The following is a 72,089-nucleotide window of genomic DNA, read 5'->3' on the forward strand; positions in this document are numbered from 1 at the left end:
GGGTGGGGGATGTCCAGAACTAGTGGGCGTAGGTTTAGGGTTAGAGGGGAAAGATATAAAAGAGACCTAGGGAGCAACTTTTTTACGCAGAGCGTGGTACGTATGTGGAATGAGCTGCCAGAGGAAGTGGTAGAGGTGAGTACAATTACAACATTTAAAAGGCATTTGGACAGACACAAGATAGGAAGGATTTAGAGGGATATGGGCCAAATGTAGGAAAATGGGACTAGTTCAGTCGGCATGGACACGTTGGGGCAAGAAATAGATCAGTACAAAGAGAAAAGCGGGAAACAAGTTGTGACTGAGGAGGACCCTGGCTAAGTCACCTGTCTTAGAAAGAGCAAGTGACAGCAACAGTGGATGGCAGAATAAAGGTCGGGGAATGGGAAGGATCTCACTGAGCACTGTTTTTATGCTGCACTGTATGCTATATGGATGTGCACCTCACATGCTGTCTGAGCTGCTGCTCATGATGGCGTTTGCCACATCCACTTTAAATGCAAGAAACAGCAGGATCTGATGCTAATCCTGAAGTTGAGAGATTCCACCCACAGAGAGCGTAGAACCAAAGAGCTCCTGATAGGAGAAACAGAGAAACACAAAGATAAGTGAGAGAGGCCAAGGGAGACTTACTAGTGACATACTAAAACTTTTATGACTTAACTGACTTCATAATATCACAATTAGTTCCTGAATCACAACTTTCAACTCTTCTGTGATATTTTGAAATAATTGGATAAGTCCTTGGATATAATGCTTCAGATACAAACGGACCCCACCATCAGGGATATATTTCCCTCCCCACCCCTTTCTGCTTTCCGCAAAGACCGTTCCCTCCGTGACTACCTGGTCAGGTCCACGCCCCCCACAACCCACCCTCCCATCTAGGCACCTTCCCCTGCCACCGCAGGAACTGTAAAACCTGCGCCCACACCTCCTCCCTCACCTCTATCCAAGGCCCTAAAGGAGCCTTCCACATCCATCAAAGTTTTACCTGCACATCCACCAATATCATTTATTGTATCCGTTGCTCCTGATGCGGTCTCCTCTACATTGGGGAGACTGGACGCCTCCTAGCAGAGCGCTTTAGGGAACATCTCCGAGACACCCGCACCAATCAACTAAACCGCCCCGTGGCCCAACATTTCAACTCCCCCTCCCACTCTGCTGAGGACATGGAGGTCCTGGGCCTCCTTCACCGCCGCTCCCTCACCACCAGACACCTGGAGGAGGAACGCCTCATCTTCCGCCTCAGAACACTTCAACCCCAGGGCATCAATGTGGATTTCACCAGTTTCCTCATTTCCCCTCCCCCCACCTTACCCCAGTTCCAAATTTCCAGCTCAGCACTGTCCCCATGTCAATCTTCCATCCCACCAATCCGCTTCACCCTCCTCTCCGACCTATCACCTTCATCCCCACCTCCATCCACCTATCGCACTTGCAGCTTCCTTCTCTCCAGCTCCACCCCCCCTCCCCCGCCCCCGCATTTATCTCTCCACTCTGGAGGCTTCCAGCCGCATTCCTGATGAAGGGCTCCTGCCCGAAATGTCGATTTTCCTGCTCCTCAGATGCTATCTGACCTGCTGTGCTTTTCCAGCACCACACTAATCTTGCCTTGGATAGTCAATGGGCAGCTTACTTCATTTTTACAGTACATGCCCTCTAAAAGTACCTGGGCATATTCCACCTGTACTATCCATCTCCTCGCTCACTCAATACCAATAGTGGTTTCAAACTGATGTTTGTGAAGGCTGGAAGGTATAGGGAACCAAAAGAGAAAATGCTGGAAAATCTCAGCAGGTCTGGCAGCATCTGTAAGGAGAGAAAAGAGCTGACGTTTCGAGTCTAACTGACCCTTTGCCAAAGCTTTGACAAAGGGTCAGTTAGACTTGAAATGTCAGCTCTTTTCTCTCCTTACAGATGCTGCCAGACCTGCTGAGATTTTCCAGCATTTTCTCTTTTGGTTTCAGATTCCAGCATCTGCAGTAATTTGCTTTTATCCTAGGTATAGGGAATGCTGGATGACTAAAGAAATTGAGGGTTTGGTTAAGAAAAAGAAGGAAGCGAATGTCAGGTACAGACCGGATAGATAGAGTGAATCCTTAGAAGAGTATAAAGGCAGTAGGAGTATACTTAAGAGGGAAATCTGGAGGGCAAAACGGGGACATGAGTTAGCTTTGGCATATAGAATTAAGGAGAATCCAAAGGGTTTTTACAAATATATTAAGGACAAAGGGTAACTAGGGAGAGAATAGGGCCCCTCAAAGATCAGCAAGGCGGCCTTTGTGTGGAGCCACAGAAAATGGGGGAGATACTAAATGAATTTAGGGTGTAGGTTTGCTCACTGAGCTGTAGGTTTGATATCCAAACGTTTCATTACCTGGCTAGGTAACATAATCAGTGGCGACCTCCAAGTGAAGCGAAGCTGTTGTCTCCTGCTTTCTATTTATATCTTTCTCCTGGATGGCTAGCTAGCCACAAAAAGACGCGACCCACCTCTCCCTCATCGCCCTACACACGGATGAAAAAAAAACACAATTTTGACTGGGACAACACATCTATCCTGGGACAGGCTAAGCAAAGACATGCCAGAGAATTCCTAGAGGCCTGGCACTCCAACCACAACGCCATAAACAAACACATAGATCTAGATACCATCTATCAACCCCTCAGAAAACGAACAGGAAATGACATCACCACAAACCCCAGGAACCCCATCCAGGACAAACATATAAATAGAAAGCAGGAGACAACAGCTTCGCTTCACTTGGAGGTCACCACTGATGATGTTACCTAGCCAGGTAATGAAACGTCTGGATATCAAACCTACAGCTCAGCGAGCAAACCTACACCCTAAACCTCAACCTGAGCTACAAACCTTCACAAACCTTGCAAAAACATACTAAATGAATATTTTGCATCAGTATTTACTGTGGAAAAGGATGTGGAAGATATAGACTGTAGGGAAATAGATGGTGACATCTTGCAAAATGTCCAGATTACAGAGGAGGAAGTGCTGGATGTCTTGAAACGGTTAAAGGTGGATAAATCCCCAGGAACTAATCAGGTGTACCCGAGAACTCTGTGGGAAGCTAGAGAAGTGATTGCTGGGCTTCTTGCTAAGATATTTGTATCATCGATAGTCACAGGTGAGGTGCCGGAAGACTGGAGGTTGGCAAACGTGGTGCCACCGTTTAAGAAGTGTGGTAAAGACAAGCCAGGAAACTATAGACCGGTGAGTCTGACCGCAGTGGTGGGCAAGTTGTTGGAGGGAATCCTGAGGGACAGGATGTACATGTATTTGGAAAGGCAAGGTCTGATTCGGGATAGTCAACATGGCTTTGTGCGTGGGAAATCATGTCTCACGAACTTGATTGAGTTTTTTGAAGAAGTAATAAAGAAGATTGATGAGGGCAGAGCAGTAGATGTGATCTATATGGATTTCAGTAAGGCGTTCGACAAGGTTCCCCATGGGAGACTGATTAGCAAGGTTAGATCTCATGGAATACAGGGAGAACTAGCCATTTGGAAACAGAACTGGCTCAAAGGTAGAAGACAGAGGGTGGTGGTGGAGGGTTGTTTTTCAGACTGGAGGCCTGTGACCAGTGGAGTGCCACAAAGATCGGTGATGGGCCCTCTACCTTTTGTCATTTACATAAATGATTTGGATGCGAGCATAAGAGGTACAGTTAGTAAGTTTGCAGATGACACCAAAATTGGAGGTATAGCGAAGAGGGTTACCACAGATTATAACAGGATCTGGACCAGATTGTCCAATGTGCTGAGACGTGGCAGATGGAGTTTAATTCAGATAAATGTGAGGTGCTGCATTTTGGGAAAGCAAATCTTAGCAGGACTTATACACTTAATGGTAAGGTCCGAGGGAGTGTTGCTGAACAAAGAGACCTTGGAGTGCAGGTTCATAGCTCCTTGAAAGTGGAGTCGCAGATAGATAGGATAGTGAAGAAGGCGTTTGGTATGCTTTCCTTTCTTGGTCAGAGTATTGAGTACAGGAGCTGGGAGGTCATGTTGTGGCTGTGCAGGACATTGGTTAGGCCACTGTTGGAATATTGCGTGCAATTCTGGTCTCCTTCCTATCGGAGAGATGTTGTGAAACTTGAAAGGGTTCAGAAAAGATTTACAAGGATGTTGCCAGGGTTGGAGGATTTGAGCTACAGGGAGAGGCTGAAAAGGCTTGGGCTGTTTTCCTTGGAGCATCGGAGGCTGAGGGGTGGCCTTACAGAGGTTTACAAAGTCATGAGGGGCATGGATAGGATAAATAGACAAAGTTTTTTTCCTGGGGTGGGGAGTCCAGAACTAGAGGGCATAGGTTTAGGGTGAGAGGGGAAAGATGTAAAAGAGATCTAAGGGACAACTTTTTCACACAGAGGGTGGTGTATGTATGGAATGAGCTGCCAGAGGAAGTGCAACATTTAAGAGGCATTTGGATGAGTATATGAATAGGAAGGGTTTGGAGGGATATGGGCCGGGTGCTGGCAGGTGGGACTAGATTGGGTTGGGATATCTGGTCAGCATGGACGGGTTGGACCGAAGAGTCTGTTTTCATGTTGTACATCTCTATGACGCTATGATGTGCCCTTCATCCAAGTTTGTGTATCTCAGTCTGAGATGTCATGGCCATTTACAGTTTGCAATCAGTTTTGTCCTTAGCCTTAATCTTCCTTTGGTCCTCTAAACAATGTGGATAACTGAAAAGCACAGTTAAGGATGTAATAAAATAAAGAACTGCAGATGCTAGATATCTGAAAGAAAAACAGAAATTGCTGGACAAACTCAGCAGGTCTGGCAGCATCTTTGTTAACTCTGCTTTCTCTCCACAGATGCTGCCAGACCTACTGAGTTTCCCCAGTAATTTCTGTTTTTTATTAAGGATGTTATGATGGTATTAGGCTGTACTGATTCCCATTCTCCATTGACCTATGAGAGACGAAATGTTATCGGGTGTATGTGTAAAAATATATAAGGAGAACAAGAAACCATGTAATAAAAACAAAACAGCAATTTTGGGAGCCTTTTATTTTCTGGAACAGTATATTTCAGAAAGAACATGGATCAGACTGTAACGGACTGTACTACGTAGTGGACAGAGCCAATTACACAATCTGATGGCAAGCAACTGTCTTACAAATAGTCACAATTTGCCTGAATTTGATGTTATGTTTGAGAGGGAGAAGGAGAGTCACAAACCAAGAGGATAAACTTTGGCTGAATAAAAGATAAATTGACCACAACAAATTGGGCTTGACAGTTAATAGATCAACTGTCGAAGAAAGATGTGAAATATTCAAATAAATATTTGGTACTATACACAATCTGTGTATAATGCTAACAAAAATCTCCACTTGTGTATGTATCAACTATGACCAACAAGTTAGCTTGGGACATTATCGAGATAAAAGGAAAGGCTTCTACAATTGTAAAAGGTATAATCCTCCCAGACTGGGAAACAATTAAAAGTGATAAACGGATACAATGAAAGTAACAAATTGTTAGAAGGAATTGAGAAATAAAACGCAAAGAAAATCAAAGCAAAAAGTATTAAGAAAATTACAAACCTAATAAATAGGTACTTTGAATCCATAGTTAAAATGAAGGAAGGGGAAATGAACAGTAGCACAGAAGAACCTAAAAGTAAGTCAAGGGGAAGAACATGGGACAGCTAATGCAAGTTTTCAGTGGGATTTAAGATAGACAAATCTGCAGGACCTGATTGAAACTATTCAAGGATCATAAAATAAATAGGTGGAGTAAAAGCAGGAACATTAGTCATAATCGCCCAAACGAGGGACTGTATGTTTGGAATAGAAACCTGCAGCTGTCATTCCATTACTTAAGTAGAGATCAGGTAACTATAGATGTTAGTTCAATATCAATTGTGGGGAAGTTTCTAGAATCAACTGATTGAGTAATTGAACAAAGATTATATTGTAATCCAATCTTGAAAAAGAGCAATGTAATGCACTTACTAAGATTCTAGATTTTGGAACAGTGAAGCAGAGATTTACAGCAGCACATCATCCTGCTTAGTTATTACTCCGCCAACAACTTTCAATATTCATTCTCTCCATACTGACACACTAACTCACCAAATACCCCCTCAACAGCACCTTCCAATCCTGTGACCTCAACCAGAAGGGCAGCAGGTACATGGGAACAATACTACCTGCAAGCTCCCCTTAGAGCCACACAGCATTCTGGCTTGGAATCAAAATTGCTATTTCATCACTGTTGCTGGGTCACAATCCTAAGAGCACTGTAGGTGTGATTACCAACCAGCACCATTGACAAACCCCTGAACAAATGAACCACAGTGCTTGAACCTCATGGCTCTTCACCACCTTGTTCAGGACAGCTAGGGATAGGCAATAACTGTTGGCATAGCCAGCAACAGCCACAGCCTGTGAACGAATAAAGCAAGAATATTGGTCAAAAATGTTATTGAGTAAAACCACAAATACACAGTGGGACATATATAAAGGTAACTTAGACTAGGGGCAGCATGGTATCTCAGTGTTTAGCATTGCTGCCTCACAGCACCAGGGACCTGGGTTCAATTCCAGCCTTGGGCTATATGGAGTTTGCACTATCTGCCTGGGTTTGCTCTGGTTTCCTCCCATAGTCTAAAGATGTGTGGATTGGCTAAATTGTCCATAGTATTCAAGGATGTACAGACGAGGTGGTTAGCCATGGGAAATGCAGGGTTACAGAGATAGGATGGGATGCTTCTGGCAGGTCGTGTGTTCTCAATGGGCCAAATAGCCTGCTCTCATACTGAAGGGATTCTATGATAATATAAGATCAGTCAAAAATGGCAAGAGGTCTACGTGCCAAATAACCAGTTGTCATTGATAAAGGAAGCTGAGGATAGCATAACATTAATGGAAAGAGCGAACAACAATTTAGAGAAGTATACATCCAGAGACTGGGATAGCTAGATAGTACAGCAAAGATAGCAAGAAGGGAATATGAAAAGAAACTTGTAAGAGCTGTTAAGATTAACATTAATAATTTTGCAATTGCATTAGAAACAACAGGGAAATTAAGAATAATGTGAGTCCTTTTGAAACAGATTCAGGTCATATTGCAAGTGAGATTAAGGAACAGAATGGTTGATCAGCATTGTTGAAGCAACATAATGGTTCTGTAAGACAAGGGAGAACAGCAAGTAGAACCTCAGCCATTTAAGATAGTGCTGGTGGCTCGGAACAAATGGATTTATTTAACTTGAATATAGAGAGTGCTGATGGAATCAAGTAGTAATTGAACTGCAGTTTAAGGTAGAAAAATATTCTCCTGAAAACTTTATTTCATAATGACAGTAACTTATGCAAACCAAAAAATAAATCACATTGATTTAATACTATAAAGGCTGATGCACAAGAAATATATCCCTATGATAACGGTGATGCACTGAATGGTGGAACAGGCTGCAGGGGTTAAACAGGTTACTCCTGTTCCTATTTGTTATGATCTTATATGATTAGATTCGACTCCCTACAGTTTGGAAACAGGCCCTTCAGCCCAACAAATCCACACTGACCCTCTGAAGAGTAGCCCACCCAGACCCATTTCCCTCTGACTAAAGTTCCTAACACTATGGGCAATTCAGCATGGCCAATTCACCTGACTTGCACTCCTTTGGATTGTGGGAGGAAACTGGAGCACCCGGAGGAAACCCATGCAGACTTGGGGAGAATGTGCAAACTCCACACAAACAGTCACCCAAGGGTGGAATCAAACCTGGGTCCCTGGCACTGTGAGGCAGCAGTGCTAACTACCGAGTCACCGTGCCACCCAAATCACTCATTACTCATCCATATCAGCTCATCTGTAACATATACCTGTACTATACTGCTCAGATTTTAAAGGATTTGGCAGTTTTTGCTGACAGAGTTTAAAGTACTCTAAGCTATTTGAAAAGCTTCAGCAAACTGTACCTTTCCTTCAGCAATAATCTAAACTTACTCACCTGTGCATTAGAGTGGTTATTTTGAATTAGTATTTTAAAATCATGTGGGCATTAAGAATTTGAATTTCTGATGTAGGCTCAGAAATGATAAGCCATTTTTCAAAAGGAAAACAGTATGGCACAGTTGAGTTCTGTAAAATAAAAAAACTCCTGAGTTATCAAGAATCAAAAAAGTATTTTCACTGCATTGTACTTACTGCTTTTGGATTAGGGTAGAGAAGCTAAGGCCTACCAACTACCCCCATAGAGGTCAAATCCATCCTCCTTCCATTGAATGTCAATGTAATATTTTCTGAATGTAACAAAAACAGAGAGTCAGAGCATTTTGCTGTTAGTACTTGCTCTGCACCCAAAATGATACGGCACAATAAGGCTTTGAAAAACGCATTTGTACCCTTTGTAAACCTTAGTACAATTAAATAAAACATTAAATGGCTGCACTGCTTCCAAAATAATATGGCTTTTACTTTAATGAATTATATTTTAATATGTGCAAACACATAAAGAGCAAAAGCAAAATACTGTGGATGCCGAAATCTGAAACAAAAGCAGAAAGCGCTGTAAATATTCATTGGAAATATTCAGTGGGTCTGGTAATATCTATGGAAAGAGACCATTAACCAGAAATGTGTCAGGTATTTAGGAAAGTAAAAGGCAGGAAAAGGTGGAAGAGGAGATGAACTATAAAAATCAACATGTTTCCAATTGGATGGAAGGTAGAAGAGATAAAGCGCAAAATAAAACTGAAACAAACAATGAGACCAGAGGAGCTAAACTGATAAATGCAGAATCATTCACATATGCTGTCTGATAAGGGAGCAGCGTAATGATCTGAAATTGTTTCATTGGGTAGCATAGTGCCTCAGTGGTTCAATTCCAACACTGGGACTTGTTGGGCCGAATGGCCTATTTACACATTGTAGGGACTCTATAAAAAAAATTTTAAATGCTGAAGGAGATTGACAGCAGCAGTTTGGACAGAGATGCTGGAGTGAATGTTGTATATATGTCACCTCTCAAGTCTTTTCCAAATTCTGTTTTGTGGTGCTCCTTTACCCCGTACAGTGCACCCACTGCAAATAATTCTTTCAAAATTAAAGATCAAGATGACTTAGACTGAAGGATGATATGAAGATATACATATTTAAGTACAGCAGGCAACAAAAATTATTTTTCAAGCACCTAGTGGTAACTTATATTTTTAAAATATTCTCACTAATGGGTTCACTATTTTCTGGTTTTTTTTAAAATGCTTTTCATACCCTCAGTTTTGAAGACGCATTAAAAATTTAAGTTTTAGAATCATAGAATTCCTACATATGGAAACAGGCCCTTCAGCCCAACAGGTCCACACTGACCCTCCGAAGAGTAAGCCACCCAGACCCATTTCCCTAACCCCTGACTAATGCACCTAACTGACACATCCCAGAACACTATGGGTAAGTTAGCATGGCCAATTCACCTGACCTGCACATCTTTGGACTGTGGGACAAAACCAGAACACCCGGAAGAAACCTACGCAGAGAATGTGCAAAGTCCACACAGACAGTCACCCAAAGCTGGAATTGAACCTGGGTTCCTGGTGCTGTGAGATAGCAGCACTAACCACTGAATCACTATAGCATCCAAACACATCTCCAGTCATTTATACAGCCCAATCCCCAGCTAGAGGGCCTGGCATACAAGTTTACATCTTACACTTGTTTAAGAGCTCTGTTCAAACAACAACCATAGTTGCAAACATGGCAGAGAATAAAGTAATATTTCTGATCTTTTGTCAGAGTAATTTGAATGTTTCTTCTATTTATCGACACTGAGACCTCTAGGATATTTTCTGTTTATCTGAAAGCATTTTTATAGTGCAATAGATTAATAATTGAGAAGTTTTCTTGATTTCAAGCTCTTAAATGTTTACTTAATGAGTAGGAGATTTAATTTTAATACTTAAAAAGTATTAAAATTAAATCTCCTAGTCTCCAGCATCTGCAGTCCTCACTTTCGCCACAAATAATGGTTAGCAAGTCCTCACTTTCGCCACAAATGATGGTTAGCAAGTCCTCACTTTCACCACAAATGATGGTTAGCAAGTTCTGACCTTAGCCACAAATGATGGTTAGCAAGTCCTCACTTTCACCACAAATGATGGTTAGCAAGTTCTCAATTTCGCCACAAATGATGGTTAGCAAGTCCTCACTTTCACCACAAATGATGGTTAGCAAGTCCTCACTTTCGCCACAAATGATGGTTAGCAAGTCCTCACTTTCGCCACAAATGATGGTTAGCAAGTTCTCACTTTCACCACAACTGATGGTTAGCAAGTCCTCACTTTCACCACAAATGATGGTTAGCAAGTCCTCACTTTCACCACAAATGATGGTTAGCAAGTCCTCACTTTAGCCACAAATGATGGTTAGCAAGTTCTCACTTTCGCCACAAATGATGGTTAGCAAGTCCTCACTTTCGCCACAAATGATGGTTAGCAAGTTCTCAATTTCGCCACAAATGATGGTTAGCAAGTTCTCACTTTCACCACAAATGATGGTTAGCAAGTTCTCACTTTAGCCACAAATGATGGTTAGCAAGTTCTCAATTTCGCCACAAATGATGGTTAGCAAGTTCTCACTTTCACCACAAATGATGGTTAGCAAGTTCTCACTTTAGCCACAAATGATGGTTAGCAAGTTCTCAATTTCACCACAAATGATGGTTAGCAAGTTCTCAATTTCACCACAAATGATGGTTAGCAAGTCCTCACTTTCGCCACAAATGATGGTTAGCAAGTTCTCACTTTCACCACAAATGATGGGAAGCAAGTTCTCACTTTCGCCACAAATGATGGTTAGCAAGTTCTCAATTTCGCCACAAATGATGGTTAGCAAGTTCTCACTTTAGCCACAAATGATGGTTAGCAAGTTCTCAATTTCGCCACAAATGATGGTTAGCAAGTCCTCACTTTAGCCACAAATGATGGTTAGCAAGTTCTCAATTTTGCCACAAATGATGGTAAGCAAGTCCTCACTTTAGCCACAAATGATGGTTAGCAAGTCCTCACTTTAGCCACAAATTATGGTTAGCAAGTTCTCAATTTCGCCACAAATGATGGTTAGCAAGTTCTCAATTTCGCCACAAATGATGGTTAGCAAGTCCTCACTTTAGCCACAAATGATGGTTAGCAAGTTCTCAATTTCGCCACAAATGATGGTTAGCAAGTCCTCACTTTCGCCACAAATGATGGTTAGCAAGTCCTCACTTTAGCCACAAATGATGGTTAGCAAGTTCTCAATTTCGCCACAAATGATGGTTAGCAAGTCCTCACATTAGCCACAAATGATGGTTAGCAAGTTCTCAATTTCGCCACAAATGATGGTTAGCAAGTTCTCAATTTCGCCACAAATGATGGTTAGCAAGTCCTCAATTTCACCACAAATGATGGTTAGCAAGTTCTCAGTTTCGCCACAAATGATGGTAAGCAAGTTCTCAATTTCGCCACAAATGATGGTTAGCAAGTCCTCACTTTCGCCACAAATGATGGTTAGCAAGTCCTCACTTTCACCACAAATGATGGTTAGCAAGTTCTCAATTTTGCCACAAATGATGGCTAGCATGTCCTCACTTTAGCCACAAATGATGGTTAGCAAGACCGCACTTTAGCCACAAATGATGGTTAGCAAGTCCTCACTTTAGCCACAAATGATGGTTAGCAAGTTCTCAATTTCGCCACAAATGATGGTTAGCAAGTCCTCACTTTAGCCACAAATGATGGTTAGCAAGTTCTCACTTTAGCCACAAATGATGGTTAGCAAGTTCTCAATTTCGCCACAAATGATGGTTAGCAAGTCCTCACTTTAGCCACAAATGATGGTTAGCAAGTTCTCAATTTCGCCACAAATGATGGTTAGCAAGTCCTCACTTTAGCCACAAATGATGGTAAGCAAGTCCTCACTTTAGCTACAAATGATGGTTAGCAAGTTCTCACTTTAGCCACAAATGATGGTTAGCAAGTTCTCAATTTCGCCACAAATGATGGTTAGCAAGTTCTCACTTTAGCCACAAATGATGGTTAGCAAGTTCTCAATTTTGCCACAAATGATGGTTAGCAAGTCCTCACTTTAGCCACAAATGATGGTTAGCAAGTTCTCACTTTAGCCACAAATGATGGTTAGCAAGTTCTCAGTTTTGCCACAAATGATGGTTAGCAAGTCCTCACTTTAGCCACAAATGATGGTTAGCAAGTCCTCACTTTCACCACAAATGATGGTTAGCAAGTTCTCACTTTAGCCACAAATGATGGTTAGCAAATCCTCACTTTCACCACAAATGATGGTTAGCAAGTCCTCACTTTAGCCACAAATGAGGGTTAGCAAGTCCTCACTTTCGCCACAAATGATGGTTAGCAAGTCCTCACTTTAGCCACAAATGATGGTTAGCAAGTTCTCACTTTAGCCACAAATGATGGTTAGCAAGTTCTCAGTTTTGCCACAAATGATGGTTAGCAAGTCCTCACTTTAGCCACAAATGATGGTTAGCAAGTCCTCACTTTCACCACAAATGATGGTTAGCAAGTTCTCACTTTAGCCACAAATGATGGTTAGCAAGTCCTCACTTTCACCACAAATGATGGTTAGCAAGTTCTCAATTTCACCACAAATGATGGTTAGCAAGTTCTCACTTTAGCCACAAATGATGGTTAGCAAGTTCTCAATTTCGCCACAAATGATGGTTAGCAAGTTCTCAATTTCGCCACAAATGATGGTTAGCAAGTCCTCACTTTCGCCACAAATGATGGTTAGCAAGTTATTACTTTAGCCACAAATGATGGTTAGCAAGTTCTCAATTTTGCCACAAATGATGGTTAGCAAGTTCTCACTTTAGCCACAAATGATGGTTAGCAAGTTCTCAATTTCGCCACAAAAGATGGTTAGCAAGTTCTCACTTTAGCCACAAATGATGGTTAGCAGGTTCTCACCTTAGCCACAAATGATGGTTAGCAAGTCCTCACTTTAGCCACAAATGATGGTTAGCAAGTTCTCACTTTAGCCACAAATGATGGTTAGCAAGTCCTCACTTTCACCACAAATGATGGTTAGCAAGTTCTCAATTTCGCCACAAATGATGGTTAGCAAGTCCTCACTTTCACCACAAATGATGGTTAGCAAGTTCTCACTTTAGCCACAAATGATGGTTAGCAAGTTCTCAATTTCGCCACAAATGATGGTTAGCAAGTCCTCACATTAGCCACAAATGATGGTTAGCAAGTTCTCACTTTAGCCACAAATGATAGTTAGCAAGTCCTCACTTTCACCACAAATGATGGTTAGCAAGTTCTCAATTTCGCCACAAATGATGGTTAGCAAGTCCTCACTTTCACCACAAATGATGGTTAGCAAGTTCTCAATTTCACCACAAATGATGGTTAGCAAGTCCTCACTTTCGCCACAAATGATGGTTAGCAAGTTCTTACTTTCACCACAAATGATGGTTAGCAAGTTCTCACTTTCGCCACAAATGATGGTTAGCAAGTTCTCACTTTAGCCACAACTGATGGTTAGCAAGTCCTCACTTTCACCACAAATGATGGTTAGCAAGTTCTCAATTTCGCCACAAATGATGGTTAGCAAGTCCTCACTTTAGCCACAAATGATGGTTAGCAAGTCCTCACTTTCACCACAAATGATGGTTAGCAAGTTCTCAATTTCGCCACAAATGATGGTTAGCAAGTCCTCACTTTAGCCACAAATGATGGTTAGCAAGTTCTCACTTTAGCCACAAATGATAGTTAGCAAGTCCTCACTTACACCACAAATGATGGTTAGCAAGTTCTCAATTTCGCCACAAATGATGGTTAGCAAGTCCTCACTTTCGCCACAAATGATGGTTAGCAAGTTCTCACTTTAGCCACAAATGATGGTTAGCAAGTCCTCACTTTCACCACAAATGACGGTTAGCAAGTTCTCAATTTTGCCACAAATGATGGTTAGCAAGTCCTCACATTAGCCACAAATGATGGTTAGCAAGTTCTCACTTTAGCCACAAATGATAGTTAGCAAGTCCTCACTTTCACCACAAATGATGGTTAGCAAGTTCTCAATTTCGCCACAAATGATGGTTAGCAAGTCCTCACTTTCACCACAAATGATGGTTAGCAAGTTCTCAATTTCGCCACAAATGATGGTTAGCAAGTCCTCAATTTCACCACAAATGATGGTTAGCAAGTCCTCACTTTCGCCACAAATGATGGTTAGCAAGTCCTCACTTTAGCCACAAATGATGGTTAGCAAGTTCTCAATTTCGCCACAAATGATGGTTAGCAAGTCCTCACATTAGCCACAAATGATGGTTAGCAAGTTCTCAATTTCGCCACAAATGATGGTTAGCAAGTTCTCAATTTCGCCACAAATGATGGTTAGCAAGTTCTCAATTTCACCACAAATGATGGTTAGCAAGTTCTCAGTTTCGCCACAAATGATGGTAAGCAAGTTCTCAATTTCGCCACAAATGATGGTTAGCAAGTCCTCACTTTCGCCACAAATGATGGTTAGCAAGTCCTCACTTTCACCACAAATGATGGTTAGCAAGTTCTCAATTTTGCCACAAATGATGGCTAGCATGTCCTCACTTTAGCCACAAATGATGGTTAGCAAGACCGCACTTTAGCCACAAATGATGGTTAGCAAGTCCTCACTTTAGCCACAAATGATGGTTAGCAAGTTCTCAATTTCGCCACAAATGATGGTTAGCAAGTCCTCACTTTAGCCACAAATGATGGTTAGCAAGTTCTCACTTTAGCCACAAATGATGGTTATCAAGTTCTCAATTTCGCCACAAATGATGGTTAGCAAGTCCTCACTTTAGCCACAAATGATGGTTAGCAAGTTCTCAATTTCGCCACAAATGATGGTTAGCAAGTCCTCACTTTAGCCACAAATGATGGTAAGCAAGTCCTCACTTTAGCTACAAATGATGGTTAGCAAGTTCTCACTTTAGCCACAAATGATGGTTAGCAAGTTCTCAATTTCGCCACAAATGATGGTTAGCAAGTTCTCACTTTAGCCACAAATGATGGTTAGCAAGTTCTCAATTTTGCCACAAATGATGGTTAGCAAGTCCTCACTTTAGCCACAAATGATGGTTAGCAAGTCCTCACTTTCACCACAAATGATGGTTAGCAAGTTCTCACTTTAGCCACAAATGATGGTTAGCAAATCCTCACTTTCACCACAAATGATGGTTAGCAAGTCCTCACTTTAGCCACAAATGAGGGTTAGCAAGTCCTCACTTTCGCCACAAATGATGGTTAGCAAGTCCTCACTTTAGCCACAAATGATGGTTAGCAAGTTCTCACTTTAGCCACAAATGATGGTTAGCAAGTTCTCACTTTAGCCACAAATGATGGTTAGCAAGTCCTCACTTTCACCACAAATGATGGTTAGCAAGTTCTCAATTTCGCCACAAATGATGGTTAGCAAGTCCTCACTTTAGCCACAAATGATGGTTAGCAAGTCCTCACTTTCACCACAAATGATGGTTAGCAAGTTCTCACTTTCGCCACAAATGATGGTTAACAAGTCCCCACTTTCACCACAAATGATGGTTAGCAAGTCCTCACTTTAGCCACAAATGATGGTTAGCAAGTCCTCACTTTCACCACAAATGATGGTTAGCAAGTTCTCACTTTCGCCACAAATGATGGTTAGCAAGTCCTCACTTTCACCACAAATGATGGTTAGCAAGTTCTCACTTTCGCCACAATTGATGGTTAGCAAGTCCTCAATTTCACCACAAATGATGGTTCGCAAGTTCTCACTTTTGCCACAAATGATGGTTAGCAAGTCCTCACTTTCGCCACACATGATGGTTAGCAAGTCCTCAATTTCACCACAAATGATGGTTAGCAAGTTCTCACTTTCGCCACAAATGATGGTTAGCAAGTCCTCACTTTCGCCACAAATGATGGTTAGCAAGTTCTCAATTTCGCCACAAATGATGGTTAGCAAGTTCTCAATTTGGCCACAAATGACAGTTAGCAAGTTTTCAATTTCACCACAAATGATGGTTAGCAAGTCCTCACTTTCGCCACAAATGTGGTTAGCAAGTTCTCACTTTCACCACAAATGATGGTTAGCAAGTTCTCACTTTCGCCACAAATGATGGTTAGCAAGTTCTCACTTTAGCCACAACTGATGGTTAGCAAGTCCTCACTTTCACCACAAATGATGGTTAGCAAGTTCTCAATTTCGCCACAAATGATGGTTAGCAAGTCCTCACTTTAGCCACAAATGATGGTTAGCAAGTCCTCACTTTCACCACAAATGATGGTTAGCAAGTTCTCAATTTCGCCACAAATGATGGTTAGCAAGTCCTCACTTTAGCCACAAATGATGGTTAGCAAGTTCTCACTTTAGCCACAAATGATAGTTAGCAAGTCCTCACTTACACCACAAATGATGGTTAGCAAGTTCTCAATTTCGCCACAAATGATGGTTAGCAAGTCCTCACTTTCGCCACAAATGATGGTTAGCAAGTTCTCACTTTAGCCACAAATGATGGTTAGCAAGTCCTCACTTTCACCACAAATGACGGTTAGCAAGTTCTCAATTTTGCCACAAATGATGGTTAGCAAGTCCTCACTTTCACCACAAATGATGGTTAGCAAGTTCTCAATTTTGCCACAAATGATGGTTAGCAAGTCCTCACTTTAGCCACAAATGATGGTTAGCAAGTTCTCACTTTAGCCACAAATGATGGTTAGCAAGTCCTCACTTTCACCACAAATGATGGTTAGCAAGTTCTCAATTTCGCCACAAATGATGGTTAGCAAGTCCTCACTTTAGCCACAAATGATGGTTAGCAAGTCCTCACTTTCACCACAAATGATGGTTAGCAAGTTCTCACTTTCGCCACAAATGATGGTTAACAAGTCCCCACTTTCACCACAAATGATGGTTAGCAAGTCCTCACTTTAGCCACAAATGATGGTTAGCAAGTCCTCACTTTCACCACAAATGATGGTTAGCAAGTTCTCACTTTCGCCACAAATGATGGTTAGCAAGTCCTCACTTTCACCACAAATGATGGTTAGCAAGTTCTCACTTTCGCCACAATTGATGGTTAGCAAGTCCTCAATTTCACCACAAATGATGGTTCGCAAGTTCTCACTTTTGCCACAAATGATGGTTAGCAAGTCCTCACTTTCGCCACAAATGATGGTTAGCAAGTCCTCAATTTCACCACAAATGATGGTTAGCAAGTTCTCACTTTCGCCACAAATGATGGTTAGCAAGTCCTCACTTTCGCCACAAATGATGGTTAGCAAGTTCTCAATTTCGCCACAAATGATGGTTAGCAAGTTCTCAATTTCGCCACAAATGACAGTTAGCAAGTTTTCAATTTCACCACAAATGATGGTTAGCAAGTTCTCACTTTCGCCACAAATGATAGTTAGCAAGTCCTCACTTTCGCCACAAATGATGGTTAGCAAGTTCTCAATTTCGCCACAAATGATGGTTAGCAAGTCCTCACTTTTGCTTTCATACTCCAAGAAGGAACATGTTTTGTGCAGCGTAATTCCACTTCTTTGGCCCATAGTTTCCAATCACCCTAAATCCAATTCTGATCAGCCCATCAAAAGACACTAACAGGTCTGTCCCCAAGAACTTCCTGGCTAGAAACATTTTCATCCAAAGTACCACAGAAGAATCCTCAAATCCACAAAGATAGGAGTGAAGAGAATCAATTATGGAAACCATGACATCTCTATCAACAGTGAGTGCTGAATTTGGTTAATTTTGAGGTCCTGTAGCTATTTAGAAAGCTACTGAAAAAGTGTAAAAGGGAAAGTATTGGGTGGTAGGCCTGTCGGTGGAAGGGCTGGAAGGACAGTCAGTGTTGGGTGTGGGATCATATCTGGGAGAAAGCAGTGGTCTATGGTTGGGTGAAAAGGGATCTGGGGTGTGGTGTTGGTTAGGAGCAGTAGGGGTTGGTTGTTGGGTTAAGGAGGGGCATTCAGGAGTGTATGTGGGTGTGAGTTGAGTTGGAAGTGTTGGATCAATAGTAGTGTAGTTGTGTTGGGTTTTGAAGAAGGGTCAATGGATCCAAAATGTTAACTCTGTTTTCTCTCCACAGATAGTGCCTGACCTGCTGAGTTTTTCCAATAATTTGTTTTTATAGTTGAGTGAGGCCTGGGGGTGGTGTTAGATTAGGTTGGTGTGTTGGGGAAAGTTCAGAGAGCCACAACACTACAGGTGACTCCACTATACCATACACTCTTTCTCACACACATACACATTCTCCTACATACTCACACATTCACACAGACCGTCTCTCATATACAAGCTCTCTCTCATATGCAAACACATGCACCCCCACGTACTCATACCCATGCACGCACCCTCTCACAGGCTTGTACCCCATCACACTCACTTACATACTTGACCAAGTTTACACAAATACATACACACACTCTTTCACATAAACTCACACACACACCCACACACACACACACACACACTGTGGCTCTCCTGCACACTCTCACATGTAGGTTTCTAGGGTGAATTTGTATTTTCAGAATTACATTTCAGTTTGCTCAAAAACTGCATAAATCCATGCAAGATTCTGTAAGTCCCAGTGTGACTCAACATTGGGACACAGTCAGACTTTAACCTCACACCTTTAGTGCATTGTCTGAACTGAGATGGCACCTATTGTTAGGAAAACTGAAGCTATCTTGAGAATGTAACTGAAAGGAGTTCTGGGATTTACATGTGAAAGAACTGAAACTAGCATTTCCCATCCTGAAAGATGAAGGACTTAATCTAAATGTGTTTGATATGTCATCACAGCTCCATGACAGTGTAACTCTTTTGCTATAAATTCTGTGTCTTATGATCCTATACCAGCCCAATCCAACACAGCCTCCTCCATATCATTTCAACTCTGGCAGACTCAGCACTAACATTAATAATTAACTTTGCAAATGCAAAATAAATCAGAGTAACGCACAGATTCTTCACAACGGAGTAAGTCACCTCCCTGGGTGAGACCAACATTAACTGAGGGACCGCTGTTGGGGTGCGACTGAGGATGCCTTATCACCATGGAAACCCACTCCGCTGGGGAGGGCGGGGACACACTCTGATTGACACACGTAATCTGCAATTACATCGCAGCCCCATACATGATCAGCCAATGGAGGGGGACGATTGTGGGATGGGGCGGGGACACCGGGAGGGAGAGGGGTCAGGGGGTTGTGAAGGGGCGGGACTCGGATGGAGCGTGCGCAGTCAGTAAGGGGCCGGGGAAAGGGAAAAGGCAGGATCCCAGCTAGAGGGGCGGGGCCAGAGAAATAGGGCGTGGCCCAGTGGGCGGGGCGTGACCTGGCGGCAAGGGGCAGGGTACATGCAGTGGGCGCGGCCTGGTGGAGGTGTGGCACGGGCGGTGGGCGTGGCCTCGTTGTGGGCGGGCGGCTGGCTGTGTCCCCGCCCCCTGACCTGACCTGACCTCCCCTCCCCCCTCCCCGTGCGGCCTGCGGAATGGCGATGGCCGCCCGAGCCCGGGGCTGGGCCGTACTGAGGCATGGCCGGCCTCACCTGCAGCCGAGGGCCTGGGTTGGGCTCCCGGCCGCTAGGGCCCTGAGTGGCTCGGCCGAGAAGGCGATGCTGGATCGGATTATCCGGGTGGATCACGCCGGGGAGTACGGGGCGAACCGTATCTATGCCGGACAGATGGCCGTGCTGGGCCGCAGCCCCGTGGGGCCTGTCATCCAGGTATTTACCACTGAAAGGGTGAGGTGAATTGGCCATAGTCAGGGGTAAATGCAGGGTGGGGCAATGGGTCTGGGTGGGTTACTCTTCGGAGGGTCAGTGTGGACTGGTTGGGCCGAAGGGCCTGTTTCTAATCTAATCTAAAAACAATGCTGCAGGTTACTGTCAGACCAGGATTGACAATGGCCTGTGTTACATTATCATTCAGTCAGGGGTCACCCTGATTCACAGGCTTACCGCCCTCTTTAATAACTCACTTGTAACAAATCAGATTATTTTTAAAAACTGACTTGCTGCGTCAGAACATGCTTTGTAAAAGAACTTTTAAAAATCTATCCTTGTATGATTATTGAGGTGGCAGGCTTCAAGGCCACATTCTGCCCTCAGAGGTCAGTGAGGCAACAAGCAGCAGATGCAGTACATTCAGAACTCCCAGAGTTGGACCAGAAGGGGAGGTGCCAGTGTTGAACTGGGGTGGACAAAGTTAAAAATCGTACAACACCAGGTTATAGTCAGGTTTATTTGGGAATACTAGCTTTCAAAGCGCTGCTCCTTCTTCACTATTGGCGCTGCCCCACTACTTAACTGGTGAAGGAGCAGTGTTCTGAAAGCTAGTACTTCTGAATAGGCAGAGTCATAGAATTGTACAGCACGGAAACAGACCCTTCGGTCCAACCCATCCATGCCGACCAGATATCCCAACCCAATCTAGTCCCACCTGTCAGCACCTGGCCCATATCCCTCTGTTGTGTGATTTTTTTTATCTTGGGCCAGAAGGGGAGGAACTTCACAGTGCAATGTGGAACTGAAAACCATTGGGGCCCATAGACATCTTAGGTAGCACTGGGACTGTGGTGGTGAAATTCTACTCTAATAGCCACATGACACTTTTATTTGTACAAATTAGGAACAGAAGTAAGATATTGTTTTTAAGACTGTTCCATCATTCGCTTTGATCAAAGCTAGTTCCACACATGCCCGAAACGTCGATTCTCCTGTTCCCTGGATGCTGCCTGACCTGCTGCACTTTTCCAGCAACACATTTCCACCACATATCCATCTAGCCCTGGGTAACCCTTGAATTACTTCCTGACCAAGAATCTAATTTTTTTCATCTTAAAAATATTCAATGACTCTATCTTCTGAGACAAAATTCCAAAGTTGCACAACTTTGGTAGAAAGTGAGGACTGCAGATGCTGGAGATGAGAGTCAAGAGTGTGGTGCTGGAAAAGCACAGCAGGTCAGACAGCATCCGAGGAGCAGGATAATCGACGTTTCGGACATAAGCCTTCCTGAAGAAGGGCTTATGCCTGAAACGTTGATTCTCCTGTTCATCGGATGCTGCCTGGCCTGCTGTGTTTTTTCCAGCACCACATTTTTCACCTTTGGTCCAACCTGTCCATGCCAACCAGATTGCAGCTCAGAATTCTACAGTTATTCTAAGGTCACACTGCTTTTTTATTCTTCCTGCCAAAGTGCACATCCTTCTGGCACAAAACAAAAAGCTGAGGTCCCAGCCAGCAGCTGATCTGAAAAAGATCATTTATTCATCCTATTTTCTTCCAGCTGGCCAACCTTCTATCCATACTGATATGTTAGCCCCTATACCATGAGCTCCTCAAGTGCAATGTTGTCAAATGCCTTCTAGAAAATCAAGTGCAGTACATCAATGGGGCTCTCTTTAGCAACAGAACATGTTACTACTGTTGTCGGCGGGGCGTGGCATGTACTACCTGCAACAGTAGTAGACTCACCAACTTTAAGGGCATTTAAATGGTCATGGGATAAACATATTGATGAAAATGGAATAGTGCAGGATAGATACGCTTCAGATTGGTTCCACAGGCTGGCGCAACATTGAGGGCCCGAAGGGCCTGTACTGCGCTGTAATGTTCTGTGTACTTAAAAGAATTTCAATAAATTAGGTCGTGATTTACTGTTCATAAAACCATTCTGATTTTTCCTGATTACCTCAAATTTTTCTAGTTGCCCGGTTTTAACCTCCTGAATAATCCATTCAAACGTTTCCTCCTCAAACTAACTGGCCTATTTTTTTTTTGTTTTCTATCTCCCTTCTTAAATAGAAAGGTTATACTTACTATTTTCCAGTTTAATTGAAGCTGCCTCATTCTAAGAAACTAGGGTGAGATATTATCTTGATCACAATAAGTTTTGTCATAGAGTCATAGAGACGTGCAGCATGGAAACAGACCCTTCGGTCCAACCCGTCCATGCCGACCAGATATCCCAACCCAATCTAGTTCCACCTGCCAGCACCCGGCCCATATCCCTCCAAACCCTTCCTATTCATATACCCATCCAAATGACTTTTAAATGTTGCAATTGTACCAGCCTCCACCACTTCCTCTGGCAGCTCATTCCATACACATACCACACTCTGTGTGAAAAAGTTGCCCCTTAGGTCTCTTTTATATCTTTCTTATCTCACCCTAAGCCCTCTCATTCTGGACTCCGCCACTCCAGGGAAAATACTTTGTCTATTTATTCTATCCATGCCCCTCCATGGTTTTGTAAACCTCTATAAGGTCACCCCTCAGCTTCCGATGCTCCAGGGAAAACAGCCCCAGCCTGTTCAGCCTCTCCCTATAGCTCAAACCCTCCAACCCTGGCAACATCCTTGTAAATTTTTTCTGAACCCTTTCAAGTTTCACAACACCTTTCCGATATGAAGGAGACCAGAATTGTGCGCGGTATTCCAACAGTGGCCTAACCAATGTACTGTACAGCCGCAACATGGCCGCCTAACTGTCAAAAATTAAAGTTGGAATTGACACTGATTTCTACATTAACAGAAAATCTTATTTTTTCTGTGAAAGGAAAAGTTGAAATAAGAAGAATAAATGTTTGTTTAATATAAAGGCTCGGAACGTGTACATAAAACCATGAGAGAGGAGCAGAATGAAGCCATTGAGCCTATCGAGTCTGCTCCACCATTTGATCATGGCTGATATGCTTCTCAAGCCTATTATCCTGCCTTCTCCCTATAACCTCTGATCCCTTTATTAACTAACAGACATCCTAAAGGACAGCAGGTTTTTGTGCTAGATAATTGATATCAATGGTGTAGTAAATTAACTGAAATTAATATTCATGTTTCAGCAAATGTGGGATCAAGAAAAGGAACATCTGGAGAAATTTAATGAATTGATAGTTGATCACAGAGTTCGGCCGACGCTTCTAATGCCTTTCTGGAATGTTGCAGGATTCATGTTGGGTAAACATCCAAATGTGTTTAAAATCTCTATCCTCGATTAAGTCTTCAAGGTAGCCAGCGCAGCTGAGTAAAAGACAGATTGTGCTCAACTCGTCTCATTCAATTGTCAAGGGGGTTGGAGTATAAGAATGGGGAAGTCTTACTGCAAAGGTACAAGGTGCTGGTTAGACCACCCGGAGTACTGAGAGCATTTTTGATGCCCTTATTTAGGAAAGATATCATTTCATTGGAGGCAATTCAGAGAAGGTTCACTAGGATGATGGTCTTCTCCTGTTCCTATTTCATATGGTGATCATGTAACAGAGAAGGTTACAGAGTCATGCATCTTGGAAACAGAACCTCCATTCCAATCCGTCCATGCTGACCAAGTTTCTCAAACTAAATTAGTCCCTCTTGCCCGTGTTTGGTCCATTTCCCTCTAAACCTTCCCTAATTACGTCCCTGTCGAAATGCCTTTTAAATTTTGTAACTATACCTACATCTACCACTTCCTCTGGCAGTTCATTCCACATACAAACCAGCCTCTGTGTGAAAAAGTTGCCCCTCGGGTACCTTTTGAATCTTTCTCCTGTCACTTTAAAAAAGTGCACTCTAGATTTTAACTCACCTACCCTGGGGAAAAGACCTTTGCTGTTCACCTTATCTATACTCCTAATGATTTTATAAACCTCTATAAGGTAAACCCTAAACCTCCTATTCTCCAGTGGGAAAAGTCCCAGCCTATCCAGCCTTTCTTTATAACTCAAACCCTCCAGTCCTGGCAACATCCTTGTAAATCTCTTCTGAACCCTCTCTAATTTCATAATATCCTTTATATTTATTGGATAACAGTATTTACTGCACTGACTATTACAGAACCTCAGAATCAACCAGCCTCCAGTACTGAAAACAACCATTTCCTCAGCTCTCAATTTCCTGTCCTTAAGCAAGCTTCTTAGCCAAACTGATACTGTCCTATTCCATTAGCTGCTTATTTGATTGACTGAACAGTAGTTATGAGGAATGGCTTGGATCTTTTCTCAAACAAAGGAATTACATTTGCTATTTCCGATCTTCTAGCCCATCCCCCTTATCGGGAGAAGATTGGAACGTGATGGTAAGCCGTTCTGTTATCTTCACACCCATTCCTTTGGTCATCTGGAATATAAACCATTTGGACCAAGCTATTTACCTTCCCTAAGCATAGCCAGCCTTGCCAATACATACTGCTCATCATTTTTCACCCCATTCATTACCTCTAGCTCCTTCCTTAGCTCAATATGTTTTCTTCAGGCTCTGTAAAAACATCTTTGGAAATAATTGTTTTTACATGAATTGAGCTAAATAAATAGGATTATGGGTAAAAGTGTATATATAGAATGATTTATTAATTATGTAATTGTTTAATAATTTCAAGACATGATTATAGCAGGAATGATGTTCACAGCTAACATGAAAATGGTGGAAAATAGGGAGAAAGGAAAGTTTTGGACTATAGGATGAAAGAGGTGAGCTGGTCAGATGGACTGAACAGTGACAAATGAAAAATATGAAGTGATACATTTGTGAGGACTAACACACCAAGGAAATATACATTTAATGGTAGAACCCTAGGCAGCACAAAGGTACAGAGGACCCATGGTGTGCATGGCCATAGACTATTGAAGGTTGCAGGGCAGTTAACCAAGGGACCATGGTGACTGTTGACTGAATAGATTTTTAAAAAGTGTTTAACAAATTACTACATACAGGTTGGGTAACAACATTAAGGTTTGTGGAATATAAGGGTCAGTGGCCAATTGGATTTGAAAATTGGCTTACAAACAGAAAGCAAGAAGTTGTAGTAGACAGGTTTTTTTTGGGTAAAAACCAGGGTGTCCTCCAAGACTCAGTGCAGGCTCCACTGCTTTTTTTTTGTCTTAGCAAAGCTGACTTAGATCTTGGACTACGGAGTGAAATTTCAAAATTTGCCAATGATATCAAACCTGGAGGCACGGCAAATGGTGATAATGTTTCAAATTCCGTATAATAGGACACAGACCAGGTGAATGGGCAGTCATGTTGCAGATTGAATTTAATAACAATAGCATGAGGTGATGCATTTTGGAAGAAGGGACAGGGAGAAACAATAGAGGCATAATGCCATTGTTCTAAAGAGTGGGCAGGGAAAGAGGAGTCTTGGCATACTTCAGCATCACATTTTGGAGCTGACTGGACATATAAGATTCCAAAAGGCATATATCACAAAAACATGCCATTTGGTTCAACTAGTTGCATTTATGCTCCACTTGTACCTCCTCTAGGGTTTAATTATCCAAATGTGAGCCTAACCTGCTCTTCTCTTCTTTCTCATGTACTTGCTGAGCTTTGGAAATCAATGGGATATTGGGCTTCACAAATAAAAACATTGAATATAAAAGCAGGGCTGTATGCCAAACCTCTGCAAAGTTCTGGCTAGGCCTCAACGGAGCCCTTTTGTAACCAGTTCTGGTCACCACACTTGAGGATGGATGGTAGGGTCCCTGCAAGGATGCAGAGGGAATGTGATAGAATGATTCCAGGGATGAGAGATTTTAGCTACAAGATTAGGTTGGAGAAGCTGTGGTCATTCTCCTTGGAGCAGAAAACGAGAAGGGATTTGACGGAGATTATGGTAAAAGGTAAAGTTGCCATTGTATCAGAGGAACACGCTGAGACAGCTGTTGATGTGTTTAACCTGAGGGTCAGTATGCCTCGAGAGATAGAGGTTGTGAAGGAGGAACCTTCATGATAACCTCAGTCACTGTGGAAATTGAACCCACATTGTTGGTATCACTCTGCATTGCAAACCAGCTGGCCAGCTAACTGAGCTAACCAATCTCCCTGTCAGCATTATGACAGGCTTGGATAAAGTAATCAAGGAAAAGTGTTCTCATTAGCTGATTGTGCAAGGACTAGGTAACACAGATTTAAGATTTTGATCCCAGCTGATGATATGCTAGACAGGTCAGATCTCTGAATGAAATCTGTCTTGATAAGATTATATCTTTTCATTTTGAAGTTGGTTACTGTGGTTGCAATTGCTGGACATATTAACACAAGGCTACCAAGAGTATTTTAAAAGAAGAACTCACACTTATTAGACAAAAAACAAACAAACCTATATGTCCTGGTCATCTCTGCAGGAGATCCTCAGCATAGCATCCTAGGGCCAACCACCTTCAGCTGCTTCATCAATGACCTTCCCTCCATCATTAGGTCAGAAGTGGGGATGTTTGCTGATGATTGCAAAATGTTCAGCACCATTTGTGGTTTCTCAGATACTGAAGCAGTCCATGTTCAAATGCAACAAGATCTGGACAATATCCAGGCTTGGGCTGACAATATTTGCACACAGAAATTCCAGTCAATGACCATCTCCAATAACAGGCAATGAACTGCAGCCCCTTGATACTCAATGGTATTACCATCTCTGAATCTCAAATCATCAACATTCTAGGGGTTCCCATTGACTAGAAACTGAACTGGACTCATCATATAAACACAGTGGCTACAAGAGCAGGTCCTGTAGTGAGTAACTCATCTCCTGACTATCCACCATCTACAAGGCACAAATCAGGAGTGTGATGGAATATTCCTCACTTATCTGGATGATTGCAGCTTCAAAAGCAGACAAGAAGCTTGACACCATCCAGGACAAAGTAGCCCACTTGATTGGCACCGCATTCGTAAGCATCCACTCCCAATGCTCAGTGGCAGCAGTGTGTATAATCTCCAAGATATACTGTTGAAATTTGCCAATGATCCTTCAAAACCTGTGACCACTTCCATCTACAAGGATAAGTGCAACAGGTACCATGGGGGTTCCATCGTCTGCAAGTCCCCCTCCATTGTCATTCACCATCCTGACTCGGCAATGTATTGCTATTCCTTCACTATCATTGGGGTGACATCCTGGAATTCCCTTCCCAAGGCCATTGTGGATCTAGCCCCAATACATGGACTGTAGTGGTTCAAGGATGTAACTCACCACCACCACCACCTCCAGAACAATTAAAAATAGGCAATAAATGCTGGCCCAGCCAGCAATGCCCACATCCCACAAAAGAATGAACAAAAAAAGTAATTTGAAAGCAACTTAACATAAGCTGCAATAACAGACACAGCCTTTTTCCCAGCAATATCATTTATGGATACTCATTCCCAGAAGTGTGCATCCTTTTTAACCCTAATTTCCAACATAACTTAAGAAATTCTTATCCTGGGATTGCAGAAGGTGTCACAACTAGGGCAATACAGTTCTCCCCAGCCGAAAACTTGATGCCTTCGCTTGGATGAAACTGAATTCAAACTTCTAAATTGAACTCACTAGTCATAAACTCAGCAACATACACACTTCATCAATTATCATCACGGCTTTCTTTCTGAACACTGATTAAGTTACATGCTTTCTTGGAATTATGTATTTAGGAAGAATTTTCCAAATGAATTTTGACCTCTTAAAGCAAATCTGTTACCTTCACAGATATGAATTCAATCTGTTTATTTTGAAAATCCAAATTCCAAAATGATATTAGTAATCTTTATATGATTGACATAAATGCCCATGATAGACCATTAAATCCTCTGGGTGACTATTCCCAGTGCCTTTATTTGTGGTTGCTGATCTTGAAATGACTTCTGGTAATGGTAATTATTAGAAATAGGTGTTTTCTGTCTCCTTTTTATAGGTGCTGGAACTGCTCTTTTCGGAAAAGAGGCTGCCATGGCTTGTACAGTAGCAATAGAAGAGAGTATATCACAACATTACAACAATCAGATAAGGGTGCTAATGGAAGAAGATCCAGAAAGACACAAAGAATTACTTGAAGTAAGAATCTTGGTATATTAAATATGAAATAACATTGGTGTCTCAATATTAGCGTTATTTAATACTGCAAAACTAGGTATTAGTCAAAAGGTTGCAGCATATTTCAGAGCTCTTGAAATGAAATTGAATAGAAAAATGGGGATGTTTTACATCAGTTATCACAGGACATTGATAAAGACCTGAACTGGACTTTTGTCTACAGCTTTGGTCATGTTAATTAAGGTCACATTATATAAATGAACTGGGAGAGTTCAGAAATCTTTACCAAATTAATATTTGGAATGTATGTATTGTCTTCATGAGGAATGTTTGGACAGTCTAGGGTTGTCATCTGCTGGAGTTTGGCAGAATAAGAGGTAAATGTATTGAAAGGTCTTCATGTGGTGGATGTGAAATTGATGCTGCTTCTTGTGGGAGAACCGAGAACAAGGGATCTCTAATTAAAACAGATAAGGGAAATATCCTAAAGGGTTATGAGTGTTGGGAACTCTTCTTCAAAAGGCAGTGGAAGCACATTTTAAGACAGAGTGTTATGACTCCAGCTAATGGTAATACTGAGTAAGTCCGATCCCAGGTTGAAACCTGCCTAGATGGATTATAAATTTTATTTTTTTTTGTTTACTGCAGAGGTCAGTGACTGTACATATTCAATGTACTTTTAACAAAAGAAAATAAAAGATTATAATCCAAGAATAACACAAGCCATATTACATTAGACAAAAACTACTGGGATGATCTTGTTGCAAACATTCGATTAAAAAGCCATCTGTTTCATCCCAGCAATGTCTTGTAGATGACCAAACCTCAGTGTAGTCGATCCCCATTTATGTTTCTTGTTTAGCTGGCATCCCAGTAGTTGGTTTCCTCTTGGAAACTTTATTCACCTTCACTAGATACCATTTTCTTCACTTAACATCTCTGTCTGAGGTCCTGCTAACTCAGCTCACTTATTGCTTTGCATGGGTCTATAAACCCATGTTTTCAACAGCCTTTAGGATGACTTCCTCTCTGGCACCCCTCCACACCCTTCTGCATCTGGAGTTTGCTGACGACTGCATCTCATGATGTCTCCCCCAACTCTGCCTGTTTGGAGAGAGGTATGAACAGCAGGTTACTGCTAATGGGCCTCTTCCCCCTGCATCTGGCTTCTCTCTCTCTGTTTCTCTGTCTCCCTCTCTGTCTCCCTCTCTGTCTCCCTCTCTGTCTCCCTCTCTGTCTCCCTCTCTGTCTCCCTCTCTGTCTCCCTCTCTGTCTCCCTCTCTGTCTCCCTCTCTGTCTCCCTCTCTGTCTCCCTCTCTGTCTCCCTCTCTGTCTCCCTCTCTGTCTCTCTCTCTCTCTGTCTCCCTCTCTCTCTCTGTCTCTCTCTCTCTGTCTCTGTCTCTCTGTCTCCCTCTGTGTCTCTCTCGCTCTCTGTCTCTCATATCATATGACTGTTTGAAAATTGATTTTGTTTTTCAGTGTTGAGAAAATCAAATCAGATCTTCTCAAAACTGAAAAACAAGATCAATGATCAGCCATGATCTTAATGAATGGTAGAGCAGGCTCGAGGGGCTGAATGGTCTACTCTAGTTTCTCATTGATGTTATAGCACTGCAAAACTTTCCAAAGCCTGACTGGGGTATCAGTACTGTATATGCTGTAAGGGATGATTTGTCATTTCACTGCTTTTTTCTTATTAGAATAACTGCTGTATTATAAAATAAATTTTATTTGAAAGTAATTATTAGTTAGCAAATGCACATTCACCAGAGCTGAGTGATAGCCTCCCCATTTGCTGAGTGTATGGTGATTAGTCTGCTACTTAGTCTGTCAAAGGGACCTTCCTTGGCAATGTGCTGTATTGTTTATCTCTCCACAAGTGCATAAGGACTTGCACTGAGGCCCCGTGCAGTGGAGCTTGGCTGAACAAGACCCTGGATTGTTCTGAACCTGTCGGGTTCAATCTTATCACTGTAGTTTAAAGGCTATCATTCTTCAGGTGCGGCTTGTCACTTTTGATCAGCCACTTTGTGGTTTGAATTCAACACAGACTAATAAATTGAGAAACTGCAGGTCTAGATGTTCTGTGAAGCGCAAACTTTATGTACGTTATAGACTGCATTTAATGGGACTGCAAAGAGGCCCATTGTTCAGGACGTGGTGCAGTTTGATAGCTGACCTGAGAGCCATTTATGTTAAAATAAATAGATGAGAAGCATATCTAGTTCCTTAGCATCTGCAGCCTTCGGCTTAACCACATAAACTGACCTCTTCTACCAATTTAAAAAAAAATTAGTGCAGAGAATAATGTCACTCCTTTCAGGATTGGCTGTCGTTTTAGAATTTTATTATAGTGCATCAGACCTGTACAGTAAATTTTCATTGCTCCCATTAAAAAATAAACAAGTTGAAAGTAATGAATTTGAACATTAAAATTGTCCCTTTTCAGAATTGTTTTCCATGACAGTATGAAGGTACAGGAATCAGTCAGTTTGTGTGTCACCTTTTTTTTAAAAATCACACGACACCAGGTTATAGTCCCAACAGGTTTAATTGGAAGCACTAGCTTTCGGAGTGCTGCTCCTTCATCAGGTGATAGTGGAGGGCTCGATCGTAACACAGAATTTATAGCAAAAATTTACAGTGTGATGTAACTGAAATTATACATTGAAAAATTGATTGTCAAGCCTTTCATCTGTTAGAATACAGTAATGTGATTTACACATGAAAGAAGTGAAACCGTGTGGGCGGCACAGTGGTTAGCACTGCTGCCTCACAGCGCCTGTAGACCTGGGTTCAATTCCCACCTCAGGCGACTGACTGTGTGGAGTTTGCACGTTCTCCCCGTGTCTGCGTGGGTTTCCTCCGGGTGCTCCGGTTTCCTCCCACAGTACAAAGATGTGCAGGGTCAGGTGAATTGGCCATGCTAAATTGCCCGTAGTGTTAGGTAAGGGGTAAATGTAGGGGTATGGGTGGGTTTCGCTTCGGCGGGTCGGTGTGGACTTGTTGGGCCGAAGGGCCTGTTTCCACACTGTAGTGTAATGTAATGTAATCTAATCTAATCTAATCTAATCTAATCACTGTATTCTAACAGATGAAAGGTTTAACAGACAATCAATTTTTCAATGTATAATTTCAGTTACATCACACTGCAAATTTTTGCTATAAATTCTGTGTTACGATCGAGCCCTCCACTATCACCTGATGAAGGAGCGTCGCTCTGAAAGCTAGTGTGCTTCCAATTAAACCTGTTGGACTATAACCTGGTGTTGTGTGATTTTTAACTTTGTACACCCCAGTCCAACACCGGCATAACATTGAGATCAGCAGCGGAGTACTGCTGAGAGTGAGCGCAGCGTGGTACTGACATACTCATTTTGAGAGTAATGAGAGAAGTAGCAGCCAGTACCAAGATTCCATATTGAAGTGATCTGGTGAACAACATAAGCACTAAACTGGAATCCATTAACACTCAGTGGGAAGCCAAGGTAGGGGCAGGGACAGAAATCCTGGGCCTGAACCTCAGCCCCTGACCTGAACATAGAATGTCCCTTAGAGCCCTGAGCCCCAGTTATTGGTGATTGATGCATACCCCTGTGTTCAGCCATCATATTAGAGAGAGATTTTCAAATCAACCTATTTAAAGTTGTTATTACACTCCTCTGGCCCAAGTAGTACTTGAACCTGGACCTCCTAGCCAGAGACATGGACATTACCACTGTGCCGTTAAAATCTCTCAGCCATTATCACTTTGTAGGTTTACACTAGTTGAGCTCATCAAAAACAAGATGTTCTGAAATTGATCTATAAAATTTCTAATCTTTAGAAAATGTAGATAACTTAAATGTAATTCAATCAACATGACATTTTTAAGAAGTGAAATATTAATTTTGCGTAGGCAGTATTTTTTCTTGTCCTTTCCAAAATCATGCTGCTTTGCTGTTCAGAAAACCAGACAGCTGCAAGCATAGCTCAGTGCCATGGCATACAAGGCTACAAGCTACCTACTGCAAAGGGGCACCAGAATAGAAGGACGTTTGATGACTGGCATGGACATGATGGATTGAAGGGTCTCTTTCTGTGCTGTGGAACCTATGACTCTATGACATCTGGAATATCGGGGGGAGTAAATGAAACATTCTTACTTCAAATGCAAACATTCCTGTTCAAGACTGAACACCACAGCTTTCTAATCCGTTCTTTGAGCTGGAATAGTAATACATTTAAGGTACCAACATGTAACTTGTAACCTTTAGCATTGAGTCTATTGTATGCATTATATTTAATAAAGTGTGATTTGGTCTTCAGGGATATGACTTGTATTTTATTGTGGATAAGAAGGATACTTTTTTTTAAACAGATTCTAAAGAAATTCAGAGATGATGAAATGGAGCATCATGACACAGGATTAGCACATGATGCAGAAATGGTAGGCTCTTGTTTAGATGTTTTCTGTTAAGTATTCAGATATCTTATCAAATATTGAGCTGTCTAAGTAGCTCAATGGGTGCCAGCATTGGTGATATGGAATGGTGTTAAGTTGTGTAGATGGGTTAACTTCCACAATTTCTGCATTTGGTTTGTGAGATTTCATGTTGCTTGTCTAAGGACGAATAATGCCAATAGATAATTAGACACTTTACCACAAAGACAGGGGGAATTAAGATAAATCAAAGTTAATGTTAATCTCACACTTTTGGTGACCAGTAGAAAACTCACTTCCATTTTATTATATTCACTTAAGGGACATGGGCGTTGCTGGCTGGGCCAGCATTTATTTCTCGTCCCTAATTGCCCTTGAGAAGGTGGGGGGTGAGCTGCCTTCTCGAACCGCTGCAGTCCCTGTGCTGTAAGTTGACCCACAGTGTCCTAAGGGAGGGAATTCCAGGATTTTGACCCAGCAACAGTGAAGGAACAGTGGTATATTTCCAAGTCAGGATGGTGAATGGTTTGTAGGTGAGCTTGCAGGAGGTGGTGTTCCCATAATTTCTGCCCAGCCAGTGAAATCAATGTCCTACAAATGAAGCCAATGTATACACCACACAATTCCATTTGATCTTCAAGTTGTAAGAGGAAGAAAGTAACCTCCTGGAGTATTATATGTAAACATATACGAGTGTTCAATTTTCATTTTCTATAACCCAAAAGGAAAAACATGTATCTCTTTAAGGAATTTTAAAAAAAATTAACTTGGCTTCAACAAACTGGTGGAAGTTATTGTGCTGTGTACATATGGGCAATAGGCAGCTATGTATCACTATCAGCAGTGTCACAAAGGCATCTGTGTGCTTAAAGTGTGAAAGTGACACTGTCCTATGGTACCTGAGTCATGTATATCACTGAAGGAAGGAGACCTGCAAGATTGATAATCTGACTCAAGTTAACGCATGGTTTCTGCAAATTTATTTTCTTGGTAAATGGAAATCTCAACCAGAGTGGAGAGAGCAGAACCAGTGTTTAGTTTGGACTTCCAGAAGGTGTTTGCCCACAGCAGTGGAAGTAGTACATTGGCATGGATAGGGAATTGGCTCAGGGGCAGGAAACAGTAAGTGGGAGGTTGGCAACTCATGGTCAGTGTGATGGCCACAATATATATTAATGACTTGCAGGAAAGAAGTGAATGTATTGGAGCCAAATTTGCAGATAATACAAGAATCGGTGGAAAGGCAGGTTGTGAGAGAGATACAGTTGACAGAGATAAGTAAATGGGCAAGTTGTTGGCAAATGGATAGCAATTTGGGAAAACGCAAGGGTTTTTTTTTGGAATGGAAAACAACAGGAAATATATTTAAATGGGAAAAAAAACCTGCTGAAAGCTGCAACATAAAGGGATTTGGGGAAAGTTGTGCATTAAACTTAGAAAGTTAACATACGGGGCAGCAGGTAATCAAGAAGGCTAAGGGATGTCAGTGTTTTTCTCTCGGGGGTTGGAGTATGAGAGTAGGGATGCCATACTGCAACTGTACAAGGTGCTGCTGAGACCACATCTCGAGGACTGTGAGCAGTTTTGGTTCCCTTATTTTAGGAAAGATATCATTTCATTGGAGGCAGTTCAGAGAAAGTTCGCTAGCATGATCCCTGGGATGGAGGGATTGTCTTAAGAGCAGAGGCTAAACATTTGGAACTGTTCTCACTGGTGTTTAAAAGAATGAGAGGTGATCTCATTGAAACATATCAGATTGTTAAGGAGCTTGACAGGGTCAATGTTGAGAGGATGTTTCCCCTCATGAGAGAGTCTAGGACCAGAGGGCACAGTCTCAGAGTAAAGGGGAGCCAATTTCAGACTGAGATGGGGAGGAATTTCTTTAGTCAGAGGGTTGAGTGTCTTTGGAACTCCTTGCCACAGAGAGCTGTGGGGGCAGAGTCCTTGTGTATATTTAAGGCTGAGAGAGATAGATTCTTTATCAGTCGGGGAGTGAAAGGTTGCAGGGAAAGAACAGGAAGGTAGATGTGAGGAATATAAAATCAGCCATGATCCTTTTGAATGGTGCAGCAGGTTTGGGGGAACGAATGGCCTCCTCCTCTTCTTATTTCTTATGGTCTTGTAGTGGGAAAAGCTGTGCCACTGTTTTGATTTATTCTCAATTTTATTTTTTAGGCACCTGCATATGCGTTATTGAAGAATGTTATACAAGCTGGATGCAAGGCTGCTATCTACGTATCTGAACGCATTTAAATACTTTCTTTGTATAATCAATCCATTTTTTCAATAGATTACTAATATACAGTAAAGTGGGTAATGTCATAATTTATTTGGTTTGTAACTATCCTACAATTTGTTTCAATTATGAAAATAAGTGTTGTTGTGTATATGCTTGAGAGTCTATTTTCCAGTTTCTCTGGCACTTTGTATTGAACCAGGGATGTATATGAAATGCACTGACTGCCTGACTATTGAAGAATTATCCAGTTGGGCCTAAAGTGAACACATGTCTGCTTCACCAACACTGCTCAAACTTCGAATGTGAGCCAAAGTGCTGTGGAGAAAAAATGTTTGAGCATGGAGAATGTTACCACTTAATCAATCATAACGACACTGCCTCTGACCCATACAGGCCAAAGGGTCCCATGTTTCTGCTGAATTAGTTAGTGTATGCTCTGCAGTGGTTTCGAATTCAGCTGTTGAGTGAGGGAGCTTGAAATTGGTGTTGCCTCTTCATTTGCTGTGAGTAGATGGATTTGGGAGGGAGCATGGTGCATGGTCAGGGAAGCTGACTGCTCTCTCTGTAACCAGGGCATTAATGCTGAGGCCCGAGCAGCAGGAAGGGGCAGAAAGCGCTAGAGAAGTTATCCCATTGTGGCAGAGGCATGTTCGGTCTATATTGAGTGGAGTCATCCTCTTCCAAACGTTGCACAGCAGTGGCAAGGCTGCGACATGGAAAGACACTAGCTTTACCATTTTCTGCCTGAACCAGTTAAGCCTCCTGTAGTTGTATTGCAGCCATTTCCTCCCAATTCCCACTGTGTGGATACAGTGTGCTGGGTCGGATCTGGCCTGTAACATTTGAAACACTACTGTACTGCTGCAGTTTAACTCTTTTAATTTGTTTGGTGTTTCTGCTGCTGCTGAATAGGCTGCAGTGTGGCTATAGGAAAAGCATGAGGGAATATGAACACATCAGGAAACCAATTGTATGTGCAAGTTTCCTGGCCCCCTCCCATTCGGAGCCATGTTTGAGCGGCTGGGTAGGTCCACTGTGTGTGTGAGAGGAAGAAACATTGATCACAGCTGATCCCCACCTTGTTGTTATTTCCTCTCCTGTCAAATAATCTTTCCAGGCTGACTGCCATGACTTGCATGAAGAACAATCATTCAGGAGAACTACTGCACCACCTTGAAAATAATGCTGAATAAGGAATTTAATGTATGCCAGAGGGAGAAAACGAAAACTCATTCCCAATTACAGTTAAAATGTTCGAGATCCAGTACAAATGGAGCAGCGAGCAAGGTTTTCATGCATGTGAAAATAAGTGCTGATCCTTCTTCTACGGTTAATATTTTACAGTAAATTAATAGGGAACATGTTAATTTGTGAAAAGTCATTAAAATATGTGACCTGAAAGCACACCTTTTCTTCAAGTTATTGAATGGTTTAAATGCAGTTTTTAAACAATACCACTGGGATCAGGATGCTGCAGAAAAAGCAAGCTGTATTCAGCAAATGAGCTCGATTGCATGTTTGCCTGACCTTTGGTTGTTAAAGCAACATCTGTTGTCGCTCCCCCTGCCCCAGCCAAGCCCTCCCTTTATGGAAATAAGACATGGCTCAAGAGGCTGCTTTTGTATTCTGAAAAAGGTCTGTTAAGCTCTGCACAGAGAGAGGGAAAATAATATTAAGGATTTGGGTAAAGGGAATGCACGCGTTTATAATGTTGGTGCTGAACACAAACAGTATTTTGGGAATGGTGAGTGCATTTTAGAGTCTATAGGGGAGTAATTTGGTGGAAAATTCTCTCCTGGTGCTAACATAGTGGGTCAAATGATGTTCTGTGCTGTTCAATTAATGGGACAATAATTGAGATCTAGCTTAGGGGTGTTGAGCTTAAAGTCCCAGCACCACATCACACAGTCACAGGGCACCAGGTTATAGACAGGTTTAATTAAAATTCACCTGACAAAGGAGCAGCGCTCCGAAAGCTTGTGATTTTAAAAAAATCTGTTGGACTGTAACCTGATGTGTGATTTCTGACTTTGTCCACCCCAATCCAACACCAGCACCTCCTTGTCATGGATACCACATCCTACTGGCGATGTGCTGAGGGAGAAAGTTTCCTGTCTCAACCTCCTTATGGAATGGGATTTTGGAAAGAAGGTCCAGGGAGAGAGCTCTCAGGGTCAGGTTTTAGCCAAGATTCATCCCGAGCAGCTCCATGACTCAGGAATCTCTGCTCCCCAATCTGATTCCTGGGACATACACCAAGGCAAATGTTGACAGCATCTGGATGACCAGCAACTTTATGGAAAATGTTCCTTTGTCTTCCACTGCTCAGTAGCAGCAGGGTGTACTATTTATAAGCTGCACTTTTACAACTTACTAATGCTTCTTTGACAGCACCTTCTATCCACTTCCATCTCAAAGGACAAGGGCAACAAATACATGGGAACACCAGCCCCTGCACTTCCTCTCCGAGCCACTCACCGTCCTGACTTAAAAATATATCGCCGTTCCTTCAATGTCGCTGGGTCAGAATCCTGGAATTCCCCCCCCAGGGCATTGTGGGTCAACCCACAGCACATGGACTGCAGCGGTTCAAGAAAGCAGCTCACCCCCATCTTCTCGAGGGGGGCAACTAGGGACGGGCAATAAATACTGGGCCTGACCAGCGATGCCCACGTCCCATGAATGAATTTTAAAATCTGTTTATGCAATAAGGACTGATGTTGGTGTCAGTTTCAGAGGGGTATTGACAAAAACGATTGAAAGTTGGCTAACACAGCTGTGCTCTAGATTCTGTACAATCTGACTGAGAACTAGTGCTGACAACACTCCTGCTCTGAAATCTATTGCCATACGTATTGTTGCATAACTGCTTCCAGACCTGTGGAGTTTCTCTAACACTGAAAACTAAAAATGCTGAAAATCACAGTGGGTCAGGCAGCATCCATGAAGAGAGAGAGAGAGCAAGCTAATGTATTGAGTCTAGATAACCGTGGGTGGCACGGTGGCACAGTGGTTAGCACTGCTGCCTCACAGCGCCAGAGACCCGGGTTCAATTCCCACCTCAGGCGACTGACTGTGTGGAGTTTGCACGTTCTCCCCGTGTCTGCGTGGGTTTCCTCCGGGTGCTCCGGTTTCCTCCCACAGTCCAAAGATGTGCAGGTCAGGTGAATTGGCCATGCTAAATTGCCCGTAGTGTTAGGTAAGGGGTAAATGTAGGGGTATGGGTGGGTTGCGCTTTGGCGGTGCGGTGTGGACTTGTTGGGCCGAAGGGCCTGTTTCCACGCTGTAAGTAATCCAATCTCTGTGTGTTTTACTGATGGCTATTCTCACAAGCCATTTCGTTATGTCACAACGGTCATCATTCAAAATAACTAATCTTTTATATAATTGATGTTCCTGTATGTCTTGGCATCTTTGTCACCATTTCTATGCAAGTCTTTTTGCCTGATGGTGGTGCTGTTTCCTAGCTTATACACTGACATGCCTTAATGTGATGCTGCAATTTATTCTGTTACTTTTTGGGGAGTCTTTTCTAAAGGCTCTTTCTAAAGACCACTCCCTCCGTGTCCTCACCTACCACCCTACCAACCTCCATATACAGCGTATCATCCGCTGTCATTTCCACCACCTCCAAACAGACCCCTCCACCAGGGATATATTTCCCTTCCCTCCCCTATCAGCGTTCCGAAAAGACCATTCCCTCCGTGACTCCCTCGTCAGGTCCACACCCCCCACCAACCCAACCTCCACTCCTGGCACCTTCCCCTGCAACCACAGGAAATGCAAAACTTGTGCGCACACTTCCCCTCTTACCTCCCTCCAAGGCCCCAAGGGATCCTTCCATTTCCGCCACAAATTCACCTGCACCTCCACACACATCATCTATTGCATCCGCTGCACCCGATGTGGCCTCCTCTATATTGGGGAGACAGGCTGCCTACTTGCGGAACGTTTCAGAGAACACCTCTGGGGCACCCGGACCAACCAACCCAACCACCCTGTGGCTCAACACGTCAACTACCCCTCCCACTCCACCAAGGATATGCAGGTCCTTGGACTCCTCCATCGCCAGACCATAGCAACATGACGGTTGGAGGAAGAGCGCCTCATCTTCTGCCTAGGAACCCTCCAACCACAAGGGATGAACTCAGATTTCTCCAGTTTCCTCATTTCCCCTCCCCCCACCTTGTCTCCGTCAAATCCCTCAAACTCAGCACCACCTTCCTAATATGCAATCTTCTTCCTGACCTCTCCGCCCCCACCCCCACTCTGGCCTATCACGCTCACCTTGACCTTCTTCCACCTATCGCTTTTCCAACGCCCCTCCCCCAAGTCCCTCCTCCCTACCTTTTATCTTCGCCTGCTGGACACACTTTCCTCATTCCTGAAGAAGGGCTTATGCCCGAAACGTCGATTCTCCTGCTCCTTGGATGCTGCCTGACCTGCTGCGCTTTTCCAGCAACACATTTTCAGCTCTGATCTCCAGCATCTGCAGTCCTCACTTTCTCCTTAAAGGCTCTTAAAGCCACATTGAGAGGACTGGCTGGGAGAATGCTTGTAGTGATCTAGCAGTTCAGTCACAACTCTCTTGGCAGCCTATTCTGGTCTGGCAGTTGTTCCAGTCTGTTCTTCACACAGCGAGTAGTTAGGGTGTGGGATGTATTGCTTGGAAGCAGGCTCAAGAGGGCACAGAAGGAATATTTGGATAAAAATAATGTTCAAGGGTATGAGAGAAAGCAGAAGCTTGATGCAAGAAATCAATATTCATTTAATGAGCAAGTGCTGGCACAATGGACTGAATGGTCTCATTCTATGCTGCAATAGATCTTTGTCCTGTTCCTCAACCATGCTTATTTTTGACAGTTGATAGTTTTGTCCACCTGCCATTGATATTTAGGTAACTTTGAGCCACTAACCTTAACAGAACTGATAGGATTTGAGAACCACATACAAAGTAAGGGCAGGTGTAGGCCATTCGATCCTTCAAGCCTGTGCTGCCATGATTCAGTATGATCATGGCTGAGCATCCAACTCCATAGCCTTTTCCTGCTTTCTCCCCAGATCCTTTAATCTCTGTGCGGATTTGACCAGACAAAAAATAACCGTTAACTAATGCTTGTGTTGTTAGTTTGCTAACAGAGTAATGTTCTTCCTCTCAGTTCCCAGCAGTTGCCTTCACTTTTTCATGCACTTGCATAATCTGATCAATGAGAAGTATTGTGGGGTGAGCCGCTGGTAGAAATTCTTGCTTCATTTTATTGCAGATAAAAGGTTAGATTTTGAGTACAAAATTAATTTTCAACTGATTATTATTTGAGAAGAGTAACCTAACAGACAATATCTTGCTACATGGTGTTAAAATTAGTCAATTATTCGATTATAATTGAACCATGAGTCATCCTGATTGTTTGTGGCAGCCTGATATTTTTATAAATCCATTCAGGGGATGTGTGTCTCACTGGCTGGGTTGGCATTTATTGTTCAGCACTAATTGTCCTGCAGTGCCTGGCAGCTAGCTAGCTGCCTCCTTGAGCTACAGCAGTTCTTGGTTGGAGATAGACTCATGATGCCGTTAATGGGGATGTTCCAGGATTTTAATCCAGCGACACTAAAGGAATGTCAGTATATTTCCACATCAGGATGGTGAGTGACTTGGAGGAAAACTTGCAGGTGGTGGTGTTCCTGTGTATCTGCTGCTCCACTTTAAACAGAGCGGCGAGGAGAGAGGGTGGAGAGAAGTGAGGGCTGCTGGGAAGTTTTTAAGTGGGTGAGATCTAAACCCGAGACCCGACACTGTAGGACCTCCCTCCCGCCCACCTCCTCTAACCTTACTAAGGGTCTGTAAACTCAGTTAGTTTTCAGGTTTTCTTTTTCTCCCCCTTTTTCTTCTCTTCCTTGTTTAGTCCTGTGTGGGCTTTCAGAGTAGCAGGGTATGGATGTTAGGGCAGTTGCATGTTCCTCCAGAATGTGGCCGGTGAGAGACACGACACATGTCTCTGCCGACCACATCTGCAGGAAGTGCACCCAACTCCAGCTCCTCGAAAACTGAGTTAGGGAACTGGAGCTGGAGCTGGATGGACTACAGATCATCCGGGAGGCTGAGGGGGAAATTGAGAGGATGTACAGGGAGGTGGTCACTCCTCAGACACAGGATAAGGACAGCTGGGTTCCAGTCAGGGGGAAGAAAGGGAACCAACAGACAGAGCAGGGATCCCCTGTGGCCGTTCCCCTCAGCAATAAGTATACCGTTTTGGATACTGCTGGTGGGGACGGCCTACCAGGGGAAAGCCATAGTTGTCAGGCCTCTGGCACTGAGGCTCAGAATGGAAGGGGAGAAAATAGAAAAGCGCTAGTGGTGGGGGACTCAATAGTGAGACCAATTGACAGGAGATTTTGTGGTCAGGAACGGGATTCCCGGAAGGTATGTTGTCTCCCCGGTGCCAGGGTCCGGGATGTCGCCGATCGGGTTTACAGGATTCTGAAAGTTGAGGGTGAGCAGCCAGAAATCATGGTATATATTGGCACCAATGATATAGCAAGGAAAGGGATTGAGGATCTGAAAAGTGATTACAGAGAGTTAGGCTGGAAGCTGAAGAGCAGGACGAGTAGAGTAGTGATCTCAGGTTTGCTACCGGTGCCACGAGATAGTGAGGTGAGGAACAGTCAGCGAATGCAGCTTAACACATGGCTGCGAGGCTGGTGTAGGAGAGAGGGCTTCAGATACCTAGACCATTGGGAGACCTTAGAACATAGAAAAGTACAGCACAGAACAGGCCCTTCGGCCCACGATGTTGTGCCGAGACTTAATCCAGCACCACTAATCCAGAATCTGGTTTCCAGCATCTGCAGTCATTGTTTTTACCTCGTTGATTTTAACCCTACTGCGAATCCTCTTGCAAGGATGCCTGCCTTGAAGAAGTTTTCCTCCTCTCTCTACAAGAATCTCAGGGAGTCCCTCTCCCACTGCAACTCCCAGGTCATTTCCTCTGCCCTGAAGCTCTTCAACCATGTCCTGAAACAAACTCGCTACCACAGCCACATTTGCTTCCCATCTTCCAGCTCAGCACTGTCCCCATGACCTGCCCTACCTGCCTATCTTCTTTTCTACCTATCCACTCCACCCTTCCCCTCCCCCCGACCTATCACCTTCATCCCCTCCCCCACTCACCTATTGTACTCTATGCTACTTTCTCCCCACCCCCACCCTCCTATCACTTATCTCTCCACGCTTCAGGCTCTCTGCCTGTATTCCGGATGAAGGGCTTTTGCCCGAAACGTCGAATTTGCTGTTCCTCGGATGCTGCCTGAACTGCTGTACTCTTCCAGCAACACTAATCCAGAATCTGGTTTCTAGCGTCTGCAATCATTGTTTTTACCTAATGTCAAATATAGTAACTTAACCTACACACCCCTCAACTCACTGCTATCCATGAGCATGTCCAGCTGTCGCTTAAATGTCCCCAATGACTCTGCTTCCACCACCACAGCTGGCAACGCATTCCATGCATTCACAACTCTCTGCGTAAAGAACCTACCTCTAACGTCTCCTTTATACCTTCCTCCTAATATCTTCAAACTATGACTTCTCGTACCATTCAATCCTACCCTGGGGAAAAGTCTCTGGCTATTGACTCTATCCATGCCTCTCATTATTTTGTACACCTCGATCAGGTCTCCTCTCTTCCTCCTTCTCTCCAGAGAGAAAAGTCTGAGCTTATTCTACCTTTCTTCATAAGGCAAGCCCTCCAGTCCAGGCAGCATCCTGGTAAACCTTCTTTGCACCCTCTCCAAAGCCTCTGTATCTTTCCTATGGTAGGGCGACCAGAACTGGACACAGTATTCCAAGTGTGGTCTCACCAGGGATTTGTAGAGCAGTAGCAAAACCTTGTTGTTCTTAAACTCGATCCCCCTGTTAATGAAAGCCAAAACACCATATGCTTTCTTAACAGCCCTATCCACTTGGGTGGCAACTTTGAGGGATCTATGTAGTTGTACACACAGATCCCTCTGTTCCTCCACACTGCCAAGAATCCTGTCTTTAATCCTATATTCAGCATTCGAATTCGATCTTCCAAAATACATCACTTCACATTTATCTAGGTTAAACTCCATCTGCCATTTCTCAGCCCAGCTCTGCACCCTGTCTATGTCACGCTGAAGCCTGCAGTAGCCCTCTATACTATCGATGACACCTCCAACCTTTGTGCCATCGTCAAATTTATTAACCCACCCCTCAATCTCCCCATCCAAGTCATTTATAAAAACTACAAAGAGCAGAGGCCCAAGAACAGAGCCCTGCAGGACCCCTCTCAACACTGTCCTCCAGGCAGAATACTTTCCATCTACAACCACTCTCTGCCTTCTGTCAGCCAGCCAGTTCTGAATCCAGATAGCCAAATCTCCCAGTATCCCATACTTCCTGACTTTATGAATGAGCCTACCATGGGGAACCCTATCAAATGCCCATATACACCACATCCACTGCTCTACCATCGTCGACCTGCTTGTCACCTCCTCAAAGAACTCAATAAGGTTTGTGGGGCATGACCTGCCCCTCACAAAGCCATGCTGACTGCCTTTAATCACACTATGCTTTGCCAAATAGTCATAAATCCTATCCCTCGGAATTCTTTCCACAACTTTGCTGACCACAGACGTGAGACTGACTGGTCTGTAATTGCCAGGGATTTCCCTATTCCTCTACTTGAAAAGCGGAACGACATTTGCCTCCTTCCAATCCTCCGGTATGACTCCCGTGGAGAGTGAGGAGGCAAATATCCTCGCCAGCGGCTTAGCAACCTCCTCTCTCACTTCCCGGAGCAGCCTGGGATAAATCTGGACTGACCCTGGGGACTTACCAATCTTAACGTTTGCCAAAATTTACAACACATCAACTTCATCAATCTTGATCTGGTCAAGACTGTATCCCAGCTCCTCTAAGTTTTCATTTACAACAAGTTCCCTTTCCTTGGTGAAAACCGAAGCAAAAAACTCTTAGGGATTCTTTAGGGATTCTTAGGGACTCTTTCAGAGTGTTACAAGGAGACATAAATTTAAGGTGAAGGGTGGAAGATATAGGGGGGATGTCAGGGGTAGGTTCTTTACCCAGAGAGTGGTGGGGGCATGAAATGCGCTGCCTGTGGGAGTAGTAGAGTCAGAATCATTGGTGACCTTTAAGCAGCAATTGGATAGGTACATGGATAGGTGCTTAAGCTAGGACAAATGTTCGGCACAACATCGTGGGCGGAAGGGCCTGTTCTGTGCTGTATTGTTCTATGTTCTATGATTCCCCTATCTGCTCAGACTCCACGCACAAGTTCCCTCTGCTATCCCTGATCGGCCCTACCTTCTCCCTGATCATTCTCTTATTCCTCACGTATGAGTAAAACGCCTTTGGGTTCTCCCTAATCCTTCTTCCCAAGCCTTTTTCATGCCCCCTCCTGGCTCTCCTCAGTCCATTTCTGAGCTCCTTTCTAGCAAGCCTGTAATCCTCTAAAGCTGTGCTAGATCCTTGCTTCCTCCACCTTATGTAAGCTGCCTTCTTCCTTTTGACGAGAAGCTCCTCTGTTCTCGTCATCTAAGGTTCCTTAATCTTACCCCTTCTTACCTGTTTCAGAGGAACAAATTTGTGCATCACTCACAACAACTGCTCCTTAAATAGTCTCCACATGTCTACTGTGCCCTTTCTGTGGAACAATTGCTCCCAGTCTGTACTTCCCAACTCCTGTCTGATAGCGTCATAATTTCCTTTTCCCCAATTAAATATTTTCCTTTGGTAGCTGTTCCTTTCCCTCTCCAAGGCTATGGTAAATGTGAGGCAGTTGTGGTCACTGTCCCCACAGCGAGATCTGACACCTGTCCTGGCTCATTGCCGAGCACCAAATCCAAAATGGCCTCTCCCCTCGTTGGCCTGACTACATACTGAGTAAGGAAACCCTCCTGAACACACCTGACAAAAACAGCCCCATCCAAACCATCTGCACTAAGGAGGTTCCAGTTGATATTGGGAAAGTTGAAATCACCCATAACAACAACCCTGCTACTTCTGCATTTTCCAGAATCTGCCCGCCTATGAGATCTTCAGTCTCCCTACTGCTATTAGGTGGCCTGTAGAAAACCCCCAATGAGGTGGCTGCTCCCTTGCTGTCCCTAACTCCCACCCATACTGACTCAGTAGACAAACCTTCCTCAACAACCTTCGTTTCTGTAGCTGTGATGCACTCTCTGATTAGCAATGCTACACCCCCTCCTCTTTTTCCACCCTCCCTGTTCTTTTTAAACATTCTAAACCCTGGAACATCCAGCAACCATCCCTGCCCCTGTGAAACCCACGTCTCTGTTATGGCCACAACATCATAGTCCCCAAGTACTGATCCATGCTCTAAGTTCATCACTCTTATTCCGGACACTCCTTGCATTAAAGCAGACACATTTTAACTGATCCCTATGTTTCATTGTGTGAGAAACATTCCCGATAGATTCACTACATCCTGTCACTGTCCTGTCTGCAACTGACCCCATCTCAGACATGTGGCTCTGATTCCCACCCTCCTGCCAAACTAGTTTAAACCCTCCTGAATCGCACGAGCAAATCTCCCACCAGGACATTTGTACCCCTCCAGTTCAGCCGCAACCCGTCCTTCATGTACAGGTCCCACCTTCCCCAGAAGGTATCCCAATGGTCTTCTGGGGAAGGTGGGACCTGTACATGAAGGACAGGTTGCACCTGAACTGGAGGGGTATAAATGTCCTGGGTGGGAGATTTGTTTGTGTGGTTTAGGATGGTTTAAAACTAGTTTGGCAGGGGGATGGGAACCAGAGCTACACATCTGAAAGGGGGTAGTTGTAGATGGGGCAGTGACAGGATGTGGTGAATCTATCGGGAATGTTTCTCACACAATGAAACATAGGGATCAGTTAAAGTGTGTCTGCGTTAATGCAAGGAGTGTCCGGAATAAGAGTGATGAACTTAGAGCATGGATCAGTACTTTGGACTACGATGTTGTGGCCGTAATGGAGACGTGGGTTTCACAGGGGCAGGAATGGTTGCTTGATGTTTCAGGGTTTAGAATGTTTTTAAAAAGAACAGGGAGGGTGGAAAAAGAGGAGGGGGTGTAGCATTGCTAATCAGAGAGTGCATCACAGCTACAGAAACGAAGGTTGTTGAGGAAGGTTTGTCTACTGAGTCAGTATGGGTGGGAGTTAGGAACAGCAAGGGAGCAGCCACCTCATTGGGGGATTTCTACAGACTACCTAATAACAGGAGGGAGATTGAAGAACTCAGACTGGCAGATTTTGGAAAAATGTCGATGTAACAGGGTTGTTGTTATGGGTGACTTCAACTTTCCCAATATCGACTGGAACCTCCTAAGTGCAGATGGTTTGGATGGGGCCATTTTTGTCAGGTGTGTTCAGGAGGGTTTCCTTACTCAGTATGTAGACAGGCCAATGAGAGGAGAGGCCATCCTCTTCACAGCCCTGAATCCTGTGGTCAGAGATAATCATTGGAACAGTTCAAGTAAAGAGCATGTGGTGGAGTGGATTTTTCTTTTGAAAAGACATTTCTAGGATGTGAGTATTGGTGGCTGACCAGAAATGATTACCCATTCCTAGTCACCTTTGAGAATGTGGTGGTGAGTTTCTGGGAGTTAGGAAGAAAGCCAAAGCAGCACTTCCAGAATGGGAAATGTTGCTAGTTTTGGAATTGGAGCAGGGTAGGAGGCGAAACCGAATAGCTAAATTGTAATTGAAATCATTACAACTGTAAAACTTAACTAAAACACAGCTATAATTACTAAGATTGGCAATGCAGGAAAGGCCAATGATATGTAGTTCCTCCAAATTGTTCCATCTTCCTTTTCCCCATAACCCTGAATATCCTTTTTATTCAAATAATAAGCTCATATCATATTAACTCCATTCTATCCAAGTTCCGGGCAAAGCCTTCCAAATTCTAGCTATTCTTTTGCAAATTACCTTACATTTTGATTCTTTACCAGTGCAAACAGTTTCTCCCAGTTAATGTTTGCCAGCCTTCTCATGATTTTGAAAACTTCTATCAAATCTTTTATTAGCCTTCTCCTTTCCAAAGAAAACAGTCCCAACTTTTCCAATGCAACCTGTACAACATAAATTGCTCAAACTTGCAAACCGAGAATGCGAGATGGAGGTAGAAACAATTTGTCACCTCACAGGGTGGAAAAGATTTCTGGAAGCGCATTGTCATCTTATTGAGAGTTGGGAATCTGACAGTGGTCCAGGAGGAAATGATAACGAGGTTCATAGGTTGGGGAAAGTGAGGAGTGATCATTCAGTCACATGACCCTTCCAACAAGATTGAAGCACTGGCTACTCAGGAGGAAATGTGAGGATTAGGAACAAGAGTAGACCTTTCACCATCTCAAGCTATCTCTGCCATTCAGAAAGGCTATGCTGATCTGATTGTAGCATCTGTTCCTCTTTCCTGCTTGATTTCCTTGTTAGACGTTTGTCTAACTTTGCCTTGAATATGTTTGGTGACCTAGCCACTGCTACTGTCTGAAATAGAGAATTCCACAGATTAACTGAGAAAACAAAGTCCTCTTCATGAACCTCTTCTGAAACTCCGACCCCTCATTCTGTATACTCCCATGAAGAGAAGCATCCTCTTACCATCTAACTTTGTCAAATCCCTTAGAATATGATTTCCTTAAGATCCTTCTTCCAAGTTCCAGTGAGTGCAGGTCCAATCCTTTCAATCTTCCTTCATGAGATCACCCCATGCTATAGTTATAGCACATCAGTGATCCTGCCATTTCAACTGAATTTTGTTTAGCTAATTAAAGTTACTCCCCAATGCCTTAACTTTACAGTTATTCACAATCCAGAGAACGTTCCCTTCCCTATCAAATCTATAAGTGTGATTTAACTGTGTCTCTGTTTTGGTGCAGAGAGCTCTGAAGCTTCCTCCTTGAATATTCACATAGCTGAGAGCTCAGTCTCTTCATAATCTGCAGAGTTCCAACCAGATACTCTTCATCTGGAATTTCACAAACTGCACTCTCACCGAGGGACTTATTTCTGTAACTGCTCTGATCACTCCTTTTTTTCCTAGGAGAAATTATACGTGCATCTTAATTAGTAATAGATTGAAAGGTTATGGAGAGTGGGCAGAAAGTGGGAATTGAGGCTGAGATGAGATCAGCCATGAGATAGTATTAAATGACAGAGCAGGCACGAGGGGCTGAATGGCCTCCTCCTGCTCTGAGTTCTTATGTTTAAGTTTTTCAGTCTATCCCCGTCAAACTGCCAAAGACTTTCTAATCTCTGGGTTTTTTAAAGATAATATCAATTCTTGGTTATTATAAATACAAAAGGAAGCTAATATCTTTCATTTCAATCTCCCCTTTTGTAAACTCCCACGATATAAACAAAATTCCTTTAAGTCTGCAGGAGGCTTGCACCCTGCTATCTGACATATCGTCTTTAAATCATGGTTCCAAAAAGACCGATCTAACTTTTAAACCTTTCTCAAAAATAAACCAACATCAATATGCCACTTCTTTGAAGTGCAAACTCTTTAAAAAAAATACGAATCACAAAACTTTCATCATAGTACAAAGCAGTGAGACTAAATTGTAGTTTTTAGAAGTTTGAGGTGAGGTACAAAGAGAAAGTTGACCTCAAAGCTGTAGATCGTACATGATGCATCTTTTCAAAAGCAATAGCAAGCCCACTCCTCTACCAAATTAAAATTGAAGAATATTTCCAACAAACACATGAAAACCAATAAACAGTGTATTTGAAAGAACAGAACAGAATGAAAGATTAAAAGAAGGATAAGAGAAACAAGCAAGATTGTGAGAAGGGAATCTTGAAAACATGTTGGCAAAAACAATAGTGAGATGTGAGGTTGGACAAACTTGGATTGTTGTCACTGGAGTGTGGGAGGCTGAGGGGCGACCTGTTAGAAGTTTATAAAATATTGAGAGGCATAGATAGATTGGATAAAAACAGTCTCTTTCCCAGGGTGGAAATGTTAATTACCAGAGGGTGTTGGTTTAAGATGAGAGGGGGAATGTTTAAAGAAGATGTGCTAGGGAAGTATTTTTACACAGAGGGTGGTTGATGCCTGGGACACTGTTAAAGGAGGTGGTAGCAGATGATACAATAGCAAAGTTTAAGAGGTATTTAGAGAGACAAGTGATCAGCCAGGGAATAGAGGGCTATGAACCATATGTAGGTAGATGGGATTAGTTTGGAATAGTATCATAGTGGGCCGGAGGGCTTGTTTCTGTACTGTACTGTTCCTTGTGACTGAATTAATATTTGTGGATTATGAACAAATAATTTGCATTAGGGTTTCCAGAAAAAAAGGAACATGTTGGATAGGTTAAAAGTGAATTGAGAGATATCATTTTAGTGCAGGAGAAGTTGGCAAATGTAATGGAGGCCAAGGACTGAAATGGGATCTATCTGAGCGTCGTGAAGGATATGACAGAACTACTGTAATGGAAACCCTTGAAAGTCTGGTTCAAGGTTCTTTAAGCAGTGTTCAGTTGCTAGACGACAGGAACATGACCAATGATTTCCACAAACCACAACTGAACTAACTTGAATAATTATAGGCCAATTGGTTCAGTGGAGTGAGAGGAAATACTTTGGAATCTTTAATTTCAGACAAAGTTACTGAATATCTGTAGGTGGGGAAAATAATTTGAAATGATCATCATGGGTTTCACAAAACAGCATTATCATGTTTATACCATGTAGATTTATGTTAAGGGGATGAAGATATGATGAATGAGGGTGCTGGGATTGTAAGGAAGCTTTAGACCAGCACTACACAGGAGCCTTTTACAGAATATTAAAGAGTACGCATCGGAAGAAGTTTCCAATTAGATCAAGGTCGATTAGAAGTGAGGAAATAGGAGGAGTTAATGGGAGTTTCTAAGCTAAGTTGATAATGCTGAGTCTCAGGATCTAATCTGAGATGACCGCTCGGTGTAAATTAATGATTTGGTTGCAAGGGGTGGCTTACAACTTTGCACATGGCACTAAAATAGCAAATGTGGTGAAGTTCAAAGGATCAAAGGAATATGTAAGTAGATGTAAAGAAGGTGGTGAAAACTTTGATAGATAAGGTACATTTTAAAAGAAAAAGCAATAAAGTTATTTCAATGTGAGAGGACCAGGAAATGTGGATTTTAATGTTTAGGTTGGTGATATTAAAGGCAGTGTCTTTCGTGAAAAAGAAATAATTGGAATGCTGTGTTTATGACAAGTGTATAGAATATATATGCTGAGATATGATGGTGAATATATAGAAAACTGTGGAGATTCAGGCTGCAAGCTAAAGGGAGGATGTTGAAGCAATTGAGAAGGTAGAGCATCATTCAATACTGGGTAAAAACAATGACTGCAGATGCTGGAAACCAGATTTTGGATTAATGGTGCTGGAAGAGCACAGCAGTTCAGGCAGCATCCTCGGATCCTGTGCTCTTCCAGCACCACTAATCCAAAATCATTCAATACAGGTGCAGCCTGGAAGGTGCGAAACAACTGTGAGGAAACTCTTCAAATATTGGGGCTGACTTTGTTTAAGTCAAGAATGTGGTGCTGGAAAAGCACAGCAGGTCAGGCAGCATCCAAGGAGCAGGAGAATCACTCCTGAAGAAGGGCTTATGCCCAAAACATCGATTCTCCTGCTCCTTGGATGCTGCCTGACCTGCTGTGCTTTTCCAGCACCACATTCGCAACTCTGATCTGCAGCCCTCACTCTCTTAGAGCTGACTTTAAGTAAATTCTTTGTTTCTTAAAATGAGTCAATCATTACTCTTAATTTATACTGCATTAGTCTAAAGTTGAGCAGTTTTTTTTTAGATTAGATTACTTTACAGTGTGGAAACAGGCCCTTCGGCCCAACAAGTCCACACCGACCCGCCGAAGCGCAAACCACCGATACCCCTACATTTACCCCTTACCTAACACTACAGGCAATTTAGCATGGCCAATTCACCTGACCTGCACATCTTTGGACTGTGGGAGGAAACCGGAGCACCCGGAGGAAACCCACGCAGACACGGGGAGAACGTGCAAACTCCACACAGTCAGTCGCCTGAGGCGGGAATTGAACCCGGGTCTCTGGCGCTGCGAGGCAGCAGTGCTAACCACTGTGCCACCGTGCCGCCCACCAGTAAAGAATTATTAGTGATTTTGTTGGTTTGTGTAATTATTTAAAAATGTATACTTCCAATTGTATTGTAAAATGTTTGATATTTTTTCCATTGAATATGCAAATAAAATAAGAAGTTCTGGGACTGGAATTTCCTGCTTGAAAGGGTGATGAAGCTGATTTAACAGGGGTGCGTCCCAGAGAAGAAGCTTGGGAGGTTGACCCACACACACAGCACAGAAATAGGTTGTAGCAAAAATAATGAAGTGGATAGCAGTCTCCAAACTGAAAGTCAGAACATTTGTCAAATAACTATGCTGCAGCAAGGGATGTCAGTGTTAGTGAAACATAGAACATAGAACATTACAGCGCAGTACAGGCCCTTCGGCCCTCGATGTTGGGCTGACCTGTGGAACTGATCTGAAGCTCATCTATCCTACACTATTCCATTATTGTCCATATGTTTATCCAGTGACCAATTAAATGCCCTTAAACTTGCCAAGTCCACTACTTTTGCAGGCAGGGCGATCCATGCCCCACCAAGCTTTGAGTAAAGAAACTACCTCTGACATCTGTCCTATATCAAGCACTCCTCAATATACAGCTATGACCCCTTGTGCTAGCCATCACCATCCGAGGAAAAAAGGTCTCCCTGTCCACCCTATCTAGCCTTCTGATTATCTGATGTGTCTCAATTAAGTCACCTCTCAATCTTCTCTCTAACGAAGACCGTCTCAAGTCTCTCAGCCTCTCCCCATAAGACCTTCCCTCCATACCAGGCAACATCCTAGTAAATCTCCTCTGCACCCTTTCCAAAGCTTCCACATCCTTCTTATAATGCGGTGACCAGAACTGTACACAATACTCCAGGTGTGGCCACACCAGAGTTTCGTACAGCTGCAGCATGACCTCGTGGCTCTGAAACTCAATCCCTCCATCAATAAAAGCTTACACACAGTATACCTTCTTAACAATCCTATCAACCTGGGTGGCAACTTTCAGGGATCTATGTACATGGACACCGAGATCCCTCTGTCATCTACACTACCAAGAATCTTACCATTAGACCAATACACTTTATTCCTGTTACTCCTTCCAAAGTGAATCACTCACACATTTCCACATTAAACTCCATTTGCCACCTCTCGGCCCAGCTCTGCAGCTTATCTATGTCTCTCTGTAACCTACAACATCCTTCAGCACTATCCACAACTCCACCAACCTTAGTGTCATCTGCAAATTTACTAACCCAAACTTCTACGCCCTCATCCAGGTCATTTATAAAAATGACAAACAGCAGTGGACTCAAAACAGATCCTTGCGGTACACCACTGGTAAGTGAATTCCAGGATGAACATTTCCCATCAACCACCACCCTCTGTCTCCTTTCAGCCACCCAATTTCTGATCCAAACTGCTCTCAACCTTATTATAAGCAATAGCCTACAGTGGGGATCCTTATTAAACACCTTACTGAAACACCAGGTGCCAGAATGAAAAAAGAAATTTACACTGAAGACCCAGGAGCAAATGCTCATGAGAACAGGAGCCAGTACTGGTCTGGTGTCAGAAGGAATGGACCCCATAAAATTGTTGGGATGCTTCCACTGTCACTAACAATGTAATTAATCAATACACACAAATCAAACCCTGAGAAACACACAGCAAGTCAGGCAGCATCCGAGGAGCAGGAAAATCAACCTTTTGGGCAAAAGCCCTTCATCAGGTCGATTTTCTTGCTCCTCGGATGCTGCCTGACCTGCTGTGCTTTTCCAGCACCACTCTAATCTTGACTCTAATCTCCAGCATCTGCAGTCCTCACTTTTGCTAAATCGAATCCTGAGTCCAGTGAAGGTTCCTGACCAACAATAAAGTTTCAACTTTGTGAAACAGAGGAGTCCAGTGATTCGACAGAAGACCAGGATTGTTCAGACGTTAGTTGACAATTACTCAACGATTCACTTCCAGCAGTTTCTGATCAGACAGAAGCAAAGACAAGAGATCCCACTGAGTCACATCAGGAATGTGATGAAATGACCATGAATTTGGAGATGCCCAAATTGGAGGAGGAAGGTTCAGAAATAATTCTAGTAAAAATAATAGGACATGGGAAGACAAGTTTGGTGGTACTATCCTGAATGGCCAATGGAAGGAATTTAAAATTGATGGTAATTTTTACAGAAAACCATGTGATTCTGGCAGGAATCTCCATGACAGCAGTTTCCGTGGATGATGATCATAGAATCATACAGGTTAGAAATAAGCCCTTCAGCCTTTCAAGTTGGTACACCCAATAATACACCACAATCTACACTAATCCCACTTCTCCTCACTTGGCCCACAGCCTTGAATGTTATGACTTCTCAAGTGCTCACCCAAGTACTTTTTCAAGGTAGTGAGGTCTCCTGCCTTAACTACCCTCCCAGGCAGTGCATTCCACTTTTTGGGTGTAAAGCATTTTTCCTCCAGTCCCTCTAAACCTTTAAACCTTCTAAACCCACTTTAAAATTATGTCCCTTGTTGACCCTTTAACTAAGGGGAACAGCTGTTTTCTATCCACCCTGTCCATTCCCCCTTTTTCTTATATACCTCTACCAGGTACCCCCTCAACATTCTCTGCTCCAAAGTAAACAACCTGAACTTACCCAGCCTCTCTTCATCACTAACCTGCTCCATCCCAGGGCAACATCCTGGTGAATCTCCTCTGCACTCCCTCCAGTGCAATCAGATCCTTCCTGTAGTGTGGGGCCCAGAACTGCCCACAGAACTCCAACTGTGGTCAAACCACAGTCCTCTACAGCTCTAACATAACATCCCTGCTCTTATAGTCTGTCTGATAAAGGAGTGTCCCGTATGAACATAAAAAGAACAAAGAAAATTACAGCACAGAGACAGGCCCTTCGGCCCTCCAAGCCTGCGCCGATCTAGATCCTCTATCTAAACCTGTTGCCTATTTTCTAAGAATCTGTATCCCTCTGCTCCCTGCCCATTCATGTACCTGTCTAGATACATCTGAAAGGATGCTATCATGTCCACCTCCACTGGCTGTGCATTCCAGGCACCCACCTCCCTATGCATAAAGAACTTTTCACGCATATCTTCCTTGAACTTTTCCCCTCTCACTTTGACCTTGTGACCCCTAGGAATTGAGTCCCCACTCTGGGAAAAAGCTTCTTGCTATCCACCCTGTCTATACCTCCCATGATCTCAATCAGGTCTCCCAACCAGCTCTGTCTTTCTAATGAAAATAATCTTAATCTACTCAAGCTCTTCTCATAGTTAGCACCCTCTATACCAGGCAATGTCCTGGTGAATCTCCTCTGCACCCTCTCCAAAGCATCCACATCCTTTTGGTAATGTGGTGACCAGAACTGTATGCAGTATTCCAAATGGGGCCGAACAAAAGTCCTATACAACTGTATCATGACCTGCCAGCTCTTGTACTCAATACCTCATCTGATGAAGGAAAGCGTGCTGTATGCCTTCTTGACCACTCTATTGACCTGCATTGCCATCTTCAGGGAACGATGGACCTGAACACCCAGATCTCTCTGTACATCAACGTTCCCCAGGGCTTTTCCATTTATCATGTATTTTGCTCTTGAATTGGATCTTCCAAAATGGATCACCCTGGCATTTGTTCAGATTGAACTCCATCCGCCATTTCTCTGCTCTACTCTCCAATCTATCTATATATCTGCTGCATTCTCTGACAGTTCAAAGTTTGTGCGAAGATTTGTAGCTCGGGTGCTCGTTGTTGTGGTTCTGTTCGCCGAGCTGGAAGTTTTTGTTGCAAACGTTTCGTCCCCTGGCTAGGCGACATCATCAGTGCTTGGGAGCCTCCTGCGAAGCGCTTCTTTGATGTTTCCTCCGGTGGTCTGTCCCTGCCACTTCCGGTTGTCAGTTTCAGCTGTCCGCTGTAGTGGTTGGTATATTGGGTCCAGGTCGATGTGTTTGTTGATGGAGTTTGTGGATGAATGCCATGCCTCTAGGAATTCCCTGGCTGTTCTCTGTCTGGCTTGCCCTATGATAGTAGTGTTGTCCCAGTCGAATTCATGTTGCTTGTTGTCTGCGTGTGTGGCTACCATACATCAGGAGCATCTCGGAACTGACAGCCAGACTACTGCGACCCCTAGGACTCATAACGGCACACAAACCAACAGCCACGCTCAGACAACAACTCACCAGAACGAAGGACCCGATACCCAACATGAGCAAAACTAATGTAGTGTACAAAATACCATGCAAGGACTGCACAAAACACTATATAGGACAAACAGGAAGACAGCTAACAATCCGCATACATGAACATCAACTAGCCATGAAATGACACGACCAGCTATCCTTAGTAGCCACACACGCAGACTACAAGCAACATGAATTCGACTGGGACAACACTACTATCATAGGGCAAGCCAGACAGAGAACAGCCAGGGAATTCCTAGAGGCATGGCATTCATCCACAAACTCCATCAACAAACACATCGACCTGGACCCAATATACCAACCACTACAGCGGACAGCTGAAACTGACAACCGGAAGCGGCAGGGACAGACCACTATAAACACCGGAGGAAACATCAAAGAAGCGCTTCGCAGGAGGCTCCCAAGCACTGATGATGTCGCCTAGCCAGGGGACGAAACGTTTGCAACAAAAACTTCCAGCTCGGCGAACAGAACCACAACATTCTCTGACAGTGCCCTTCACTATCTGCTTCCACACCAATCTTGCCATTTTTATCCTCATTTTCATAGGGACATGTTTGTCCTGTACTTGAATACTCTCTTTAAAAGCTCCCACATGTCAAATTTGGATTTTATTCATTCACTCACGGGATGAGTGCATCACTGGCTAGGCAGCATGTATTACCCATCCCTAATTACCCAGAGGGCAGTTAAGAGTCAACCATGTTGCTGTGGGTCTGGAGTCACATGTAGGCCAGACCAGTTAAGGATGGCAGATTCCTTCCCTGAAGGACATTTGTGACCCAGGTGGGTTTTTGCAACAATTGACGATGGATTCATGGTCATCATTAGACTCGTAATTCCAGATATTTTATTGAATTCAAATTCCACCATCTGCCGTGGCAGGATTTGAACATGATTTCCCAGAACATTATCTGGGTCTGAGGGTTAACATTCCAGTGATAATACCACCAGGCCATCGCCTTTACCCTCAAACAGCTGCTCCCAATCCACATTCCCCAGTTCCTGCCGAAGCCTTCCCCCAGTTTAGCCCTCTTCCTTTAGGACCACTCTCATCTTTGTCCATGATTATTCTAAAACTTATGGAATTGTGATCACTATTCCCAAAGTAATCCCCTACTGAAACTTTAACAACCTGGCCAGGCTCACTCCCCAACACCAGGCCCAGTGTGGCCCCTTCCCGAGTTGGACTATTTACAGACTGCTCAAAAAAACCCTCCTGGATGCTCCTTACAAATTCTGCTCCATCTAAACCTCTGACACTAAGTGAATCTCAGTTAATGTTGGGAAAATTAAAATCTTCTATCACCACCCTATTGCTCCAACATCTCTCCATAATTTGTTTACATATTTGTACCTCTGTCTCATGCTCCCTGTTGGGCGGTCTGTAGTACAGCCCCAACATTGTTACTGCACCCTTCCTATTTCTGAGCTCTGCCCATATTGCCTCACCGCTCGAGTCCTCCATAGTGCCCACCTTCAGCACAGCTGGGATATCCTCTCTGACCAGTATTGCAACTCCTCCACCTCTTTTACCTCCCTCTCTATCCCGCCTGAAGCATTGATATCCTGGGATATTTAGTTGCCAATCTTATCCTTCCCTCAACGAAGTCTTAGTAATAGCAATAACATCATACTCCCAGGTACTAATCCAAGCCCTAAGTTTATCGGCCTTACCAACTATACTTCTCGCATTACAATAGATGCACCTCAGACCACCTGTCCCTCTGCTCCCTGCCTACTCTTCCCCTTACTCACACTGACTTCATTATCTAGGCCCTACAGGCTCTAGTTAGTAACAACTTACTGTCCACTAACCTCCTCATTTGGTTCCCATCCCCCTGCCACATTAGTTTAAACCCCCCCCAACAGCGTTAGCAAAAGCACTCCATAGGACATTTGTTCCAGTCCAGCCCAAGTGTAGACCATCCAATTTGTAATAGTCCCACCTCCCCCAGAACTGGTCCCAATGTCCCAAAATTCGGAACCCCTCCCTCCTGCACCATCTCTCAAGCCACACATTCATCCTGCCTAATCTTTCATTTCTACTCTGACTAGCACATGGCACTGGGAGCAATCCTGAGATTACTAATTCTGAGGTCCTACTTTTTAGCTTGGTTCCTAACTTCCCAAATTCTGCTTGTAGGACCTCATCGCTTTTTTTCACCCTCCATGTTCAGAATGTCCTGTAGCCGATCTGAGACATCCCTAACCTGTGCATCTGGGAGGCAATATACCATTCAGGAGTCTCGTTTTCAACCACAGAAATGCCTATCTACTCCCTTTAAAATTGAAACCCCATGACTATAGCCCTTCCACTCTTTTTCCTGCCTTCTGTACAGCAGAGCCAGCCACGGTGCCATGAACCTGGCTATTGCTGCCTTCCCCTGGTGAGCCATCTCCCCCAACAGTATCCAAAATGGTGTGCCTGATTTGGAGGGTGATGACCACAGGAAACACCTGCACCACCTTCATGCTCTTGCTCTGCCATTTGGTCACTCATTCCCTTTCAGCAATCCTAATCTGCAGTGTGACCAATTCACTAAACATGCTATCCACGACCTCCTCAGCATCGCTGATGCTCCAAAGTGAGTCCACCCGCAGCTCCAGAGGTGTCATGCGGTCTAACAAGAGCTGCAGCTGGACACACTTCCTGCACATGAAGGAGTCAGGGACATCAGCTGCATCCGGAGCTCCCACATTGAGCAAGAGGAGCATAACATGGGTCTGAGATCTCCTGCCATTTTTAAACTTAAGCCTAACTTAGTCCACCTATAATATCAAATGATAAATGAAAAAAAAGAATTTTTTTTTACCTATCACATGATAAAAAAGAAATGAAAATCCTTACCTTATCAACACACCAAAGACTTTTTCTTTGGTTAGAGGAGGAGGGTGGATGGGAGCCACCACAAGTGTAGTGTCTCGGGTTCAGACACTGAATATATCAGTTCACTCACCTTCCCAGAGCGCATCTCGACCACTCCCACTCAGCTCCTCACTCTCACAGCTGCCATTGTTACTGAAAATGGAGGCCGCTGACTCTTGAGGCAAGTCCTTTTAGAGGGAAACTTACCTTCCCAGCAGCCCCCTGGTCCTCAGACTCCCTGCTGCTGAAAATGGATGCTTTCTTAACTCCCCTGTTAACCTGTTCTGCCATCTTCAGGGATTTATGGACAAACATCCCAAGATCCCTCTTTTTCTCTGAGCCAGAGGAAGAAAGGGAAGAGATTTCTGCACCTTTGGCAATGATCTTTGCATCCTCACTGCCCAATAAAGTAGTGCCAAATGATTGGAGGGTGATAAACGTTATTCCCTTGCTCAGCAAAGGGAGTAGGGATAACCTGGGAATTACAGACCAGCCAGTCATAACTTGGTGGTGGGCAAATTATAAGAGAGGATTCTGAGAGACAGGATTTATGATTACTTGGAAAACCATAGTTTGATTAGAGATAGTCAGCATGGTTTTGTGAGGGACAGGTCATGCCTCACAAACCTTATTGAATTCTTTAAGAATGTGACAAAACATGTTGATGAAGGTAGAGTTGTGGATGTGGTGTATATGGATTTTACCAAGGCATTTGATAAGGTTCCCCATGATAGACTCATTCAGAAAGTAAGGAGGCAGAGGATACAGGGAAACCTGTCTGTCTGAATACAGAATTGGCTGGCTCATAGAAGACAGGGGTGGTGGTAGATGGAAAGTATTCAGCCTGGAGCTTGGTGACCAGTCGTCATAGAGTCAGAGATGTACAGCATGGAAACAGACCCTTCAGTCCAACTCGTCAACAGCAACCAGATTTCCCAATCCAATCTAGTCCCACCTGCCAGCACCCGGCCCATATCCCTCCAAACCCTTCCTAATCATATACCCCTCCAAATGCCTCTTAAATGTTGCAATTCTACCAGCGTCCACCACTTCCTCTGGCAGCCCGTTCCATACATGTACCACCCTCTGTGTGAAAAGTTGACCCTTAGTTGTCTTTTATATCTTTCCCTTCTCACCCTAAACCTGTGCCCTCGAGTTCTGGACTCCCCCATCCCAGGGAAAAGACTTTGTCTATTTATCCCTATCCATGCCCCTCCATGGTTTTGTAAACCTCTATGAGGTCACCCCTCAGCCTCCGACGCTCCAGGGAAAACAGCCTCAGCCTGTTCAGCCTCTCCCTGTAGCTCAAATCCTCCAACCCTGGCAACATACATGTAAATCTTTTCTGAACCCTTTCAAGTTTCACAACATCTTTCCGATAGGAAGGAGACCAGAATTGCATACAATATTCCAACAGTGGCCTAACCAATGTCCTGCACAGCCGCAACATGACCTCCCAACTCCAGTACTCAATACTCTGACCAATAAAGGAAAGCATACCAAACGCCTTCTTCACTATCCTATCTATCTGCAACTCCACTTTCAAGGAGCTATGAACCTGCACTCCAAGGTCCCTTTGTTCAGCAACACTCCCTAGGACCTTACCATTAAGTGTATAAGTCCTGCTAAGATTTGCTTTCCCAAAATGCAGCACCTCGCATTTATCTGAATTAAACTCCATCTGCCACTTCTCAGCCCATTGGCCCATCTAGTCCAGATCCTGTTGTAATCTGAGGTAACCCTCTTCGCTATCCACTACACCTCCAATTTTGGTGTCATCTGCAAACTTACTAACTGTACTTCTTATGCTCGCATCCAAATCATTTATATAAATGATAAAAAGTAGTGGACCCAGCACTAATCCTTGTGGCACTCCACTGGTCACAGGCCTCCAGTCTGAAAAACAACCCTCCACCACCACCCTCGGTCTTCTACCTTTGAGCCAGTTCTGTATCCAAATGGCTAGTTCTCCCTGTATTCCATGAGATCTAACCTTGCTAATCAGTCTCCCATGGGAAACCTTGTTGAACGCCTTACTGAAGTCCATATAGATCACATCTACTGCTCTGCCCTCATCAATCCTCTTTGTTACATCTTCAAAAAACTCAATCAAGTTTGTGAGACAGGATTTCCCACGCACAAAGCCATGTTGACTATCCCGAATCAGTCCTTGCCTTTCCAAATACATGTACATCCTGTCCCTCAGGATTCCCTCCAACAACTTGCCCACCACCGAGGTCAGGCTCACCGGTCTATAGTTCCCTGGCTTGTCCTTACCACCCTTCTTAAACAGTGGCACCACGTTTGCCAACCTCCAGTCTTCCGGCACCTCACCTGTGACCATCGATGACACAAATATCTCAGCAAGAGGCCCAGCAATCACTTCTCTAGCTTCCCACAGAGTTCTCGGGTACACCTGATCAGGTCCTGGGGATTTATTCACTTTTATGCATTTCAAGACATCCAGCACTCCCTCCTCTGTAATATGGACATTTTGCAAGATGTCACCATCTATTTCTCTACATTCTATATCTATTTTCACAGTAAACACTCATGCAAAATATTTGTTTAGTATCTCCCCCATCTCCTACGGCTTCACGCAAAGGCCGCCTTGCTGATCTTTGAGGGGCCCTATTCTCTCCCTAGTTACCTTTTGTCCTTAAGGTTTTGTAAAAACCCTTTGGATTCTCCTTAATTCTATTTGCCAAAGCTATCTCATGTCCCCGTTTTGCCCTCCTGATTTCCCTCTTAAGTATATTCCTACTTCCTTTATACTCTTCTAAGGATTCACTCGATCTATCCTGTCTGTACCTGACATATGCTTCCTTCTTTTTCTTAACCAAACCCTCAATTTCTTTAGTCATCCAGCATTCCCTATACCTACCAGCCTTTCCTTTCACCCTAACAGGAAAATACTTTCTCTGGATTCTTGTTATCTCATTTCTGACGGCTTCCCATTTTCCAGCCGTCCCTTTACCTGCGAACATCTGCCTCCAATCAGCTTTCAAAAGTTCTTGCCTAATACCGTCAAAATTGGCCTTTCTCCAATTTAGAACTTCAACTTTTAGATCTGGTTTACCCTTTTCCATCACTATTTTGGATAGTGTGGATGGCTGTTGTAGGTTGCAACAGGACATTGACAGGATGCAGAGTTGGGCTGAGAAGTGGCAAATGGAGTTTAACCTGGAAAAGTGTGAAGTGATTCATTTTGAAAGGTTGATTCTGAGTGTAGAATACAGGGTAAAAGGCAGGATTATTGGCAGTTTGGAGGAACAGAGGGATCTTGGGATCCACATCCAAAGTTGCCACCCAAGTGGATGTAGTGTACATGGATTTTAGTAAGGCATTTGATAAGGTTCCCCATGGTAGGCTTATGCAGAAAGTCAGGAGGCATGGGATAGAACATAGAAGAATACAGCGCAGTACAGGCCCTTGGGCCCTCGATGTTGCGCCGATCCAAGCCCACCTAAACTACACTAACCCACTATCCTCCATATACCTATCCAATGCCCTCTTAAATGCCCATAAAGAGGGAGAGTCCACCACTGTTACTGGCAGGGCATTCCATGAACTAACGACTCGCTGAGTGAAGAACCTACCCCTAACATCAGTCCTATATCTACCCCCCCTTAATTTAAAGCTATGCCCCCTTGTAATACCCGACTCAATACGCGGGAAAAGGTTCATACTGTCGACCCTATCTAACCCCCAATCATCTTGTACACCTCAATCAAGTCACCCCTAAACCTTCTTTTCTCTAGTGAAAAGAGCCCCAAGTGCCTCAGTCTTTCCTCATACGATTTTCCTTCCATACCAGGCAACATCCTGGTAAACCTCCTCTGCACCCGTTCCAATGCCTCCACATCCTTCCTATAGTATGGCGACCAAAGCTGCACACAATATTCCAGATGCGGCCGTACCAGAGTCTTATACAACTGCATCATGACCTCAGGACTCCGGAACTCAATTCCTCTACCAATAAAAGCCAGTACGCCATATGCCTTCCTCACCGCACTATTTACCTGGGTGGCAACTTTCAGAGATCTGTGTACATGGACACCAAGATCCCTCTGCTCATCCACACTACCAAGTATCCGACCATTAGCCCAGTACCCCATCTTTTTGTTATTCTTCCCAAAGTGAATCACCTCGCACTTAGCTACATTGAATTCCATCTGCCACCTTTCTGCCCAGCTCTGCAGCTTCTCTATATCCTGCTGTAACCTGCCACATGCTTCCTCACTGTCAACAACTCCTCCGACTTTCGTATCATCCGCAAACTTGCTCACCCAACCTTCTAACCCCTCTTCCAGGTCATTTATAAAAATGACAAACAGCAATGGTCCCAAAACAGATCCTTGCGGAACACCGCTAGTGACGGCACTCCATGAAGAAACTTTGCCATCAACTACTACCCTCTGTCTTCTTCCATCCAGCCAATTCCTAATCCAAACCTCTAACTCACCCTCAATGCCATATCTCCGTATTTTCTGCAGTAGCCTACCATGGGGAACCTTATCAAACGCCTTACTAAAATCCATATATACCACATCTACCGCTTTCCCCTCATCAACCTCCTTCGTCACCTTTTCAAAGAATTCAATAAGGTTTGTGAGGCACGACTTGCCCTTCACAAAACCATGCTGACTATCCTTGATCACATTATTCCTATCTAGATGTGCATAAATCCTATCCCTTACAATTCTCTCTAAGACTTTGCCCACAACAGAAGTGAGACTCACCGGCCTATAGTTACTAGGGCTATCCCTACTCCCCTTTTTGAACAAGGGAACCACATTTGCTATCCTCCAGTCTTCTGGGATTACTCCTGTAGACAAAGAGGACATAAAAATCAAGGCCAATGGCTCTGCAATCTCCTCCCTTGCTTCCCAGAGAATCCTAGGATAAATGCCATCAGGCCCAGGGGACTTATCTATTTTCACCTTTTCCAGGATTTCCAACACCTCTTCTCTACATACCTCAAAGCCATCCATTCTACTTATTTGTGCCTCAGTATTCTCATCGACAACAATGCCCTGTTCCTGAGTGAATACTGAAGAAAAGTATTCATTCAGTGTCTCCCCAATCTCTTCCGCCTCCACACGCAACTTCCCCCTACTATCCTTGACTGGACCTATTCCTACCCTAGTCATTCTTTTATTCCTAACATACCTATAGAAAGCCTTAGGGTTTTCCCTAATCCTATCTACTAAGGACCTTTCATGTCCCCTCCTTGCTGCTCTTAGCTCTCTCTTCAGGTCCTTCCTGGCTACCCTATAACTCTCAATCGCCCCAATTGAACCTTCACGTCTCATCTTGAGATAGGCCGCCCTCTTCCATTTAACAAGGGATTCCAATTCCTTATTAAACCACGGCTCCCTCGCACGACCCTTTCCTTCCTGCCTGACAGGTACATAATTATCAAGGACACTCAATAGTTGCCCCTTGAACAAGTTCCACATATCATTTACACTCTTGCCTTGGAGTCTACTTTTCCAAGCCACACATCCTAAGTCATGCCTCACCGCATCATAATTTCCCTTACCCCAGCTATAATTCTTGCCCTGTAGTACACACTTATCCCTCTCCATCACGAGTGTAAAAATCACCGAATTATGGTCACTATCCCCAAAGTGCTCATCTACCTCTAATTCTAACACCTGGCCTGGTTCATTACCCAGAACCAAATCCAGTATGGCCTCATCTCTTGTTGGCCTGTCTACATATTGTGTCAGGAAACTCTCCTGCACACATTGAACAAACACTGACCCATCTAACGAACTTGAGCTATAGCTTTCCCAATCAATATCAGGAAAGTTAAAGTCCCCCATAACAACCACCCTATTACTGTCACTCATCTCCTGAATCACCTTCCCTATCCTTTCTTCAATGATTCTAGGACTATTAGGAGGCCTGTAAAAGACTCCTAACAGGGTGACCTCACCTTTCCTATTCCTAACCTCAGCCCAAACTACCTCAGATGGCAAGTCCTCATCCATCGTCCTTTCCACCGCTGTAATACTATCTTTGACAAGCAATGCCACACCTCCCCCTCTTTTACCCCCACCTCTGACCCTACTAAAACATTTAAATCCCGGAACCTGCAACAGCCAATCCTGTCCCTGTTCTAGCCATGTCTCCGTAATAGCCACAACATCGAAATCCCAGGTACCAACCCACGTTGCAAGTTCACCTACCTTATTTCGTATACTTCTTGCATTGAAGTATACACACTTCAAGCCACTTCCCTGTTTACAGGCACCCTCCTTGGAAATTGATGCCATGTTCCTAACCTCCCTACACTCCAGGCCCTGCACCCTGAAGCTACAATCTGGGTTCCCATGCCCCTGCCGAGTTAGTTTAAACCCCCCCCAAGAGCACTAGCAAACCTCCCCCCAAGGATACTGGTGCCCCTCAGGTTCAGGTGTAGACCATCCTGTTTATCGAGGTCCCACCGTCCCCAGAAAGAACCCCAGTTATCCAAAAACTGGAACCCCTCCCTCCTGCACCATCCCTGAAGCCACGCATTTAATTGTTCTCTCTCCCTATTCCTCGAATCTCTATCACGTGGCACGGGTAACAAACCAGAGACAACAACTCTGTTCGTTCTAACTCTGAGCTTCCAACCTAGCTCCCTGAAAGCCTGTCTAACATCCTCAGCACTCCTCCTACCTATGTCGTTGGTGCCAATGTGGACCACGACTTCGAGTTGCTCCCCCTCCCCCTCCAGGACCCGGAAAACACGATCAGAGACATCACGTACCCTTGCACCTGGGAGGCAACATACCAAACGTGAGTCTCTCTCGTTCCCACAAAACCGCCTATCTGTGCCACGAACTATCGAGTCCCCAATTACTACTGCTCTGCTCTTCTTCACCCTTCCCTTCTGAGTAACGGGGACAGGCTCCGTGCCAGAGACCTGAGCCCCGTTACTTACCCCTGGTAAGTCATCCCCCCCACAAGTATCCAAAACGGTATACTTGTTCTTGAGGGGAATGGCCGCAGGAGGTCCCTGCACTGGCTGCTTCCTCCCAGTCCCCCTCACTGTAACCCATCTATCTGCCATCTTTGGAGTTACTACTTCCCTATAACTCTGATCTATGACCCCCTCTGCCTCCCGAATGATCCGAAGTTCATCCAACTCCAGCTCCAGTTCCCTAACACGGTCTTGGAGGAGCTGGAGATGGGTGCACTTCCTGCAAGTGTAATCGGCAGGGACGTCGATGGCATCCCTCACCTCATACATGTTGCAGGAGGAACATTGCACTGCCTTCACTGCCATCCCTCTAAAGCTAACTGTTTAAACAAAAACTGTGTCTAAATAATACAAGCAAAATTCAGCACTTACCTGCTTGCCACAACAGATGTTATTATTAGGTTAGAGGAGGAGGGCGGGTGGGAGGCACTACCCGTGTAGTGCCTCGGGTTCCTCTCCTTCACGCTTTTAAAGGGGGAAAAAAACTAACCCAGCTAAGCTTACACTAACTGCTTCCGGGTCTCGGCTGCCCCTCTGCTTGCCGTCACTTCCTCTGCTGCTCCCGCTCTTTCTGTGAAGGAGAGAGAAAACCAAACACCGATGCCCGCTACAGGTAAGTAATTTTGGATAGAGGGAAATTTGGCCAATTGGATAGAAAACTGGCTAACCGGTCGAAGTCAGAGAGTGGTGATAGATGGTAAATATTCAGCCTGGAGCCCAGTTACAAGTGGAGTTCCGCAGGGATCAGTTCTGGGTCCTCTGCTGTTTGTAATTTTTATTAATGACTTGGATGAGGGAGTCGAAGGGTGGGTCAGTAAATTTGCAGATGATATGAAGATTGGTGGAGTTGTGGAGTGAGGGGTGCTGTTGTCGGCTGCAATGGGACTTAAATATGATGCAGAGCTGAGCTGAGGAGTGGCAGATGGAGGTCAACCCTGTCAAGTGTGAGGTTGTCCATTTTGGAAGGACAAATAAGAATGCGGAATACAGGGTTAACGGTAGGGTTTTTAGTGAGGTGGAGGAACAGAGGGATCTTGGGGTCTATGTTCATAGGTCTTTGAAAGTTGCCACTCAGGTGGATAGAGCTTGTAAGAAGGCCTATGGTGTAGTGGCGTTCATTAGCAGAGGGATTAAATTCAAGAGTCGTGAAGTGATGTTGCAACTGTACAGGACTTTGGTTAGGCCACATTTGGAGGACTGTGTGCAGTTCTGGTCGCCTCACTTTAGGAAAGATGTGGAAGCTTTGGAGAGGGTGCAGAGGAGATTTACCAGGATGTTGCCTGGAATGGAGAATAGGTCGTACGAGGATAGGTTGAGAGTGCTAGGCCTTTTCTCATTGGAACGGCGAAAGATGAGGGGTGACTTGATAGAGGTTTATAAGATGATCAGGGGAATAGAGAGAGAGTAGACAGTCAAAGACTTTTTCCCCAGTACAACAGAGTGTTACAAGGGGACATAAATTTAAGGTGAAGGGTGGAAGGTATAGAGGGGATGTCAGGGGTAGGTTCTTTACCCAGAGAGTGGTGGGGGCATGGAATGCGCTGCCTGTGAGAGTGGCAGAGTCAGAATCATTGGTGACCTTTAAGCGGCAATTGGATAGGTACATGGATGGGTGCTTAAGCTAGGGCAAATGTTCGGCACAACATCGTGGGCCGAAGGGCCTGTTCTGTGCTGTATTGTTCTATGTTCTATGTTCTAAGTTAATAGGGTTGTTAAGAAGGCGTATGATGTGTTGGCTTTCATAAGCAGGGAGATTGAGTTTAAGAACCACGAGGTTTTGCTGCAGCTCTATAGAGCCCTGGTTAGACCACACTTGGAATATTGTGTTGAGTTCTGGTCGCCTCATTATAGGAAGGATGTGGAAACTTTAGAGAGAGTGCAGAGGAGATTTACCAGGATGCTGCCTGGACTGGAGGGCGTGTCTTATGGAGAAAGGTTGATGGAGCTAGGGCTTTTGTCATTGGAGCAAAGAAGGATGAGAGGTGACTTGATAGAGGTGTACAAGATGATGAGAGGCATAGATAGAGTGGATAGCCTGAGACTTTTTCCCAGGGTGGAAATGTCTATCACGAGGGCATTTAACGTGATTGGAGGAAAGTTTAGGGGCGATGTCAGAGGTATGTTTTTCACACAGAGAATGATGGGGGCGTGGATTGCACTGCCAGCAGTGGGAGTAGAGTCAGAGACATTAGGAGAAAGTGATGACTGCAGATGCTGGAGATCAGAGTTGAGAGAGTGATGTTGGAAACGCACAGCAGGTCATGCAGCATCCGAGGTGCAGGAGAATCGACATTTCAGGCATAAGCCCTTCATCAGGAATGAGGCTTGTGGGCCGGGGGGGCTGAGAGATAAATGGGAAGGGAGTGGGGCTGAGGGGAGGGTAGCTGAGAATGGAATAGGTAAATGGAGGGTTGGGGCTGATGGTGATAGGGTGGAGAGGAGGTGGAGCAGATAGATCACACCTTTCACCCTGACTTCAAATTCACCGGACCACCCCAGACACCTCCCTCCCCTCCTGGACATCTCCAGCGACCGACTAACCATAGACATCTACTACAAACCCACTGACTCCCACAGCCAATTGGACTACACCTCCTCCCACCCTGCATCCCAATAAAAAGCCATCCCTTATTCCCAATTCCTCCACTCTGCTGGCCAATGTGATGACCAATTCCAACACAGAACATCCCAGATGGCCTCCTTCTTCAAAGACCACAATTTCCCTTCCCATGTGGTTGATAATGCCCTCCAGCGCATTTCCTCCACCTTCCACACCTCCGCCCTTCAACGTCCCCCTTCCCGAAGCAACAAGGACAGAACGCCCCTGGTCCTCACCTCCCAACCCACCAAACTCTGCGTACATCAGATCGTTCCCTGCCATTTCCACCACCTACAAGTAGACCCCACCACTAGGGATATATTTCCCTCCACATACCTATCAACGTTTCGGAGAGACCATTCCCTCCGCAACTCCCTTGTCAGATCCACACCCCCCACCAGCCCACACCCTAATCCTAGCACCTTCCCCTGCCACCACAGAGAGTGCAAAACCTGCGGCCACATCACTCCCCACACCTCCTTCCAAGGCCCCAGGGGATCCTTCCACATCTGTCAGAAATTAACCAGTACCTGTACAAATGTCATCTACTTTATCCATTGCACCCGATGTGGTCTCCTCTACACTGGAGAGACAGGACACCAACTTGTGGATCATTTCAGGGGACACCTGTGGGACATCTGCACCAACCAACCCCTCCGCCTCGTGGCTGAACACTTCAACTCCCCTTCCCACTCCACCAAGGACATGCAGGTCCTGCCTCCCCCCCCCCCCCCCCCCCCCCCCCCCCCCGCATCACCAAGCCCTAACTATCTGATGCCTGGTGGAAGAACGCCTCATCTTCCACCTTGGGAACCCGCCAACCACACAGGACCAATGTGGATTTCACCAGTTTCCTCATTTCCCCTCCCCCACCACCTTATCCCAGTCCCATCCTTACAACTCAGCACCACCCTCTTGACCTGTCCATCATCTTTCCCATCTATCCACTCCATCCTCCTCTCTGACCTATCACCATCACCCCCACTTCCATCCACCTATCACACTCTCAGCTACCTTCCACACCCATCCACCCCCCACCCCACCTCTGGTCCCACGCTCCTCTCCCATTTATCTCTCAGCACCCCTTCCCACCCCAACCCACAAGCCTCATTCCTGCCCGAACATCGATTCACATGTTCCTCAGATGCTGCCCGATCTGCTGTGCTTTTCAACACCACAATCTCAACTCAGATACATTAAGGACATTTAAGCAACTCCTGAGTAAGCATGGATGATAGTAAAATGAAGGGTATGTAGGTTAGTTTGATCTTCAAGTCGGATAAAAGGTTGGCACAGCACCAAGGGCCAAAGGGCCTGTACTATGCTGTACTGTTCGATGTTCTATGTTCCTAGTGTCCCCCATTCGTTGAGTACTCCCTTGTCTTGTTCTTTCGTCCAAAGTGCATCACCTCACACCTTTCAGGGTTAAATTCCATCTGCCATGATCTGACCAATCTGTTTATATATCATCCTGTAATATTTTCCTCCTCACTATCATCCACTCAGTCAATCTTATGTGTTATCCACAAACTTCTTACCCCATCCCACATCCTTGTCTCCATCATTTATAAATATCACAAAGAAGAAATGACCCAGCACTGATCCCTATGGTACATCAGTGCAGACCGGCCTCCAAGCACACAAACAGCCTTCTACCACCACACTCAGTCTCCTGTAACTCAGCCAATTTTGTTTCCAATGTGTCAAGTCACCAGGATCTCATCTGTTTTTATCTTCTTTCTCAGTTTCCCATGTCGTTCCTTGTCGAAGGCCTTGCTGAAAACCATATACACTACATCAATTTCCCTACCCTCATCCGAACACTTGGTCACCTCCTCACAAAGTTCCACCAGATTTGTTCAGCATGGTCTCCGTCTGACAAAGTGATGTGACTATCCCTGATCAAAGCTTGCCTCTCTAAATGGACATTAATTTTCTATTTCACTATTTTCTCCAATAATTTCCTTACCACTGATGATTGACTTACAGGTCTATAGTTCCCTTGTCTATCTTTATCCCCTTCTTGTAACATGGAAGTACATTTACTGTCCTCCAGTCCTCTGGCACCTCCCCTGTGGCCAGAGACAATTAAAAAACTCAGGTCAGGGCCACGGTAATTACCTTCCTCATTTCCCACAGCAGCCTGAGATACAACTCATCCAGATCTGGGGAATTGTCCATTTTTAGAACCATCAAAACTTCCCACACCTCCTCTCTTTTTATATCAATTTACTGAAGGACCTCACAGTTCATCTTCTCGAATTCTGTACATACAGCCTCCTTCTTCCAAGTAAAGACAAATGTGAAGAACGTATTTAACATTCCAACAATGTCCTCCAGTTACACTCACAGATTGCCCCCTTTGTCCCTACTGGGCCCCATTCTTTTCCTGGTTATTCTCTTCCCAGGGATAAACGTGTAGAATATCTTGGAATTCTCCCTAAACATCCCCACCAGCAAGGGTCATGTTTGATTGGCAGGGGGTTCACGTCTCTGGAAGAGGAGTTGTTGGGTCCTGGGTTGGGTGAGTGTCAGGGTATATTGTCAGGAGGCTGTTGGGTCACAGTGTGGAGGATGTAGTGGGTTTTGAGGGGAGGTGGTGTTGGGAATGTGTGAGGTAGGTGGGGAGTCAGTTTAACAGTTAATCAGAGTTTAGATTAGATATTTCATAGTCAAACCTTTTCTGATCAACTGTTAACATCAGTGGAACCCTCAATTTAAATGGAGACTTTTGGAAGGTTCCAGGCACAGGGGAATTCTCCAGCAGAATTGTCAGTTTCCTGGGTCATTCCTTCAGATGGAGGCTTCACAGGGTCCATGTGAGCACCTCCCACAGCAACTGGGCATCAAACTCCGACAATCCAAGGGTATGTTACGACATGATAAAGAATTTTTCAGAGTTTTTCTGAATATACTTTATGCTCATAGTTTCTCTCTCTCTGCTACCTTCTTCAGCATGTTAAATGTTTCAGGAACTGAATAAGGCAACACTGGGGTCATGCACAGGTTGATAATTAAAGTTCACTTGCTGAAACAAGATGCTGTCAATGTCCTGGTGTGAATGCAGGATCACATTGTTCCTCAGCTATGTGGATCATGTGGCTTTCTAAAGCAATCTGCACCGACAACAAAGATGCCTGGTCAGCCGTGTATTTGTGTGAAATAAACAGCAAATGACAATGATTCAAATGGCACAGCTAAAGTGTAGGAACTCCAGAAATGACCCAGCCAACCCTAACATGAGTGCAATACTCGCTGTGTGCTAAAAATGACCAGATTACCAACTTGGTCCACACTATACAGAGGTCTATTCAATGTGACCTGATTACTGTGCCCTCTTTTAAAAGGCACTATCTGAATCATATACATGTACAGCCATCAAATTATATTTGACCACAAAAGCCAATGGCTAAAACAGTGCCATCAGACACTGGGTTGCAAAAACTGTGAATGTATATAATTGTGCATTCATTTTCCAGAGAATCCCTACAGTGTGGAAACAGCCTAAGTCCACACCAATCTTCCAAAGAATATCCCAGCCAGACCCCTACACTATCACTCTACACATTTACCCCTGACTAATGCACTAACCTATACGTCCCTGAACACTATGGGCAATTTAGCATGGCCAATTCACCTGACCTGCACATTTTTGGACTGTGGGAGGAAACCCACGCAGACACGGGGAGAATGTGCAAACTGCACACAGTCAGTCGCCTGAGGCAGGAATTGAACCCGGGTCTCTGGCGCTGTGAGGCAGCAGTGCTAACCACTGAGCCACCGTGCTGATGTTTTCATGTCAGTAAAAATCTGTGAACAAATGCTTCATCGGTTTAAGATGTCACACTTTTCAGATTCACTATCTTAATATGTAAATAGTTTCTTAAAGATTTAATCACTATTACTGTAGTCAATAAATCACTTGATGATTAATGAATTAACCCTAATGTTTTAATTAAAGTATTTTTCTCAGATGAAGAAGCAAAGATTTCACATTCCCAACACACTCCAACCTTGCAGCCTCTGTTACCTTCAGCTTATTGAAAATTCTGCTGTTCACTTTCTAACTCAATACTAATTTATTTTCACACATCATGTCTATGTTCACTGACCTGCACTCATCTGCGATTGTCTTGGCTCTAAAACTGCCTCCTTTATCTTGAAGGTTGTTCATTGCCTCGGTCCTCCTTCTGTGTGTAATCTTCTCCATCCTGAACCCTGCTTCGATCACTGCCCTTCTCTAGTGTTGGCCCCATCCATGTCTCTGCTTTTAATTGTTTTAACATTGGCTGTCACGCCCATGGCCTCAGTGCTCTCTCTCTCTCTCTCTCTGCTTAAATCCAACCTCTTTGACCAAGCTATTGGTCACCTGCTGTAATGTCTCCTTCTGTTGCTCAGTGGCATTTAACAGTAAAAGCCTCCAGCAAGTACCATTTAAATAAGCAGCTGGTACTCCTTGTACATAGAATAAAGAACAGTACAGCTCAGAAACAGGCACTTCAGCCCACCATGTTGTGCCAAATATGATGCCAATTAAACTAATCCCTTCTGCCTGCCTTTTGTTCATATCCCTTATTCCATACATATTCATGTGCTTATCTAAAAACCCCTTAAACAGCTACCATGTCAGCCTCCACCACACATAGCAGACTCCTACCAATCTCCGTGTAAAAAACCTGCCCCTCACATCTCCTTTGAACTTTCCCCCTCTCACCTTAAATATATCCCCCCTTGTTTTAGACATTTCAACTCTGGGAAAAAGATTCTGACTGTGAAACCTATACACAGAGTCATACAGCACCGAAGCAGTTCCTTCGGTCCATCCAGTCC

The 72,089-nt window shown here is 44.0% G+C and overlaps 1 protein-coding gene across 1 annotated transcript; it reads left to right on the plus strand.

Annotated features, from left to right (window-relative positions):
- Positions 1-19,484: 19,484 nt before the first annotated feature.
- On the plus strand, positions 19,485-35,861 carry coq7 (coenzyme Q7 homolog, ubiquinone (yeast)). The gene is made up of 5 exons (XM_043712158.2): positions 19,485-19,755; positions 22,874-22,988; positions 27,677-27,816; positions 32,156-32,224; positions 34,394-35,861. The coding sequence occupies exons 1-5, from the start codon at positions 19,522-19,524 to the stop codon at positions 34,469-34,471; spliced, it is 636 nt and encodes a 211-aa protein (XP_043568093.1). The 5' UTR covers positions 19,485-19,521; the 3' UTR covers positions 34,472-35,861.
- The last annotated feature ends 36,228 nt before the right edge of the window (positions 35,862-72,089 follow it).

Source organism: Chiloscyllium plagiosum, unplaced genomic scaffold, assembly GCF_037043375.1.
Source record: "Chiloscyllium plagiosum isolate Xiang-an unplaced genomic scaffold, Cpla_swu_hap1 HiC_scaffold_20, whole genome shotgun sequence".
Classification (NCBI taxonomy): Eukaryota; Metazoa; Chordata; class Chondrichthyes; order Orectolobiformes; family Hemiscylliidae; genus Chiloscyllium; species Chiloscyllium plagiosum.

Coding starts and splice junctions, on each gene's coding strand:
- coq7 (XM_043712158.2), top strand. CDS start 19,522: ATGGCGATGGCCGCCCGAGCCCGGGGCTGGGCCGTACTGAGGCATGGC. Junction 22,989..27,676: donor TGTTGCAGGATTCATGTTGG/GTAAACATCCAA, acceptor TCCTTTTTATAG/GTGCTGGAACTGCTCTTTTC. Junction 32,225..34,393: donor TAGCACATGATGCAGAAATG/GTAGGCTCTTGT, acceptor TTTATTTTTTAG/GCACCTGCATATGCGTTATT.